This window comes from Arachis hypogaea, chromosome 19, assembly GCF_003086295.3.
Source record: "Arachis hypogaea cultivar Tifrunner chromosome 19, arahy.Tifrunner.gnm2.J5K5, whole genome shotgun sequence".
Classification (NCBI taxonomy): Eukaryota; Viridiplantae; Streptophyta; class Magnoliopsida; order Fabales; family Fabaceae; genus Arachis; species Arachis hypogaea.
Window position 1 is genome coordinate 10,803,045 of NC_092054.1, and position 72,089 is coordinate 10,875,133.

Below are 72,089 nucleotides of genomic sequence, written 5' to 3' on the forward strand. Positions count from 1 at the left end.
TATAAATATAACATATTAAAGTGACAATTAAGCCTTTGAAAATGTTGACTTCGGACAAATTAATCTTTAAAAAATAAAAACTATTAAATAAGTCCTCAAAAATTACAAACGATGGACACATTACATCCTTTCCATTGTAAAATGGAATAAATATGCTTAGTTGTCCCGTTATATAGAGTGACGTGTCCTATTTTTGCAAGCTTAAAATTGGAAGTGTTGTTCAGAATTGTTAGAGCCTTTTTTATATTGTGTGTTTCTTCATAACTTATCGTGGATCTCTTTTATTTACAATAAACCCTAGTTATAGCATGTGATGAATTTGATGACCTTTCAATTTCTGATGATGGTGAGTATGAAAGTGTCAAAGATGAGTTATACAAGCCTCATTATTTGAATTTGAAGTCGGTGATACTGATGAGGAGGATGTCCTTGCAATAAAAATAAGGAAGAATGATCCAAAAAGAAAGAGTGTTGTTTCAAAAAAAAATGTGCAAATTGCAAGGAGTGATGTTATTAGCAGCAGAGCAAAGGTGGAAGGATTAATGGAGTCAAGAATATTAGGACTAGGCCTAAGATATACACAACACAACAACATGGCAACTCACCTCATAATGAGAAAGCTGATCATGCACAAATGGAAGTTGAAGATGACCCTTTTGTTGAAGCATTTTAAAGAGAAATTCCTGCCCACAAGTTTAATGAGGAAAATTTATTTGATTATGAATCTGAGTACCTTCGCATTTCTATTGTACTGCGATAAAGTTTAAAAGGTACTGGCCTTAAAGATATTCAAATGGAAAATTTGGACAATTAGAGATTGTGTACTCTTATAACTCAATTAAAATGGAGAATTAAATTGTCTCCAATATTTGAAATAATTCCAATGTGACATAGACAGACACGTCTATCAGAATTAACAGTATACATAAACAATTCTGTTAACTTTTATATTAGAAATTGACGGAGAGAGAAACCGTGTCCAACATTTACAATATTTGAAGACTTATTTGATAGTTTTTATTCTTTAAGAATTAATTTGTCCAAAATCGATATGCTCGAAAACTTAATTGTCACTTTACTCAATATAACAACATATTGCAGAGGCAACTTGTACACAAGAACTCACTATTTTGTAACAGCATAAAGTAACGTTCTTAGTAGTCATTTCATCCAGTTAAGATGTTACAGTAATATTTAGAACAACATAGCTCTGCTTCATCATAATCTTTACAACTTATAACCATATTAGACCCTTTTTTTTCTCAATAATTATTGAAATGGCTTAAACACACGACAGAAAAATAAATACAAACCATTAAACACAAATAAAATAAAGACACAATCCACCGGTGAACATATCCGGCACCTCTTGGTAAGGCCTCGTTAAAACCTCTAAGGAGAAAACCCAGTGGGACAAAACTCCAGAGAGGAAAAAGAGTACCCAACCAATAAGATTTAAGGAAAACAAACTCGCCCCCTAAAACATGTGACACACTTCTGTAGTACAAAGCCCTTCATACACACCCATCCACTCTTCATGTCTAGTTCTCACTCCAACATTGGAGTTGAACTCATACCTAGAAAATTTTATTTGTGTTAGTACGAATAAAATAATAAGGAAAACTTAGTAAAAGTTTCAGTAAAACTATGAAACTTAATTAATATAACATAATGTAGTCCTCAACCTCAGGTTTCACTGCAAAAAGCAAATTAATAGATTTAGTGGGTTTTATTAAAAAGAAAAATACTCTATAGGTAGTAACATTGTTAAGGATAATTGGATTTTAGATTGATACTTAGGGTGTTTGGATATACATAAGAAATCAAGGAAGAAAGTTTTTATGAGACTTTTTAACAGAGTAAAATCTGAGGGTGAACCAGACGGATTAATGCAGATTGGTATGATCTTGGAGTTGAGATTGAGGTGGGGTTGTCAAAACAGCAATGGTGAATCAATTTGGTTCAATTTCATTCACAAGTGTTTGTCTTCTCTTTCATGGCCACTTCTTCAGCTCTACTATCCTACTGCTATCATCCACCTAATTCACCATAGAGGCATTTAGATTTCAATGGTCAAAATTAATGCTGCTTTTGCCGCCAACATTGTTTATCTTTACTGGCAGAAAATCAAACTAGAGATGGTTGTTGTTCATCAAGTATGACAACACCTCTTCTTGGAAATCTTCCATGGCAATAAATATCTCATTCCATTTCCAACTTCCCTCACTCTCAACAAAACAGAAAAGCACTTGTGACGGAGATTTTGACTCAATGGCCGTGGCCAAAATTTAGTTATTTGATTGTCATGAGAGTCAAAGACAACATAACTACCATTGATACCGGAAGAATCTGGTGGAGCCTCCTTGACGACGGGATGGGTGGCTAACATAAGAGCAATATAGAGAAAAATAACAGATTAGCTGAGTCATGCCAACACATATAAAAAAAGTTCCATATTTGTGTTTTTGTCAACCAAACATGATTCTTTTGATCTTCTAAATTTTCAACTTAGTTTAACTCCTAATTTTCTCCTAAGTAATTTGTGAATAGGCTGAGTTCAGTCATGATTCATGCCAGGATGCAATGATGTTTGTTCCATGTAATGGATCCACCTAATGGTGGTTGTTGTTGTCGGCTTTTGACTCCTAATCAAACACATCTAAGTTGTAGGATAATTATGATTGAAAAATGATTAAGCCCATGATAGAGGCAATCTTATGCTGGGTTCAAATACATAATATTGACTCCTAAGATTTAAAGATGGAACACATATTGGCAAACAAATTACTTTAGTTAGTAGGATTTTATTGTGTCAAAGAAATGAGAAATATAACTCCGCCTATGTTACACTTGCGGTAGATAACCGGTCCCAAACCCAGATAAAGGAGGAGGGTTGTGTTAAGTCTTCGAAAACCAACATAAAAACATAATCGAATCCCCATGACATGAATCACAGGCATTATTGTGCTAAAGCTAGGTCGTTGCCCAGAAGCAACGCGCTGTATGGCTCGAGTACAGTGTCAAATGAGCAAGAGCCACTGCATCTGTGCCCGGATGTAGTGTTAAATGAACAAGGGTTCCCGCATTTTCGTGAACGGACGAGGGTAAATAAGCTAGTTCACAAAATAAAAGGTAAAGGTCGGAGCGCCAAAAGGTTGAGATTTGGGACATGGAACATAGGCACTCTAACAGGAAAATCCATGGAGGTGGTGGACACCATGACAAGGAGGAAGATTAACATTATGTGCCTACAAGAAACAAAATGGGTTGGTGCAAAGGCTAAGGAGTTGGATATGTCCGATTTCAAACTTTGGTATACAGGAAAGGTGAAGAGTAGGAATGGAGTTGGTATTATTGTGGATAAGCAGTGGAAGAAGGACGTAGTAGATGTCAAGAGGATGGGAGATCGGATCATCTCGATCAAACTTGTGGTGGAGGGAGGTGTTTTTCATGTGATTAGCGCCTATGCACCGCAAGTGGGTTCGGACGAACAACAAGATAAGGTTTTGGGAGGATCTAGAGAGTTTGGTTCAAGACATACCTTCGGGAGATAAGATTTTCTTTGGAGGAGATTTAAATGGCCATGTTGGAAGAGAAGTGACTGGTTATGGAAGTATTCATGGAGGCCATGGTTTCGGGGTGATCAATGCCGATGGTAAAACTATTTTGGACTTTTCCTCAACATTTGACCTTCTCATCACAAATACATGTTTTGAAAAGAGAGACGAACATCTTATAACCTATAAGAGTGGTATGACAAGCTCTCAAATCAACTTCTTCTTGTTGAGAATAGTCGACCGAAAATTTTGCATTAATTGTAAAATTATCCCGAGAGAGTGTTTGACAACACAACATAAAATGCTCGTCATGAATTTTCGCGTTGAGCAAAAATTAAGGAAAAGACATCATACGAAGAACCCAAGGATGAGGTGGTAGCGGATGAAAGATGAGGAACAAAGAAGTTTCCTAAGACGGGTAGGAGAAGAGGCAAAGTGGGATGGGGATGGAAGCGCGGAAGAAATGTGGATGGAGATAGCAGAAGTTATTAGAATAATAGCAAAAGAAAGTTTTGGTAAATCTAAAAGAATAGGACCAAAAGACAAGGAGTCCTGGTGGTGGAATGCGAGTGTACAAGAAAAGATAAAGATAAAAAGGGAGTGCTTTAAAGAGTGGTCTTTATGTCACAATGCAGATAATTGAGAAAAATATAAGGCTGCTAAGAAAGAGACAAAAGTGACTGTAAGTGAAGTAAGAATAAGAGCATATGAAGATCTCTACCAGTCTTTGGGCACGAAAGAAGGAGAAAAAGGTATATATAGAATCGCAAAGAGCTGTGAAAAAAAAAACGAGAGATTTGGATCAGGTTAAGTGAATAAAGGATAAGGATGGAGAGGTGCTGGCTCAAGAGGAGAAGATTAATGAAAGGTGGAAGAGCTACTTCTACGAGTTATTTAATGAAGGCATAAGACTCTTCCGAGCCTTGGTCGGTTATGTACAAAGGAGAAGATAAAAACTTTGACTACTATCGAATGATTCGAGACTTCGAGGTAAAAGAGGCTCTAAAGCAGATGAAAAATGGCAGGGCAGTAGGACCTGATAATATCCCGATTGAGGTTTGGAAGTGCCTTAGAGGAAAGAGCACCTTCGTACCTATCTACAAGAATAAGAAGGATATACAAAGTTGCGAAAACTATAGAGGGATCAAGCTCATGAACCATACCATGAAGTTATGAGAAAGGGTGATAGAATAGAGGTTGAGAGAAGAGACACAAGTAACAGAGAACCAATTTGGATTTATGCCAGGCAGATCCACCACCGAAGCGATATACCTGTTAAGAAGGATGATGAAGAAGTATCGTAGTAATAAAAGGGATCTACATATGGTGTTTATTGATTTGGAAAAAACGTACGATAGGGTGCCAAGGGAGGTCTTATGGAAGGTCTTAGAAAATAGGAGAGTAAGGATCGCATATATTCGGGCAATTAAAGACATGTATGATGGGGCCACAACTAGTGTGAAGACTCAAGCTGGTGTGACAGAGAAATTTCCTATTGGTATAGGATTATACCAGGAATCATCCTTAAGTCCATACCTTTTCACATTAGTCTTGGAAGTCCTTAGAAAGCACATCTAAGAGCCTGTGCCATGGTGCATGTTTTTTGCCGATGATATCGTCCTTACGGGAGAGTAAGAGAAGACCTAAATAAGAAGTTGAACTTATGGAGGGAAACTCTAGAAGTGTATGGTCTGTGCATAAGCTGTAGTAAGATAAAATATATGGAATGTAAGTTCGGTCTGAGAAGGAAAAACCCTAATATAGAGGTGAAGATTAGAGAAAACATCCTACGAAAAGTTAAAAGTTTTAATTATCTTGAGTGCATCATACAGGATAATGGAGAGATTGAACAGAATGTAAATCATAAGATCCAAGCAGGTTAGTCGAAATGGCAGAGTGCGTCTGGTTTTATATGCGACAAAAAAGTGCCTTTAAAACTTAAAGGTAAAAGTGCCTTTAAAACTTAAAGGTAAATTCTATCGCACTACTATAAGACCGGCTATACTTTATGGTACGGAGTGTTGGGTGGCTAAAGGGGAACACGAACATAAGCTGAGAGTTAAACTCACAACCTCCCTTATGTAATGACTTACAATAAGTGAACAACCACTAAACTAGTTAGTTAATTTTGTAATTTAGAGCATTAGTTTTTTATTTTTTATGTTATTAATATGTATAAAATTCGAAATGATTGAATTTTATATTTACTTTGAAAAAATTTGATATTTCTGCGGGTAAGGTAGGGTAGGATAGGGTTTAGAATTTTAGGGTGCGGGTAAGGTTATAGTTGAGAAATTCTTAACCCGCGGATAGAGTAGGGTAGAGTTTTAACAAAATTTTCAACCCGCGGGTAGGGTACTACCCTACCCTACCCATTGCCAGCCCTATAAACGATCTCTCTGTAGACATGATACATGACAGAGTTCAATGACGTCGTTTGATTCATGTAGCCGACCCCACCTAGTGGGACAAGGCTTTGTTGTTGTTGTAAAGAAATGAAAATATCAACTTTCCTTTTTCTTTCTTCCCACTAAAAAGGGTTGGGATAACTTTCATCACTCATTTTAGGGATGGCAATACCCTCCCTCACCTCCATTCTCAAGAAAGAAAAATGTCCCTCATTCCCTTCCCATCTTTGTTTTGAATTCTTATTTATCAGTCTTTGCAGGTAAGTCGGATTTTCAAGGATACCCGTGAGTATTAATAGAAATTTAAAAAAAAAAATCCAACAAAGTAACACAAAATAATAAATAGAACATAATACAATCCAACATAATCTAATTTAAAAGATAAAGATCCATAAACACAACACAACATGAAGTTAAAAAGCAACATAAAACTCAATCATATCATTCCAAGGCCAAACTATTTCAAACATATAAGAATAAGATTCTTTATGGATTGTCGATTGCACTTGTATGATAGTATTGGCTAGATGCCATATTATTATTAGAAATACTTGATGTCTTTAGACAAGAAAACTTTTCATAGCTAAGTTACAAAAAATGACGTTTAACATGAGGAAAACTTAGATTTGCTAAGGAATAAAAAAGAGGAAGATGCGAATTGTAATTACTAAAAAGGGTACAAGATATGTTTTTAAATTTTATTAAAATTGCTTTAATATCTGATTTTTAGAAGATCAATAATTCAATATTATTAACTTTGAAAGGTAGAAATAAATTAACTTTTTTTTAATACAATCATTTTTTTCCCTTCCAAAGTTGTATCAAAGCATATGTAAAGATCATAAATATACTTGTGTTAAAAAAGAGTAAAAGTAATTTTTATTACCAAAAAAAACAAAATAGCACTCAGATTGTATCAATTTAAGTTGACCAAAATTAAATTTAGCACTAATTATAAAGATAAAAAAACAACAACAACAAAGAGAACAAAGCTCAGAACATATGTGCCATTGAGCTATGCTCAACAAACGAACTTAAGCTTATTCCAAAAAAAATCCCTAAATCCAATTTTTGGGGATTCACATAAGTAGCTTCAGTACTGGCTGTATTGTTAGACTTGTCCAACTAGTATACATTTCTTGTAAAGGGATTGAAACATAGAGTCTAGCTTAAGATGTGTTAATAACACGGATAGACCATGTTCTCATCATGCAAAAATAAAGTACTTTTTGTGGCAGCAATGTAAAAGTAGAATGGGGAGTTCAGGTATTTGAATTTTAATCAGAGTTAGTGCCAGTATGTGACATAGAGAAAGATGAATACATGTTGGTTTGGATTAGATTTGTGGAGTGAAAAAAAGTTCTTTTATTCAATTTTAAATCTATTTGGATACATCTTTTAAAAAAAGTACTTTTATTAAAAAAACAAATTATTTGCTTTTTTTTTTTTAAGTTAACAATACCTTACTTTTAAAAAAAGTAGAAGTAAAAGACGTTTTTAATACTTGAAAACTCTTTTTAAAAAGTCTATCCAAATGTAAAATAGCTTTTGTCTATAAATTTTTTTTTCTTTTAAAGATGAAAAAATAAGTATTTTTTTCAAAAGCTAATCCAAATTGAGCCGGTACTCAACTAAAAAAATGTAAAACGGTCCTTTTTAAAGGGGAAAAAATCGTTTTCCACAAATAAATCAATAAACTTTAAGAGATGAAAGTTTAATTTACTCAATCCTTCAATGAAAGAGTATTAACAGAACATACCGCCAAGTCAAAGGCCTTCAATATGGTAAAGTTGAGGTCAAATTCCAGTTGAACAGCACCTTCCTCCAATTTAATTGTTGACCACTTGTTCACGCTTACAGTACCTGCACAGAAACTCTCCATCCTTCGACATTTGATTACTGATATTTGCTCCAAGGATGGGAAATTTAAAGCAATGTTCCCATTGTAAAACCTTCCAAGCCTAGGTAGAGACTGAAGAGACAAAGTGTTGAGCTTCTCAAATATTATCTCCTCCTCTGCATGCTTTGATGACTCCTCTACCACTCCAAACACTATTTCTTCTAATGATTCACAATTTTCTATGGACATATTCTTTAGTTGGCACATAGTTCTGCTAGTTGAGGGTGTAAACAAATAGACAAGCCCATTACATTGTGACACATTCAAATCCGTTAGGCTGGAGAATGATATGTCGCATGGTACTAAGTTCCTTAAACAATGGCATTGGTCTATTTGTAATTTTTCAAGATTTTCAGAAATGGGGTCCACCCAATTGTGCTCTAACCCAATGGAATTTAGCTCAGACAAGGAATTCAATTGCAAACATTTTAGACGTGAAAGGATTTTTTCAACACAATCCATGTCAGGGCTTGTAGAGCAGAATATATCTTTGAAGGAGCAACAACTCACAGAAAGTTTTTCTATGTTGGGCGCCATCTGAAGTAGTCCATATGGAAAAGTATCTGAATCATCATGAAAGCATTGCAGTTGAAGAGCTGGTAATTTGTGCAGGAGGTTTACATGAAACTGACCATCCAAGAATATCATGGCCTCTTCCTTGCTGAGTGCTAGAAACTCCAAGGAGGGAATGACCTATGAAGAAGAATTAAGACATAACATATATCATGATAACAATAGTTTTTTGGAACTGTCTGCCAATATATAAACTATGAAACATTATCATGGTTCTTTCTAATGGTAGTTTATGAATGCCAATCTACAGCTACACTTAACAAAAATAGAAGTTAAATGCTATCATCTAATAAGGATATTACAAATTAAGAAAAGAATAAGGGTTATGCTTAAAAGATGTACATATTTTTAATATGATCTTTTAAACTACCATTATTAGCATGCTAACATATCAATAAAAATAGTTGCACTATTTTAATCGATAATATGTCTTGTATTTTAAGCAACATCAGGCATCTATGTAAATACTGCAAATTATTATAAATTAAACAGTAATAGGACAAGTAGGTCTTTGAAGAATTTTGCGATGGGCTTATAGGTTTCTCTTTTAAAAAAATACCACGTAAGTCCTGAGAAAATTGTGATAAACTTGTAGGTTCCTGGAGAAAAAATACCAAGTCCTTAAAAAATTGAAAGACTAGATTTATAAGCTCTTGAAAAACTGCAATGTTTGACACAATTCATCCTTCTTAATCTTTCATTTCATTCTGTCAATGATCTATAAATCTATCACAAAATTTTCTCAAAGACTTGGTACTTTTTTCCTTACAGACCTATAAGTCCATTACAAAATTCTTGAAGGATCTATTTGTCCTGCTACTCTAAATTAAAAGCAATGAATTTACATGGTGGATGGTGTTCATTGTTATTTTTTTTCTATATTGATACTTATTGAAACATATGTATATATGCATTTCAACTTATAGTATACACTAAAAATATTACTATAAAGGAATGCCCCGAAAATTGCATTTATAGTTATAGATGGTACCTTTTTAACCAAGAAAAGAGCTTTTGAGCTATCTTGAAAATCTGGTTGTTCTTTTAGGAAGCTTTGAGAGTCATATGTGAATATCTTCAACTTTTCACAATGGAACAAGTTTATTTGTTTTAGCTTGGGGCATTCCAACTTATGCGGACCTCGGTAAAAACACTTGAGTTCTGGCAATGACCACAGTTTTATGGAGGTCACACAAGGCAAGACAAACTCTTCATCAGGTGCTTCAGCTGCTACATCATCCTTTGCAACAATTTCCATCAGCCTACTGCATTCTTTTACTTCGAGTTTCTCAAGTTTCACCAGACTTTTGGCCACTGATGCTGGAAATAGCCTTTCAAGGTTGCCACATCCATGAACACATACTTCTTGCAGGGTTTCTAGGCCAATAACTTCTTCAGAATCTGAATCCCAGACATGTTCAAGATTTGGCAGCTGATCAAAAGTCAATTTCTTTAAGCAAAAGAATGGGGATATGCCTGGTCCTGTATTTAACTTTGCATCCTTTGCTATATCCTTCACCTCAAAAATTGCTTTGACGGAATGGCATTCACGTACTACCAGTTCTTCCAATTTACATAGCAAACCAAGTATATGTGATGGAATTACATTGCATAAGAATTCACATCTTTCCACGATCAAAGACTTCAAATTGACAAAGCACCTGAATGGGACAGGAAATGAACCATGCCAAATTCCATGTACCTGTGGCTCATCGACAAGATTCAAATGCTCTTCACTCCTAACAAATTCTGCAACCTGGATATGATAAAATGCAAACGTGAAATCAGTACTTAGTTAAGGTGGTTACTCCACAACGATCATTGCTATTGTTGGGACATATTCAACCAACTCCTAGATTATGGAGTTTCTAGTTTTCTTTCTCACTTCTCTGTGAACTCTGATATTTTATTGGTTTGTCCATTTTCCTTGAACCATCTTCCATATTTTAAGTGCTAAATTAATTAATGTGAATTACATGATAATTGAGACTATGGTAGGACACCACCTTGTTATGATTGAGAAAGAAGTGGAAAAGTAGCTAATTATTATTCTTTTGTATCATTATTTTCTTTGAGAGTTATGAAGGGAAAAAATGGTATGATAATTTTTTTTTTCTTTTTAATCTTTGATATAACAATAAAGTAAAATAGAAAATAGATACATACACGTGCTTCGAAAGACTTGCGTATGACATGATTGAGATCAACTTTCAATGGGGTAGCATCTCCATACCTCTGGAATTTCACTTCTAACAATTTGTTAGTGCATAAAGTACCAGCACAGAAAGTATCCATCCTCTGACACTGAATTACTGATAATTTCTCCAATGAAGGGAAGTTTAAGGTGACACTCCCTTGATAAAAGCTTTTGAGTCTTGGCAAATATTCAAGATTTAACTTATGAAGCTTCGCAAATATTATCTCATCATGATGAAACTCATCTTCCTCTCTAGACAGAATCTCTTCGATGGAATCACAACAGGATATGTTTATCTGCTCGAGTTGAGCCAAACTTTTGGCAGCTGAGCATGTGAACAAATGGATCATATTACTACAATAAGATGCAGTCAAATGCTTCAGACTGGAGAAACATACTGCAGATGGTACTAAGTTTCTCAAACGAGAACAACTTTTTGCTTCCAAGGTTTCCAAATTTTTTAGAAGAGATTCTCCTACCCAAGAGTGCTCTAACCCAATGGTAACTAGTTCTGAAAGAGAAGCTAACTTCAATCTTTTTAGTTGTGATAAGATTCCAGCATGATTGAAATCAGGTCTTTCAGAGCAGAAAATCTCCTTAAAGGAACTATTACTCACTACTAGCTCCTCAATATTGGGCACCTTTTGTAGAAATCCACATGGCAGTTCTTCTAAATCATTAAAACTCTGCAAATCAAGAACTTTTACTTTGCGGATGTGAGTTCCCTGGCATTGTCCGTGCCAAATCATCTTCAATTCTTTTTCACCGAGTGACAGATTGTCCAGGAGAGATGTAGCCTTAGGAGAGAAATAAATGATGAAGCAAAAGCGGGTTAGAGGATTTCAACAAGCTAAAGCAATTATAAGAAACATGGAAAATACACCCATTAAAAATCCAAAAAGGATGAACTAGGTAATATTAGAATGAGATCACTGAAGATATCTGAAGTGGCCCATAAAGGAGAATGATTCATGCTAAAACTAATGGTAAATAGACATTTGAAACACTAATTCAAATTAAATAATTAAATTAGAAAAGATGAAAAGAGGAATGAGTTTATAACAAACACATCCCTTAAACAATTACTATGAATGGGGTGTATGAGGATTTAGATTGTGAGAATCACTTGACTATAAGAACTTTCACTATGCTAAGGACTCGCTTAAAAGTTTAATTAAAGTAGTTGACATTGTTATTAAAACGTTATAATAAGGTTATGTGGCTATTGTTGTATCTTGTACGCAACATTAGTAGTCAATGCTGTTGAGATATCTTGTATATTTTGTAGAGATCTATATTCATTATCTACAACTATTAGCGTATATATGATAAGATTAGATTAGATGTAATTATTTGATTCCATCAATAGAGAATTTTTTAATATATATATTGGCTGGCTGAAAATCTGAAATCAATCATGAAACATATTGGAGAGTTTATTATATAGGAAAAATCATTATATATCACCATAATATGGATAAGTTATTGGATAACAATAAAATAAAAGAACCTATTTACAATAATAACAAGATAAAGACAAACTTGGAAGTTACAACTATAGATAAGATAAAATAAACTGAAATTAATCTCAACTAGCATAAGAGATTGTTATCTGTGATAAAAATTTTATCATCATAATCATACAACACAAAAGCATAGCAAATTCTCATCACAATTCTCAATCCATGCGTATAGCATTAGTAAAAAATACTAGTGAAATTATTTGCAATACCATTATAAGAAAAGGAAGAAAAATACTATGTACTTTAGTATTTGTGAACCCCACTTTTATAGACATTATTTAAACACTTGGAGATCATATGTAAAACATTGGTGAATCTGCCCATGAGAAATTTGATTATTTATTCAATGATCTCAAGTTGCCCAAAGATGTCAATAACTATGAATTCAAAATATCATTTTTCATTGAAAAATTAGTCAACCCGCAACAAGGAAAAGGTGGTTAAGCAATTATGTACCTCTTCGGCACAAACTTGATCCTCAATTTGTGGATCTTGACCTATGAATGTCTTCAACTGAACACAATGCAATGAACAGTAAACACAGTTGAGCTTTGGCAAATCCAACAATGTCAATGAGGTCAAACAGGGGAATATAAAATCTAGATTTGTTCCTTTTGGGGCTGCTTCAATGCCTGCAACAATTTCCACCAATTTCTCACAGTGCTTCACCACTAGATTTTCAAGTTTCACAAGATCTTTGGCTGTGGATGCTGGAAACAAACTTGTAAGGCGTTTACATCTTTCAACATGTACTTTCTGTAGTTGAACTGTCAGAACCCCATCAGGATCTTCATTCCAAATACACTCCAGATTTGGCAACTTCTTTACTATTAATTTCTTCAGGGAAAAGGGGACTGGTGTCTGTGGTGACCCTACAATCATTCGTTTGTCTTTCGATACACATTTCACATCAAATATGGTTTTCACTGAATGACAGTTCCGAACTTCCAAACTCTGTATCTTATTTAACAAGGGAAGTAAATCGAAAGGTATTACTTCTGACAAAAATTCACACCCTTCCATAACCAAGGACTCCAAATTACTGAAGCATGCATCTGGGACTGGCATCGAGCCGTACCATATCTCTTGATAACAGGGGCTAAGCCTCAAATATTGTGAATTACATGCAGATTCTGCAATCTATGCATGAGAAATAACAAATTACACTTGCTTGTTTATGCTTAGATTAACAACTAAGATGTTGAACCACAATTTAAATTATGGTTTTCTTAAAATTAAAATTTAAAAGGATAATTTTGATTTTTTGCTTCAGTGATGGACATCATTCTTCTTCTTTTGATTTTCCTTTTTGCTAGGTAGATGGACACTACAATGATATCCAATTATTTTTCTTTGATACATACCTTAACAGCTTAACTGACTTATCAGTCATTTATTATGCTACTTGTTATGATCAAAAGACTTGTAAATTAGTTTGACTAGATTTAGACCCACATGTTGCACGAGAAGAAAATGATAGATATATATTTTATAAAATCCATTTTTGTTAAATTATTCGTAAATTGTGTTTATTTATAATTATTTTTCTTGAGATTTCATAGTGATATTCTATTTGTGAAATAGCTTAACATATAATATCATAAGATTATTACATCTTTAATCATTAAAATACATTTAGAGTTTTCTATCTCCTGAGCATTAGATAGTCCAATTATTCATAGTAATTAATTATTTGCATTTGTAATCCAAAGCCCAAAGGTAACTACTTATACAGTTATACTATTGAACGATTCTATGGTAATATCCATAGAATCTCCAGGTTGGTTAGATCAACCTCATCGCCCGTTAATATGACTTTCTTCCATTTTTTTTTCCCTTTTTTTTCAAATTGGAAACTTCAAACTATGGCTTTTCAATAAAAGCTGCTTTGGTTTGGTAAAATACTAGGTTATTTTAGTTTCCGCTTAGTATTAAAATACAAAATGCTATTTGTACACTGAAATCAGCTATTAGAATCAACCACCATGTATTTATGTATAACTACTACCATATTGACTAATCGAATATTTATTATCATCAAACACATTTAATAAATGAAATGGTGATGTCGATAGATGCAGTTATGTAATAAGAAAAGGGTTTTAAATATGATAAAAAAAAAAGTGGTTTTTGGGATATTGTAAGGAAAAAAAACAATAAAATCATATTTTCTATTTCTATATTATGTTTTCACTTTTTTGTTTGTGAAATGTTAGAGTTTTTTGCAGTTAATTTTACATTGCCGCTTGATTAAAGTAGACTTTTTTTTTTTTTTTGGTGACTTTAAAGTAGACTTATATAATAATAAAGGTTACTTAGTTTAATATTTTAATTTAAAAAATTATAAGTTTAATTAATTTGTTAATCTTTATAGTTTTAGTAAATTTTTAATTAGACCCTTATAGTATAAAAATTGGTAACTCAATTCTTATACTAGATAAAAATTTTCAATTCGGTATTCACTAATATTTTTTGTTAAAAAATAAAAAATATTTTTGAAATATTTGTTTCTCTATTTGATGTAGGATTAATCGTGGAATAATCTAGAAGTGAATATTCTAAAAGTATTGGTTTTTTTCGAAAAATTTATTAAGGACCTAATTAAAAAAAATTATCAATTATGAAGACCCAATTACAAACTTTTTTAAACTGCAAAAACATAATTAAAATATTCGTGAAATATGAAGACTAATAGATTAGTTAAACCTAAATTATATGAAGACCTAGAAATTGGAAAGTAGCTACCTATTGGATGCTAGTAAGTTATAACGATAATAGTTATTACCTTTTTCTCAAACATCTTGCGGATGGTAGTGCCAAAATCACCTTCCCAATATCCATCTTTGATGAGTCCAACTCCTGGCGACCGGTTTGAATGTTGGTTTATTTCCACACATGGGCAGAACATTTTCATCAAAGGGCAGTTAAATATGGATACTTCTTCCAAGGATTGGAAAGATAAAGTAAGATTCCCCGGGTAAAAGCATGCGAGTTTTGGTAAGTTTTCAAGAATCAAAGACCGTAGTTGCTTAAATATTACATTTCCACCTATGGATGATTTGCCAACCTCTATGGACACTATTTCTTGCAATGATCCGCAATTTTGTATTTCCATCCTCTCAAGATGACCCAAACTTTTGGCGGTTGAAGTTGTGAACAAATATAGCATATTGTGGCAATATTTTACAACCAAATTTGTTAGATTTGAGAAGGATACCGTGCATTGCACCAAGTTCTTCAAAGCACCACACGATTCGACTTGTAATGTTTGCATATTTTCGGGAATAGAGTGCACCCAAGAGTGCTCTAAGCCAATGGATTTGAGAGAATATAAAGAATCAAGCCTTAATTCTTTAAGATGTGAGAGGATTCCAGCACAATCAGCATTAAGCCTGTCTTTGGAGAACATCTCTTTCAAGCAACCGTATTTCACTTCAAGCTTTTCTACATTGGGAACCATTTGAAGGAATCGGTATAGAACACTGTCTCTCTCTTCTTTTAAGTGTTGGAAAGAAAGAAAATTAAATTCCAACCCTAGAGACTTCAAATCCAAAGTCACTGTACCATTTCCTATATTAAATGACAATCTTTCTAAAGTTGGAAGCAGGAGATGAACCTAGGAAGCAAAAAAACATGAGCAGGCAAAATCAGCATCATCTAATTTTCTTAAATAAATTAATAAGAAATTTCAGTTTGCACACATGACAAGACAGATAATTTTTTATAATTGAAACTAGCGTGTATTTCTTAATAGTTTATTCCATTTGAATTCCTTATTCTGAAGGACTCATCATCGATCATATGTGAAATCAGGATATAGTAAAATGATCTCTGGACAAAAGTAGCTTGCTTATGACGTTAACTCGAACCAAACACTTCATCACAAACTACTACAAACTGAAGATCAAATTTATTTGCCACTTTCAGACACTCTTTTAACAAATGCATTTTCTATATTCTGTAGCATAATGAGACGTCTGAGGTCTGACTTACATCATTTGACATTCAAGTATCCTTCCAAACCCACACGGATGCGAGGTAAAAGAAGTAAATCATGACTACTAAAATATAAATACAATAAAATTAAGCCATCTCCATTTATGTGTGGGTTAGGCTATATGGAACAAATGATGCCATGGTGTCCCTATCACAACCGCTAAACTAATACATAAATTGTTTAGAATTAGAAGTTCTTAAAGAGTCACCTGATAATTTATCAAGTTAGGCTACTTATATTACACCCTTTGGGTGTAGTCCTTCCCAAGACCCAGTATTAATGAAAAATGCTTCTGCACTAGGCTACTCTTACATGAATTCGTGATTTAACGTTGAGTATTGCATAAAATTTTACAATCAAGCACTCGTCGTACTTGATGGGTATATGTGTTTATTTTAGTAATCACCCCCCTTAAAAAGACATAAATGTGCTTTTCATATATTCATCAAATTGAGTTCCAATAATAATAATAATAATAATAATAATAATAATAATAATAATAAACATTCATTCGAGTTTGAGGAACTGAATAAGCATTTCTTTTCAATCGGTTAAACCAAATAAAAGAGAAAGACGGGAAAGAAGGGGGTTTTAGGGGGGGAGCACGGTGCAAAGCATCCTATGCCTTGCAAGGTTCAAAGAAAGTCCAAGCCTAAAGGGTGTAAATGGGCAGCCTAACTTGATTCAGGCATCACCCTGCGACCTTGAAGTTATACAAAGACAATTCAACCTTTACTCCAAAGCTCCCTTTAATTGGAACCATAACTGTCTTCTATTTTTTCCTCTCTCTCTAAGTCAAGCTTGAGCTAACCTCTTACTAATCTCTAGATTTTCGGTATGTTTTCTTATTATTTGACATCCTTTAAACTGCAAGAACTTCTAAGGCTACGCATCTACAGTGTGGTTGATATTTGATGAAGTTTGTGTATTTTGATTTTTGATTAATAATTTTTATATGTTTAAATGTCTTATTTTTTCATACTTGCATGAACGATTCTCTTATTAGTGAAGGCAACACACAAGCATACTTCCATTAAACAAAAGGAAAAAGAAAACCAACAAAATCAATCTGTTCAAGATTTGCATAAGTTGTGAAAAAGTTGCAAAAGTAGCAGTTTACATTTATCTTATGAATGGAACATGTAAATTTCATTAATTAAATGAAAAAAGGAAGACTTAGCCACATTTTGAAAATTCATTGAAACTAAACATAATTTTCTATCAATATACAGGGCATTTGGAATTGTTTTAATAACCACACACCAAAAGTTAGAAGTACCTTTTCTACAGTGATAGAGACTTGCTCCTCTGGATAAGCCTCTTGACAATTCAGTATAACCCACTTACCTGGATGTAATTGTAGTTCCTTTAGCACAGGAAAATCTAGCTTGTGCAATCCAGGATAGAAGCATTTGAGCAATGGCAATGTGTTTAGCATCAATGATTTAAGACTAGGAAACACAAATGATTTAGTATCCCTTTCTAGAGCTGTTTCGTTGTCCCCAAAAATTTCAACCAATTGCTCACAGCTTTCAACTGATAGCTTTTTGAGCATGGTAAGATCTTTAGCCATGGATGCTGGAAAAACGTATTTGAGGCTGTGGCATTGATAAATTCTCACATCTTGCAGAACTCTAAGGCCAATAATACTGTGAGGATCATTGTCCCACACATGCTCCAGCTTTGGTAGATTCCCTATGGACAACTTTTTCAAACGGAACATTCCCAACATTTCTGTCACCCCTTTAACATTTATCTCAAAGATGACTTGCACTTGATCACAACTGGCAACTACCAATTCCTCTAAATTCTTGAAGTAAGGAAGCAAATGAGAAGGAATTACATGCACAAGAAAACCACAATTCTCCACCGACAAAGTTTTCAGACAGTGAAAGCTATTCCGTTGCGCCAAGTATTTAACACACCATACTTGTTCTAACTCGGGATAATGGGAAAGCTTAAGATGAGATGTGTATTCAAAAGAAACCTATAAAGATAAAATCAAGAAACGAAAATTATTATTCACTTTAATAATGAGTTTAAGTCACTATTCATTTTGTGTTTCCTACCAGTTGTATATATTATTTCAGAAATGTTTGTGACAAAATAAAAATCAGCCTGAAATTACTTTATTTTGTATTCATTAGTTACTGCTGAAAAAAATAAGTATTATTAGATGTAATAAGTATACAAGTACGAATGTTATATGCATGGAATTATAAATGTTAAGTTTAATAAGATAACTTTGGATTATTGTCTCACTAGCATTATCATATTATTTTTACTTTATTTTTATGCATCCTAAATGCTGTCTTGAAAGTGTTTGTTAATCATAATTAAAAACGGCTAACTTGCTGAATATGTAAATCAAGCAGGTTTCTTAAGAATTCCAAAATAAAAACTGTTCATACCCTAGCCCAAAACGTAAAGCCAGACCCAAAAAGGTTAAAAGCCCATCCAACAAAGGTGGCCTCTTCTACCTAACCTCATAGAGGTCGGGTACGACGACGAGATATCGGCTCTACTTATTTGAATAAGCAACTAACTCCTAAAATATTTCCTATCATTTCTCTATCTAGAAAGGAGATATCAACAACTTCCTAAGATAAGATAAAAGGAACGGTCATCCACCGTCAAAGGTGGAACTACTCTAAAAGTCGTTATCTTTTCTACTATAAATACACTAACAAACCTCAGGTATATTCAAGTCCCAATCTATTAAAAACCTGCTTAAACCCTTGCTAACTTAAACATCAAAGTCTCTTGCAGGTACCACCCTCCACCTCCCCACGAGAAACTCGGACGGCAGCACCTCAACATCAATATAAGTTGGACGCTGCCTCAAAGGGAATCAGAACCTCACGTCTAGGCCCAAAAGCAACCCAGTTTCAGGTAATCCTCGGAACAAAAACTATTTTACTTGTACATACAGTAAAATAGGTTTAGGAATTTAGAGTGTTGTATATATTTTTCAAAACACAGCTCATTCATGCATACTAGAGGAACATAAAAAAGAGAACCAAATAATTCAAAATATATATTAAGTATTATTCTTGTACTCATATAGGTTTGAAAACTGGTGTATGTTATAATGGTTATGTAACTTTGACAACACTAAAAAAAAATGTAAAAATTAAGGTAACATTTTTTTACTATTTGGAACCATTTTTTTAAATAAAATAAAATGTGTTGTTTAAATTTAGCTGTTTTTTCCACTATTTGAAAATACTTTTCAATCTGAAAAAAAAAATTAAAAGTATTGTTGAATAGTAAAAAAATGTGACTTTAATTTTAACAACACCTTTTAAATATTGTCAAAGCTGCATAGACAACATGGAATAGCCATCATAGACTCCACCTTCAAAAATGTTGTATATACTAGCATCCCAGCATCATTGTAAGGTTGCTTTTAATTTTTTATACAATACAGAATACAATAAACACAAAAAGAAATTATAGCTTAGTTAAAGAATTTGTATCGAATATAACTCGAAGGGACCATGTTTAACTCTCCACAATAATCATTTAAGAATTATTTTGAAATTCTTAAATATAATAAAACACAGACAACCCCAATCAAATATAAAAACCAAGATCCAGGCAAGGAATGAGTGTAAGCTAACTTACATTTGAATAATTAAATTTTAATATAAATAAGTACTTGTTTATTGCATTGTTAATTAACAATAATATTAATAATATAAGATTTGACAAATAAAAATAAAAAGTAATGGGTAAATATACTTTTTGTCCTTGAATTTTTTGACAAGTTTCAAAAATACTCTTAACATTTAATTGTTTCAATTATCTGTAACTAACGTGATAATTCTGGCATAAGATTGTCACATCATTGTCCAACTTAGGGATAATTGAAATATATTGAAATGTCAGGGGTAAAATTAGAACCAAACATTAAGGATAAAATTGAAATAATATAGAAACATTGAGGATAAAAATAGGATATAGTATTGAATTATTGTTTTTCTAAATAAAAATTATATTGACAATACCCTTAAAACATATCACTTTTATTAATATTCACTTCAATACAATAATATTTTTTATTAAAAATAAAAAGTATGCTTAGAAAATTAAAAGAAAATATTTTGAAAATGTATCTTTTTATTATATAAAAATAACTTGGATACCTTTAAAAATTTCTCTCGAAATACCTTTAACAATTTACTAACAAACATGTGATTCTGGCAAGTAATTAAGTATTATATATTTTTATTAGTAAATTATATAAAAATATTTTAAAATCAATGATTTTTATATAATAAAAGTGATATGTTTTTTCCACATAATTCTTTAAGAAGAACATGCAGTACTTCCAAAAATTTTATTTTTAATAAAAGATTTTTTTATTATCAATGTGATTTTAAATTAAAAAAAAAATGTTGAATAGTATATTCTTTTTTTCTTCCATGTTGGTATATCTCTTCACTTGTGATTAGGGGGTTAACTACTTTGTATGTAAAATCATTCATGTAAAAGAGAAGTTCTTTAATGTATACTTAAAATCTTCTACAATCATAATTTGCATGTATCTAATCTCAATGGGAAAAAAGATTATTGTTATCATTGTCTTCGGATCATATACCATTCTTAGAAGGCGGGGGGATTTGAGAAGATAGCTTCATAAAACATGGAAATGAGTATCTAAGGAATGATGCATACCTTTTCAGCAAAGGCCTTTTTAATTGTGGCATTCAAATCACCTTCCCAATACCATATCTCCTCCTCTCTTTCATCAACGGAAAGTACATTTTGTAGCTTTGGTGCTTTTATGTCACTCTCTGTGAACGTTGTCATCTTTGGGCAATTTCTCAAAATCAGTTTCTCCAACGATGGGAATGAAAACTCACAGTTCTTACAGCTACAAAAACTTGTGAGTTTTTTCAGTGACCTAAATTCTATTGTTATCAACTTGCCAAATACAATATTCACCTGTGTCTCTATGCCATTTCCCTCATTGGTGACTATTTCCTTCAATTTACAATCGCTTATCTTCATTGTTGTGAGTTGAACCAAGCTCTTTGCAGTTGAAGATGACATTAAGCTTTTCAATTCAGAACAACAATGTATTTCCAAGTATGTCAAGTGAGTTAAGGACAGTGAGGGTTTCACCAAGTTGATTAATTTTCTGCAGTAAAATAGGACCAAGCGCTCTACTCTCTGAAGAACTGGGTCCCTTTCAAATCCAATATCTTTGATGTTTGATGAGGTGACAACCAGTTCCTTAAGCTGTAGTACCGTTCCCAACCTTTCCTGAAGTGCTGTATTTCCACTTGGCACTAACTCTTGAATGTCATCATGAGGGTAACTCAATTCCAATCTTTCTAGATTAGGAATTCGATGCAGAAACCAGTAGAGAATCTCAACATTTGGCAGTGACCGCAAGCAAAGCTGTTTCAAGCAATGCATATGGTACTTCCGTATGTTGCACTTCAACCACTTTGCTTCTTTTGAGTCAATATCCATATACTCCAAGTTAGAGATTACCTAGTGATGAATGAACATTCATATATATTATATATACAACCTATTCAAAATTATAATTCTATACTATCAAGAGATAAATGCTTAGAAGGCTTCCCTTGTGATTTGTTCACATGTTCAAATCAATTGTATATTTGTATATGTCAAAACGTTTCCATGTTCCAAGAACTGAGAATTTCTCAAATTGAAGTTTGTGATCATTATTACAGCAGACCAAATATTAATATTTTGGGAATAAATTATTAGCTAACTATGTAAAATGTTGGTCCACTAATAGTATCTTAAATTTAACATTAAAATATATACACTGCAGAACTACAAGTCATTTGCAATGTTTCTTTGATCCATATATTGGATTTTAGGAAATCAGTGCGTAATAAAATTGGGGATCTCAGTTGCAGTTCCAGTAAATGGAATGCATGTAACATGATAACTAATAATATATGAATAATCTTTTCATCATATTCAAGAGTAAAATAACTGAAATTCCCGATTATTATTTATTAACACATAATTTTCCATATTTCCCTTAGGGCAGATTCACCAATAGTATAATTAAAATTTTCAATCACTAAAACTTGATTCCCCTTGTATTATAATGCCATCTAGAAAATTGGTGTACCAATTACGATACTGATTACATTAACTGATTCTTGACAAGATTCTTATAAGACAAGAAAGACGTAGTTTACGAGCATCTGTACCTTTTCTGCTGAGAAAACCGGTATTCCTTCTTCATCAGTTGTGAATGCTCTCAGCTTCACACAATTATTTACAACCAACCGCTTCAGTTTTGGGCATTCTATGCTTTGTCTCCCGTTATAGAAATGCCTAATGTTACGTAGATAACATAATTCCATGGAGGTTACTTCTGGAAACTCCAATTGTTCATTGTTTGTTTCTGATCCTGCATCAACAATTTCCTCCACTTCACCACATGACTTTATCGATAATTCTTCAAGTTTTTTAAGACCTTTGGCTATAGAAGCAGGCAAGACATTGCTCAATTTTTTACAATTAGAAACCTTTATACTTCGCAAACTTTTGAAGTCAACAACACCTTCTGGATCTCTGCTCCAAACTTTGTTCAGATTTGGGAGACTTTGTAAGAGAATAAGTTGCAATTTCATGTCAGCTAGAGATGCATCCTTTTTTAAAGGACATTCAAAAATAACTTCCACTGCCTCACAATTGATAACTTTCAAGCTGTCTAAACTCTGATAGCAACCTTCCATGTGACTAGGAAAAATCTTTCCAAGCTTTTTGCACCCATCAATATGCACAGAAATGAGTTTAGGAAAGGAACCGGCATGGACTTTAACTGGCCATATGTCCTTTAACATCCCCATATTAGTGAGATGGATTTCTTCCAACTTAGGAAAGATGTGATCCTGTTTCATTACAAGGCCAACAGATAATGAAATCAGATACCAAAGCGATGAACTTGTGCACATGGGGTGTTGTGTAAATGCATAAAATGATAAGAAAAATGATCAGAGGATTATAAAACATATGTACATGATATTAGAAGTCAATTACAGAGTTGTACAGTAACTCACCTCTGAATAGTCATCAGTGTTTCCTTCAGTGATGAATAACTTTTCCATCTTCCGGCACCCACTTACAAAAAGACCTTTCAGTTTGTTCAAACTTTTAGCAACAGACAGTGAACATAAATAGGTCAAGTTACAACAAACTTCCACAGTTAATTTTATTAAGTTCTCAAAGCGGAAACATGAAATTTGGTCACTCCATATATAATCGATGTCAATTGATGAAACCTTCAAGCTCTCCAAGTTTGGGATTTCAACCTGCAAGAATACGTGCAAAGTTACTATATTTGCACCAGCTTATAAAAACTTCAATCATAAATTAATGTAAGCTAAGGAAGGTCCTATTTTAAGTAATATCATACCTTTTCACCAAAGAGAGAAAATGAAGTCCTGACACACTGCTCATCCTGTAAGTTGACACTTTCTACGTGATCAGTTCTTCTTTCTTCCCTGTCCATCAACTGAGGCATGGAGATCATCTTGCTATTGGTGTAGAAACCAATAAATGACGGCAACTCTTGCAGTGTCAAAGAGCATAACTTATGAAACTCAACCTTATCAGACACTTCTCTTTCCTCAAGAACAATCTCCTCCAAGTAATCACATTTAGAGATATCAATTGTTTTCAGACTAGTAAGAAATTTAACAATGTAAAAGGAGAATATATTCTTCAGTTGAGTGCACATCTTGACCTTGATGGTCTTTAATTGGGAGAACGAGGCACCTCTAACAGGACTGCAACATATCTCCTTTATGTTCATCAAGTTGAAGAGGTTGAGAGATTCTAGATTGGGAAAAACTATATGAGGGTGTGACATTTCCATTGAGTTCACAATATATTCAATGCCAGAGTTATTTATGATGGACAAGTGTTTAAGGTTTGGGAATCCATCCAAACTCAGCTCATAGAAAACATTTTGAACTCCATTCAGCTCTCCCAATAGCAGATTCTCCACTCTCTTAAACAGCATTTTTATTCCTTTGAGGGTGTGAATGTTTTTGCCAGATCTTAACTGGAGCGCCAAAGTTCTTGAAGCTTCATACTTGTTTGGCATCTTGAAATCACTGATTGAAAGCATCTTGAAATCTCCTATCACAATCTTGTAATCATCTAGCTTGTCAAAGAACACATCCGGTGGCAAAACTTCAGCACTTGGGAGGCACATATCTACAAGTTTCAATTGATGCAACTGCTTCAGCTCAGAAAGAATTGAAACTTGACTTTGATTTGTCTCTCCTTCCACTTCCATATTAATCAAGCTCTTTCTCATATACAACTCTTCCAAACAAGTCAAGCTTGATATAAATTTAGGTGGAATTGAATTGGCTATGGTACAGTCGCTAATGTTCAACAAATGTAGCTTACTCAAGCCCTCTAAATCACCCGGCCAAGCTTTAATTTTGGATCCTGAAAGGCTGAGAATTCTTAACTTTTTCAGATATCTTATGATGGACAAGTCACCTAGAACACATCTCTCCAAACAAAGCATTCTGAGGTTTGATAAGCATTCAATTGAAGATGGTAGGCTTGATAGATGAATTCCAGTCAATATTAACACCCTGAGTTTCTTCATTCCTTCAAAAAACTTGTCATGTATATCCAAAGGAAGATCATCACCGTCAATATGGAAGACCCTAAGCTGAGGACAATCTATAACTTCAGGGAGCTCATCAACGATATCACTTTTGTATATAGAAATAACAGTGCACCTCTCAAGTTCGCTGGGCCAATCATCTAGCTTGTCATTTCTCAAGGTAAATACATTATGTTCCTTTTGTGCTATAGACAGAGCAGCATCCCGAACCATATCATGCATATTGAAATGATCACTAGAATTTTCTTCCAGCATCAGACTTGAATCTTTCAGCTTCTGGATTGATGTACGTATTCTTTCACGAGCATCTTTTAGTGTATGGACACCTTTAAGTATACCCAAACCAAAGGAATACTTCACCAGGTCCACAATTAATGGTTGGTGACCCATTTGCGCACAAAGTAAGAAAATGGACTTGAGCTCTTCACTTTCTAGATGGTCGTAACTCATCTTCACAGAAATCTCCATAGATTTTTGCACTCCCATTAGTTCCTGCTTGTTGAGTTTTTCTAGGACCTCGTCCCACACTAACTTGCTTTTATTCTTCAGTGCCTTTCCAACAGTAAGTATTGCCATAGGTAACCCTCCACAATGCTTCTTAACAATTTCTGGTTCAAACTTGGAATCTTCATCTATTTCAGCTGCTGCCTTAAATAATTTCACAGCTTCCTCGTCTTTCAACTCCATCACAGGGAAAATTGAATTTTCCTTAACATTCATTTTACCAGAAAGTACCTCTTTAATTCTTGAAGTAAGCAAAATTTTGCACCCTCTATAGACACCAGAAAAATTTTCATCTTTCACCATTTTGTAGCTGAAACCCTTTTCACTTTTGCCACTCTCCTGTCTCAAACACACCTCATTGGGTAAGGTCCCTGATGTACTTCCTGAATCCAACAACTTGTTACCATCATAATGACTAGATGGTTTTTCCACCTGGGTCATTTGGCAGCCAAAGTCCAACCTATCTTTCATAGTCACGTGGCCTAAATCATCATCATCAAATGGTATCCCTAACATATTCAAGTCTAATCCATCCCAAAGATCATCAAGTATCACAAGGGTGTTCTCCTTCTCTTGCATCAATCTTCTCCTTAAACGATCTGCTCTCCCAATCTCACCTTCCCCTTCAAAAGTCAATCCCAAATTGTATGCAATTTCTTCTTGAACTTTTTGTCGATTTGGATTTTTTGTTATGCTTACTATAACCACCACACTAAACAACTTTCTATCTCTAGCCTCCTTAGCAATTTCTTTAACTAAAGTGGTCTTGCCAACACCACCTGGCCCATGCACTCCAATCATCCTCACAGTAGAATCTTCAAGTTTTACCATTATCTTTTTCATTATATCTTTTCTAGATTCAAATTCCTCATAGCCAGCATTAGACAAAGCAATATCTGCAGAGCTTGGATGCTGCCGATAAGAAACTTTGGTAAACTTTTCATCCTTCAGCAACTTGATATCCATCGTCATTTTCCTAGCTTTCCTTCCCAGTTTATGTCTATACCACAAGAAAGGAAGAATACCCCTAGAACACCCTGTCTTTTTGTGAGCATCATCAGCCTGAAACTCCGTGCAATCTTCTATCTTTTTCTCCACCTTGTCAAACCAGGCTCTCACATTAGATTCAATTCCTTTTACATTATTTTCAGCATCATCAACATCATGTTTCACATTATCTCTTTCTCCCTCAAGAGCAACAATGCTGCTATTTAGTTCATCAAGGTTGCCCTTGTAACAGATAATGTAACTAAGATGTCGAATACTCACATCCAGTATAAAATCTGTGACTCTCTCTACAATTTTAGATGCATAAGCCTCCATGTTTACGGTAGATTTTCTAGATGACAATCACATCTCCTTCCCTGCAATTTATATACATTGGAAATAAATACCTTAAGAAACAACAACTAGGCCTTGCATGCGAGTTTGGAGGGAAAGGGAAAAAAAGGGAAGAGAAGCAATGAGTTTCCCTTTCCCTCCTCATGTTTGGAACTACAAAATAGAGAATAGAAGGAAAAATGGATTGTTTGTGCATTATGTTTACATTTTTCTTTTAATTTCTTATAGTATCTCCTAGTCCGGCAGGCCAAACTAATCCAATGTGGATCTAAATTCTATTTAAGGGTTTGGCCAATGTGATGCTAAATGCACAAAATTCGAACTCCACAATTTTTGGACCAGATGAGTGAGTGAAGCACTCGACCAATCAAGTTTATATTTCTATCCTTATTACAAACTTAAAACAATTATTTCTAAACTTCTTAATTATGTTAGTTTTTATATAAACTTCTGAATTACGTCTAAATACATTGATTTCCAATATAAAAGCTCGAAAACAAAGCATGTAGCCAGTTCCCTTACCACCTAACCAGGAACCAGGAGCCCAACACGGTGTCAATCAACCACCAGGATAATCAAGTGCACAAACAACATCATAGGGAATGCGTTGCGCACGAAGCGAGATGAACTGAGGAAGAAGATGAAGGAAAGCAAAGTGCAGACAATGTGTTCGAAAAAATGCTTGAGAGAAAGAAGCAGAATACAGCGAATGAGCATGCTGTGAATGAAGATGCGAACAAGGGTCCATGTCAAGCACTTTACGAACCGAAAGCAAAGCGAGGAATGGAGGGGATCCGGTGCGGAAAGGACCAAGCGCAGGAAGTGTGTTAAATGAGATGGCGAAACTGATGGCAGAGGCCGACATGGTGAAAAAGATGTGGAAATGTTTGGAAACGGAGTGGAGTGGAGTGGACTGAATTTTATACAGAAAGTAGGGGTTTTCATGGTCATGTCCCCTTCAAACTCAAGTCTCAAGCTCAAAATGTCACTCGAACTTGAAACTTATTTAAAACAAGAATAAATGACTATTTGTATCTATGATAATTCAAAAAGCTGACATTTGTATTCATCGTAGATGGAAACTGACTGACTTTATAATTATGAGAAATGAGTTTCGTGTGACAAAAGTAACCTGGCTTGGGTTGGCACTTGCTTCGATTTGTAGGACCCTACGTGGATCTCCGAACTTCCCAAAGCCCAATCTACGTGGAATTAAACAATTTTTTTATTAAGGACTGGGAGATTGAAGAAAATTTCGCGAGAAGCTCTGCTCATGCCCTAGCAGAGATTGTCGTTTTGTTTCCAAGTCGGAGAAGACGTCTGGAACACTCCCAACCCATCACCCTGAAGCTACGGCTTTCAACGCTGTCATTCCCAAGTTGGAAAAGGCATTCAGAGCAGTAGCAAGCCATCAGTACGAGAACGTGAAAGAGGATCGTGCAAGGAATAGGTAGCAGAGCTCGAACCTAGTGATTTCGTCCTCGAAGGTGTAGAGGTCACTCCCTTTGGTCGGCAGAGAGCTGAGGTATGTCGTTGCCAATGTTAATTAATTTCAAATGTCATTGAGACTAGTTAGACAGATTACATTACCATATCAAATCATGTTTGAGAATTGCTAAATTAGTTGATTTAGGGTTTGTGTTAGGTGTAGTAACATGAACTGTTTTCTTATAATGTGTTGGTTTATTTCACTTTCAGGAATGGCCACCATCCATATAACACTGTGTATTAATCACAGAGGACGGTTTGAGAAAGGGCCGTGTGGGAAGGTTAGTTATATTGGTGGTGAAGTCACAGAGATAGAGAGGGGTTAATGTTGATACCTTGAATGGTTTTTTTGTATCTGATTTGCTGAAGGACATAGGATATGCATCTGTTACTAATTTTTTCTGGCTGGAACCTGGGAAGGAGCTTGATGATGGGTTGAGGGACCTAAGAGTTGACATGGATATAGTTAGAATGTATGAGGCAGTTGTGAAGAACAGTAACAGAATAAATGTATATACAGAGCATACAGTGGATGAGCCCGTGTTAGTTGAGGAGAACAATATGACTCCATCAAAGATGAGAGTAAAGCAATGTGCTAAAAGGGTTCCAACTCCGAAAAAGAGTCCAAAAAGAATATTGATAGTAGTGGAAGATGAGGATGATGCTGAAATTGTACGTAACGTGCAAGTTAGGATGGAGGACCGAAAAAGGAGTGAGGCCCAGAGCAGGGAAGAGGCCTATGAAGCACATAAACAAGCTGGTTTTGAGGCTCAAAACGAGGACAATATCAGTATGGCCCAGGAGACAGCAGAGCCACTACTTTCAGGATCTGATGAGGAAGGACAGGTTTCTCAGCCTCCCCCAACACCTGTCATACCAGATAAACCACCATCAACTCAGTCCCAACCTACCCAGCCACCTATTCAAGAAGATCAGCTACCAACACACACTGCTTGTTCAGACTCAGTCCCTTCTTCTGATCCCAATGTCTCTGCACCTCTTGAACCAAAACAACTAACCCAATACACCCCACATCCGTATGGGAATCCACTTTCACAATTAATCCCTCAGACAGTCCCACCCTCTGAGACCAATAGGACTCCCCAGAATGATCAGAGCAATCCTTTAGATGAGGTTGAGGGAAGGCCAAAGGTGAATAAGAGGAGATCAACAAAGAGGCCCCCCTACAGGCCAGTCTTTCATCCCAAACCCCGATCCGGACAAGCCTCCAACCTTCTACGTCCCCGTTGATGAGGATGATTTCTCTTATGAAAATCCTGGACATCATTGCTATGAATTAGAGGAATTGCATAGCATAGCAAGTGACGAGGATACTGACCAAACGCCTATTTTTCCTCAGAGCAATGCTGATGCCCCAGTGGGCCAGGTGCGGTTGGAGGTTGGGATGGAGTTTGAAACTCTAAGCCACTTCAGGAAGGCTGTCCGAAAGTTTAATATCAATATTGGAAGGAGCATATTCTTTGCTCGTTGTGATTCTACAAGATTGAAGGCTATATGCTATGATGAGGACTGTCCTTGGCAAATATACTGTGCCAAGAGAACATTTCCAGTAAGTTATCAGGTAAAGACATTCGTAAATGAACATACCTACAGCAGGGATAATTACTGTAAGTCAGCAGATGGAAAATGGGTCATAGATGAGTTAGAGGAGAGGATACGAGTGCAGCCAAACTTGACAGTGAGGGAGGCTGACCAATACTTCAGATCCAAGTATGATGTACTAATCAATGAAAGGAAAATTTATAGATCTATGAAGAAAGCAAAGGAGAGGATTGAGGGTTCTGAGATTGCACAGTATGCACGACTTCGTGATTATGCTAACGAGATACTGAAGACTAATCCAGGGTCAACAGTAACGATCCACACGAATCACATGCCTGATTCGAATCCTATTTTTCTGAGGATCTATGTTTGCTTTGATGCGTGCAAGAAGGGGTTTGTGGGTGGATGTAGACCTTTTATAGGGTTGGATGGGACATTCATATGAGGATATTATGGGGGGCAGTTACTGACAGCAATAGGACAGGACGCAAATAATCATATCTATCCTATTGCCTACGCAGTTGTTGAATCAGAGAACAAAGAAAGTTGGAAGTGGTTTTTGGAGATACTCCAGGCAGATGTGGGACATTTTCAAGCTAATGGGTTTAACTTCATGTCAGATATGCAGAAGGTACTTGTGCATATTTACTTGTTAAGTCTGTTAGGGCAAGTTTATACATTTACTGTCTCATTTAAACATGTTATAATGATGTATGTCTGATTCATGTGTTTAGGAACTTTGATGTTAGGTCTTAATTTGGTTAAAATTTTGGGTTGTCTTGAGATTTCATATATGGACTTGTTCAGGTCTGTTTTAGAATTTCATTAAAAGCTCATTACTTACTCATTACTAGCTTATTATTGAATTCTGTTTTGGAATGAGACTGATATTGAAATGCTGGAATCTGGTTTAGCTATATTTAATTATGTTTTGGAATGAGACTGATACTTTATTATTGGAATCTGGTTTAGCTAAATAGTCAATTCTGTTTTGTAATGGGACTGATATTGGCATGGTGGAATCTGGGTTAGCTAAATATTGAATTATGTTTCTGGATTGATGGATTTCTGATAGTTATTTACTTACATGCATACCTATAGGGGCTAATACCGGTCGTACAAGAAATTTACCCAAATGCCAACCACAGATTCTGTGCAATGCATATATAGTAAAACTTTTGCAAGAAATAGAGTGACTTGCAGCTGAAAATGTGCATGTGGTCTTGTGCCAAGGCAACCACAACACAAGACTTCAATGCTGCCATGGAGAGACTAAAAAGGATCAATGTTGGGCCTTGGGAGTACCTGGATAAGATAAGCCCTAAACAATGGAGCAGAGCTCATTTCAGTGAATACCCTAAGTTGGACAACTACACCAACAACAATTGCGAGGTGTTTAATGCCAAGGTGAAGAAGATGAGGGGTAAATCGATAATTACGATGTTGGAGGAAGTGAGGTGCTACGTAATGAGGATTATGGCTAGGAACAAAAAAGCTTTGGTTAGGTACACCGGAAGGTTAGCTCCAACCCAACAGAGCATATTAGAAAGGGAGAAGCGAGAGAGCAACAAATGGAAGCCTCTGCCTACTGGAGATGACGCAGGGAACGTGTATGAGGTGCAATGTCTGCCAATGAAGGTAAGTGTGGATCTTGGCAAAGGTACATGCAGCTGTCGACTTTGGCAAATCACAGGGCTACCATGTAGACATGCCTGTGCTGCTTTGGCTTACCAGAATAGAAGGCCCGAAGAATATGCACACAACTAGCTCACCATGGGTGCATACAACGCAGCCTATCGGACTTCCATGCGTCCAGTTCCAAGCCAGGAGTACTGGGAGCACCTTGAAACCCTCCCCATTCTGCCACCACGGTATAGAAAACCAATCGGACAACCTACACTCAAGAGAGACAAAAGAAATGATGGCCCTAAAGAGAAGAGTGACCATCATAGAACAACGAGGAGGATTGGGACTATTATCTGCAAGTACTGCCTCCAGGTATGGTAAACCAATTTGTAATCTAATTCTATAAATTCTATAATTATTGATTCATGTGATTTTTAGTTGACTTTACCACTAATACTTGTTTCATTAGGCTGGTCACAATAAGAGAAGTTGTAAAAAGTGGAAGGAAGCTATGGGTGAAGGGAGTTCTGCACCGCAACCACCAGCAAATGATGAGGATGAGGATATGCTGGCTAAAATGTACTATGAGGAGACATTAGAAGCTGCAGAGGCTGAACAAGAGGCCACTGAAGAGGGAAACAGAACCGCAACAGCCCACACTTCGCAAGTAAGCGCATTGTTTTAATCATTTCACTAAGCTGCCTTGTAAACCTTGTGTGATAATGACTGCATTGTTCTTTGGATTACAGCAGCCTCATCCAATGCCTCTCCCACCAACTGCACGACCACAAGCACCAACAAACAATGTAATAACCAGAAAATAAGATAGAAGGAGAAGTGTTAAACGACCGCCTCCGACCGGACAAAGACAGCATCCAATGACACCACCTGCCAACCAGCCAGCCACAACTCCATCCACACACAACTCTCAAACTACACCTCATCCACTGCAAGGTGCTAGTGCAGGAACCAGGACCCGATTCATGCAGTTCATGCCCACACCTGGAGTTGTGACTCTAACTGCTAGAGGTCGAGGCACATCTGATACAAGGAGAGGTCAAGGTAGAGGTCGAGGCAGGATACGTGGATCAAGCGGAGGAAAAAATGGTATATCAAGCGGAAGCAGTAACTCGACCCCAATGTCGTAGACTAGTTATGGTTGCTTTTTGTTATTTGTAGTTTACACCAGTGAGATACATAAGTCTTGTGTTTTGTTATGCATTTTCATGCTTTTGCTTAGATATGACTTAGTAATGCTTTTTTTGAGGGTGTAATTTCAGCTACCAGTACTTGGCTTCTTTGTCTTATTTCATAATGTTTGGAACCTGCAGCATCTATATATATATATGTATATATATATATATATATATATATATATATAAGGAACAAAGTCTTGTTACAGCATTTATATACTTGCCTTCTTTTGCCTTTTTTTTATTTCACTATTGTTACAGCATTTTGTTCATCCAATTTGGTTCGAATTCATATATTGAAAAGCAAAACCATCAGCTTACTAATTTCTAGCTTATTTTTTTATCCTTAAGGAGAAAAGATAGAGATTCATGTCCATTTTCAACAGCAATGTCTACTTTTAAACGTTATCAGAATCATTTCAAATTGCAGCAACAAGTTCAAACCCTGTGTATCTACATCAATGTATCACATGTAAAGCAAACCAGTATAGATTAGAAACAATCCATATCATGCCAATATCATTCGAAAATTTAACTACCACAAACAAAGATCTCCAATTTTACAAGTCTTATGATTTCATCACCAAATACAACTCACAAAACAAACAAAACGCTACCCCTAGTGCAACGGTTGTAATCAACACTCTAATTCCCCTAATTTCACCCCTAATTTCAACCCTAAATTTGTCCATCTTCCTAGCCATCATTGAGGATGCTTGCTGATTTTTCTCCTGCAGTGAGAGTCAATCCATCATCAGGCGTTGCATAACAATGTTCGAACTTTTTCTTGGCTAAACATCTTGCCATGCCCTCCCACCCTTGTTCTAGTTCATCCACCCAAACAAAGTATCTACAATCTCTTGTCTGAGAAAACAAAAAAAAAGCTCCACATTGTCAACTAAAACTCACAACTAATTGTCTCACCTCAACAACAACAGCATCTGGCCCTTACCGCCCATAGAGGACATCTGATGAACCATCTGTTAGGGTTCGTAATCGTTCCAGACTCCATCAACACAACATCCCTCCCACAGAAACATTTGCCGTCGAGCTTCTTCTCCTTCATCTTCTTCGAACTTGAAGAACTGCTACGACTTCCAAAATTTGCATCAGAGTTAAATCTGTGTGGTGACATTGCTGGGGTTATGAGTTATCTCTGGGTGCGCTTGAATTTCACCAATATTTCATTTTGGGGGTATGATTCGAATTAGGGAAGAAGATGAGCTAGGATTTTCATTTCAAGCATTACCTTCATATAGAAACGTTCAGATCCACGTAGAATGGGCTTTGGGAGGTTCGGAGAGCCACGTAGGGTCCTACAAACCCGAAGTAAATGCCAACCCAAGCCAGACTACTTTTGTCACACGGCGCTCATCTCTCATGGTTACAAAGTCAGTTTCCATCTACAATGGGTACAAATGGCAACGTTCTGAACTCTCATGGGTACAAATGGTCATTTATTCTTTAAAACAATAAAACAAAAAAATTTATATAAACTCACGAAACAGAACTATTAGGAAAAAATGAATTGCTGAAAGAAAATACAGTTGAAACTGCTATAAAAAAAATTGCAGACAAAACTGTCATAAAAAAGTGTCGCAAGAATAATAAACTATCAAAAAAATAGCAAATTATCCGAAAATTATCAAAAGAGTGGCAAACTCCAAAGAGATGGTAAAATGCCGAAGGATGGGAAATGTCGAAAGGTGATGAAAAATATTTGATTTTTTCATGAGAATAGATAAATACTGGATGACAATAGTGTTTGATTTATTAGACTCGAAAAATCACAAGACAGAGAGGATAAACTAATTGGTGAGGTAAAAAAAAATTTAAAAATGACAAAAAAAAACAAAGAAAAATGACATAAAAAAGTTGAAAAAAATATGGTAATTCATAAGAAAAACAATATTTCATCTTCAAGGAGAATACAATAGCTCTGATACTATTTTAAAAAGGATAAAAGAGAACAATAGAGAAATGATTTGTGTCTATTCAAATTGTATGCAATAATACAATATAGAAGATAATTTATAGATGTTAAAAGAATCGAAATAATAAAGATATAATATCCTATAATAAAGATTTATATATGCTAAATTGATCATAATATATTCTAGCAAGCCTAATAACCGATTGATAAATCGAGGACTGATAGAGAAGATGGTTCGAATCATTGAGAAAATTGGCCAACAACAGAACTAATAACAGACTAAAAAACTAACCGAAAATTGGTCAGTTGGACCGAACTGAAGATCGATTTACTTTTGGAAATTACTCAAATTGCATTGCTTTAGAATTCACGCGGAGATGAATGAAATAAAAAAATCCTAATGAATTTTTTTAACGCAAATAAAAGTACCCATTAAACAAAAAAAGTTAACGTTATACCCATAAAAAATGAATTCTGTGTGATAAAAGTATCCAAACCATCCTAATTTTTTATTGACTTTTTAATAAAATTTCAAAATTACCTACATCATTTATCTTCAACCTCAACTCTACCACCTACTCTTCTTCCAAATTCTAAATCTTCACAAATTTCTTGCGAACACTGCCCATTGTAATTCCTTCCCTGTACTTGCACCATCACTACCGCACCCTTTCATTTTCTCCGCCACACTGGCATCCACCGGATCCCAGCACCTCATTCTTTAAGGACGACCCAAACGCATTCCTCTCCAACTCTTGGGTCGATAGCTTCCGCCACCCCAACGCCACCATCACCAACCTCTCTCCTCCGCCGCCTCGACCTCTGGCTCCTGCACCAACTCCCTCACGCCCTTTCATTTTTTCTACCTTCCCCCCTCTTTCGTCTCCTCCTCCACCCTAAACGACCTCCTCTTCCTCCGTAACGCCTTCCTTGACCGCCAATTTCAATAGGTCAACGTCTCAAGTTCTTCAAGGCTACACCCATTTACATCTAGGAGCAGTTAGGCTTGTTATAACTCTTCATGGAAAAAGATCTCTTCCTGTAATAACCAAGGTTGCTCTCTTGGATACTACTTTCAAGGATTACCAATATGCCTTGATTGGAGCATTGGTCACTACACTTTCAAACGGAAGTATTATCCTTACTATAACTCCTAATTTTGCCATGAGGTTATCAGACCCAACGATACCTCATAGACTGAAGATTCAAATATAGCTAGTTGGAGTAATCCAAGACTCCAATGCTGAATAGGCTACTTTACACCACCAAGTCTTCTACAAAGTTCAAGACCATGCTCTTGATCTCAATCTCCCAAACACCATAGGAGAAGCATTATTCATGTTCACTGATAATGCCAGAGGACCAGCAATTGTAAACATTCTAAGGATTATCACCACTGAAGAACTTTCTTCTATTATTCCATTGGAATGGATTACTGATTATAAGAAAGCCTTTCCCAAGGAATAGGTTGATGTTCATACTATAGCTCCACCAACTATTATCCACAACAGTGATAGAACGGTGACCACTGATTTCCAGAAATCAAGAGTAGTCAAACAAACTCCCCTACGAGGATCATCTATTAGAAGGATTAATATGATCTCTCCAGTTCGAGTACAAACTACTCACGATCAAGATGATCCGCCAGTGCATTTCTACGAAAACGGAAGACCTATCTATGTTTCTCATATTAATGTCCATTTTATCTAGGATGTTGATCCCTCTATGTGTGACTCTGATTATGAATGTGCTGAACAATGGAGTGACACAGATGATGATGATTATGACAGACATCGGAGGAACAAGAAAAAAAAAAGAAAAATTCAGAACAAGCTCCTTGCTCTTACAAAAGAGATGAACACCCTGATGATGCAAATATAGTCCCAAAGTTCAAGAGGAATAAACTATCCCAAAAAGGTCTCACTGATTATTATTATCAGTCAGTTGAAACTATCCCGTGTATTGCAACCCTCAGGCCTTATGAGGAAGAATTTTCACCTCTAATGACACAGACTAATGAAAAGAAGGTCACTAGAAGACCTTATGTAATTCCTCAGAGAATTACTCCACACGGACATCAAGCAACCACCCCTCAAGATGAAGTCTTCAATTGGCACACGGACAATATAGTCAGCCAAAATAAAGTATTATTCCGTATAGACCACATTTTTTATGCTCTTGTAGAAAAAACAGAGGGACTTTCTACGTAAATAGATTTTGTAGCAGAACAAATTGCTGAACTCAGAGACCAGCTTTCCAGACAAGCTTTTCAGCTTGATCAAGAACTCAAAGCCTATATTGAGAATAAGTATTTTGGCCTGGAGTTCCACAAGAAATACAAAGAACTGGCCCAAGTTAAATCCCAGCATAGTCATATTGAAATGAATAGAGACAGAACGACTGTGCCTCAGGCATTGGATGTATCCTAAACCATATCCATCATATTCACCTGTCTTATTTTTTTCAACATATTCACCACCTGAAACTCCAAATTATGAACCCATCTTCAAATCCACTTATCATTTAGCTAGACAAGTCAACACCAAAAAATCTGCCCCAAATACGACATTATTCATCCCAAATCCAGCCACAACCACCTTTCCAACCCAAGCATCACCCTCCCTGGAGACCAAGAAATCTTTTCAGAGAAAGTACATCTACTGATCCTCCTTCAAAAGACAAGGGCATTAAAGAAGAATCACCTATCCTAGGCCGGACAATTAATGCTCTCACTCTGAATGATCAATCAGATGTTGGAGAAATCACTGATGAATCTACAGAAGAAACCACTGAAGATTTAGCTGAGTATGCTGAATGGTCTGAAGAAGACTATGTGCCAGACCTTTCAACAATAGCCATGGTCAATCCAATAGAAAAAAAAGAGGAATAAATAATCTCTAAAAAAGATGAACCAACAACTTCAGTTAATCCTCCACAAACAGGATCTTCTGAAGTAAAAACTTCTAACAAATAGTTCACCTTTGATGATATTCCACCTTCAAGATACAGAGAAAAGGCTAAATGAATTTGGTATTTGAATTGAAACCAACATGGCTAATCCAAATCTTTCAAGCAGACAAGTCCTTGCAGGCTTCATAAATCGAATGACTGGCAATCTCCGTGAATAGGTTAACAACCTTTCTGAGTATGAAAGACTTCAAATCATCAATAGTACTTCCCCTCAGTTTTTGGGAGTACTACACTAAGAGTTCCTAGGAGATATCACAATCATCCAGAAAAGAAACTCCTAAGTGTATTTTGAAATGAAGTGCTGCTCTTGCTGATTTCCTTTCTAGACCTACCAAAGAACTAATCCCAAAATTAGTCCTTTACATCTACACAATGAATACACACAATCCTTCATACACTATTTCATTTTCTGATTGCCCGCTCCACAGAAGCCCATACAGAAGAAAGAGTGGCCCTTTTTTCCCTCAAAGCAAGACCACAGACAGAATTTCAAATAGCTAGCCTAGCCAGACAAATCCTATTTTACTAGTTACACCAGCTTCTTGTCATAACCCAAATCCATCCAAACCCAATGTACTTCAGCATGGACACACCTTTCTGCACTATACCAATAATCCAAGGACCTATACCAGAAGAAATGATGTGGTACATCTGGAATTTGTCTTCTATATATATATGTGCCATCATAGTTTCAATCTTACTTATATACCATATCTTGTGTAATAGCACTCATGCACAATCCCATCTGGTCCGATTATTCTCCATGTATGCTCCACTTGATGCATAGAGAGGAATGTTATACAACATGCTTGACCAACATCAACTGTGGGACAAATCTTCTCAGACAAAACAGAAATTCTATTATTTTGTCACCCTACAGAGAAGTTACTTTACTAACAAAAATAGTAGCCTGCACACCATGAACAGAATCGATATTGTTGGATATTCTACCATATGGCCAACAGATAAAAAGTCAATCTTAAATGCCTTGGCCAAATATCTTTGTCAACTCTGGCAATCTGAAATATATGGAGAAAGAGATGTAATTGAAGGGCTCTCATTCAGATCAGATGTTCCAACCACACTCCAAGAGTTTTAGTCCAGATTCATAACCTCAGGAATAATTAATCAATTTGGACAGTACTTTTTTTACACTTCGAGATCAAGGCAGAACTTCTCTAATCAGCCGAGCACATCCAGACATCTCCCAACTTCAAGCAGAAATCTTGAGGAAGATCTGAATTCTGAAGATCTAAGTGCTAGAGTATATGCCTTACCACCTAGCCCAACCAGGATTGATGTAGGGATACCCAATAGCACTGAAGGCCTATATTTAGACCTATATGACCCATATCTACAAGATGCCCAAGATCCTAATGAGGAGAACACTGAAGACCCACTTATCTACTTACAGGACTCAAATATAAATTTTAGAGCTGTTAATTTAGCTTGTGATGACACATCATCCTACTCAAACGGTGATGGGACCCTTCCAAAAGACTACTTTAAGTCGTCTGTCTATTAAAGCAAGGGTCCCCACTATGTATAATTATTAAGCGCACTAACATAAAGTGACCACTGTCACTTATCTAGCTAAGTCAGGAAGAGATAAGACTTATCCTTATCTTCCAGTTGGCATTGTATAATAGGCTTATTTAAATTCTGTAAAATATGACTGTCGATCAGAGACCTCTATAAAAAGAGGGGTTCATCTCAGTTGTAACAACTAGTATCGAACATTGTAATATATTCATCCTTTCCTATCTCACAAAATGTTCTAAATCTCTTTTCTCTCTCTGAAAGCTTAGCTAGTATTATTTCTTTTCTCTTTATCTAGTGTCATTAAGTATGTTCTGGACTTGCTTCTTGATACAGACGATCCTGCTCATCAGAATATAGCATAGATAGGATCCACGAAAATTTCTCATAGTGAAAAAAGAATTCGATCTTATAACATCAAGTTCTGCTTGAACCTTTAAATCTCACTTGATATGGTGATCGATAGGAATAAGCATGATGGTGTTGTAGTATCGATTATACCATAACTTGTACACTGTGTTTGGATGAGAAGAATTCGGAAGGAAAGAAAATGTAAGAGAAGAAATTGGATGGAAAACTCAATTTTCTATTGTTTAGATCACAAAAGAAATTGAGTGGAAAACCAAAAAAGATATGTAGGGCCCATGTAAAAATTTTCTCCTCAATGTTGCCAAAAAAATTGGTGGAGAAGGACAAACATAATTAAAATTCCATATTTATCCTTTTGGCTTTAATAGTTTTAATATATTATTATAATAGAAATTTATATTTAACATTATATATGTAGTAGATAAATAATTTAAATTAAATATATTAAATTATAATAGTTTATAATATTTATATTTTATTTTATTATAAAGGTATTAATGTAATTTTATATCATTATGATTTTTTTTTCACTTTTCCTTTCATCCAAACCAAAAAAAATTTTCTCTCTATTTTCTTTTCATCCATTTTCTATTCATCCAAACAACACACAAATAACTCAACTTTTTCTTTTATTTTCTCTCTTCTCATTTTTTTTCTCTTATTTTCTTTCTTTCTATTTTCTTCCCTATATCCAAATAAAGCCCCAGTGATGATAGTTTTCATTTTTTTTTCCAACTGAATAAATATGATAGAAATAGAAAATATCTAAAAAAAAATTAATATATAAAGTAAAATAGAAAAATAATTTATAATTAAGCTTTTAAGGTATCTATCAACACAAATGGATCAATTTCGTTAACCAAATAAAGTGATATGAAATATTAAATATGATTATTGAAACATGTTAAACAAACAACGTAACTGGACCATATACCTTTTTAATCCATTAGAGAAGCAGCTTATTAGAAAGAGGAACAAGCTCTCCTATTCTCCAGCGCAGCAACAACTCTATTAATTTCTACATTTTTTCTAGCCAGATGCTTCTGCCACTCACATTTTCCCCCCTTTCTGGAACCTTCTGCCGCTGCAAAAGTGATTCATCCTTAACAAGGTGAAATGTATGTGTTTACAAAAATATATATAATTTTGCTAAAAAATTATAAAACTTTATATTTAGCATAATAAGCTATACATAATTAACAGTATTTTTACTCCGAAACATTATTGTTTTTAACTTAACGGTTGAAAGATCAACACAAAATTTATTTTTTTGTTTACATATTACAAGTCTTACATTTTTTAAATATATAATTTTTAAAATAATTATATTAAATATATACTAAAATCAACTACTAAAATTAACTATTAGTATAAAATATACGTTAAAATATAAAATACACTTTAAAAATGAGTTAAATAATATAAATACATACTAGCTGAATTTAATATACAAATAATTTTTTTGTTTTCTAAAATAGACTATAAATCAACACACATCAATAGTAAGTTAGACATATGCTACAAAGAAACAAACCTTTGTATTTGGAAAACGAGGAAGGACCTAATTATTATTTGCGTTTATTTTATGAATTGATCTGGCGAAGAAACTGAAAATAGGACCAGAGAACTTCAGAAGTTGTAATGTGAAGAAGTATATCAAATGATAATTGATAAGCATTATGGTATGAAAAAGCTTAAGTAGGTCGTAGGGTAATGTATAGGAATGCATGGGAAAATAATAATAACAACACGAGGACAAAATAATTAAAGTGGAAATGTCATATCTGACAACCTCAATTATTATTACCTTATCCTTGTTGCTCCATTATTGATGGAAATATCAGCATGTGCATGTAACACGTTGCTCGACGATATGTGTATTTATGAGTAATGATAATTGAAAAGAATATCTAGCCTTTGCATGTTAATTAGGTTGTATTTAAAGGGGAGATTAGAGACCGTAAGATTAAAAAATAGAGATTAAATTAAGTTTATATATTATGTTTGATATAAAATATATTTAATTAAATTATGTGTAGTTTAAAATAAATATAGAGATTGAAGAATAATTTTAGAATTTGAAAAAGTTAAATAAGAATATTTTTAAAAAAAAATTATTAAAGTTTTAGTTTTTTTTTTAAATAGTAAATTACCATTTCTATTCATGAAAGTTGAAAATGCTGACATATCATTATTTGTACCCATAAAAAATTGAATTTCGCAAGCAAAATTATCCAAACCCGAATTCTTAAACTACCCTTGGTGAGTCTCTCTCTCTCTCTCCCTCCCTCCCTCCCTCGTGTTCCTTCTCCTCCATCTTTTTCAATCGTCCTCTTTGTATTTCTCTGCCCTCTATCTTCGCACTTTTCTCCTTCCTCTTTTCTCCCTATTGATGTTTCTCTTTTCTTTGTCGTTTTTCTTTGTCTTCTGTGCATCAATGGTGGCTCTTCCTTTTGCCACTGCGAGTTCCATCTCCTCCTCCTCCTTTGGGAGGTTTCTGACTTCAGTAGCAATTTTAAGTTCTCTATTTCTACAACCACAACTTTTTCAATGTTGAGTCCCTTGCTAAATTTATTTCTATTTAAGAAATTAGGGTTTTATTTTGAATATATGCATGTTCTATTCTTCGATTTGATCTGTATTTATTTTTTTTTTGTGATTTTGAAGAGGATAATAGCTAGACTATGTTGATGTTTAAGAGGTAAAAGAGGAAAAAGTGAATAAGAGAGAGAATATGAAGGGAGATGGTGCTACGACAATGGTAGTTCACAGCTGACAGAAGTGCTGTAGATAATGAATGAGTGAGTTAGAGGGTAAGTGAGTGAGAGAGAAGAGAAGGGAAAGGGAGAGCTATAGAGGAAGAATTGAAGAGGATGAGACTCACAAAAAATAATTTAAAAATTTTATGTAATTATTTATAATTTAGATAATTTTACTTGCAAAACTCAATCTTACATAAATATAAATGATAATTTTCATTTTCTATGAACAGATATGTTAGAGTTTTTAATTTTTATAAATAAAAATAATAATTTATTATTTCTAAAAAATTTCAATCCTTCGTATCCTCAGTCTCAGCTTATAGAAATATTAAAATTTTATATTTCAAAACTAAAATTTTAATTTTATCATTAACTACCAAACAAAATAGAATTCCAGCCCTTCAATCTCAGTCACAGCCACATTCACTAGACATACTAAAAGGGATTTCATATTCCACTCTCAAATTTGAATCCAAATGCAACTTGACGAGATGTCTATAAATCCTCTATATGTACCAAGTCTCGCTCCGTTCCTCGTAGTTTTTTTTTTGTTTTTTTGTACAGTATATTTTTTTGTTGTTCGGCGTTCCTCGAAGTCTATGTTCCCTCGCCTAAGCCCAGCTAAAGTTATTTGAAAAACTTCCTGGGCCTCTTAAGGCAGTTCTATTTTCCTTTTTCTTTTTTGGCTCATGTTTATATTTTCTTTTGGGCTGAAAAGAGGATCATATATATTGGGTTAATTGGATTTGGATTAAAAAGAATTGATTTCCAACACAAAACAAAATACATGAGGAACACATTGCGGAGTATTATGTCGTGGCATTCATTTTGTTGCAACTTTAATGTGGGAGAGGGCTTTTCATGGCTTATTTGTTTTCTAGGGTTTATGGATTTTTTTTAATAAAGTAATCAATTTGTTGACTTCTATTAAAAGAAAAATTCAGAGTTTTGTATTGTTAATGAACAAATGCCGCTTTTTATTTTTAATATAGAAGAAAGTGTGGGGTGATACAATGTTATGGAGAACAGGAGTACTTTTCTTGCATGTGGTGTTAGGGAGCTAAAATTGGACCGAAAAATTTGGAGCAAAGAATTCGAATGGTCCGATTAGAGAGTATCTACAAAAAAAAAAATATTTTTAATAAATCTCGGAGGATCCGTTTTGATTTTAGAAAAAACAAAAAAAAACAAAAAGGTCTAAACGAAGAGTCCGTTTTGATTTTAAGAAAAAAAAAACTAATCGAACGGTCCGATTAGTTACTTCTGAAGTTCAAATTTTTCATCCCTCACAACTTGAACTATCCGATTTGGTTACCCAATTTTTTTTGCACAGAACTCGAATGATCCGATTTCTTCCACCAAGTTTCAGCCAAAAACTGTCCCACATCCATGTATAGCACCTATAATCCATATCAATGGATAACACACATATAGCTGGCATATCTAAATTAATGAGTCAACAAATGCTTTTAGGATAAAAAAAAAACCCTATTTTTTTTTTAAGATTTAACACTGGTTCATGCTACAATAGTTACAAAACTTCCTTGCTAGAAAATGTTGGAGCAAATTTTTTACCAATTTTTATTATGTCAGGAGTAGACCAACCTACTAGAAACTTTCCTTTTAAAAAAATAATAACAAAAAAGAAAAAAAAAAACCTAATTACCCCAACTCTTCTTTTTGTCTCTTTGACCAAGAATAACCCTAAAATAAAAACAAAAAGGCAAGATAAAGAAGAAAAAAAAAAGTTAACCTATGTTCCAAGTTTAGTGCAAGATTATTATTCATTCACTTAATTTAATTATTAATTAAGTAGTTAAATCACTTGACATCACAAGCGGCTAAGAAAAGTTTTCCTTGTGGACCATGATTCACACACAAGAAAGGAATCATGAGAGAACCCACCTTTGAATGTCTTCTCCCACTTTCCCTAATTCCAATACCCACAATCCTCTCTCACCTTTCAACCCTCTAATTTGACAACTTTTCAAAAAGCAAGCTGAACAACAAAGTGCTAACCCCACAAAAAAAAGAATATCAAATACATGGCCTTTCTTTTTTGGAAAATGTGGGTTTGGAGTTCCTAGTGTCATTGATTAAATATTTAAGCTAATCATTTTCATCACTATGTTAGTACCCTTCATGGGATTGGAGCCACATCGATTTGAACACAACTTTGTCATTACCATATTCCAATTCATATTTTGGATATATTATAAAATAAAAAAATTTTTAAGTGTATTGATACATTAGTGTTTCAGTCATTTTTAACCGTTGATCTTAATTATAAAAAATATATATAATATATATAATTAAGATCAACAGTTAAAATTACTAAAACACCGATGTACCGATATATTAAATTTTTTTTTTTATAAAATATGCTCCACAAAAGCTTCCTAATGATGCTTACCATCATTCCCCTATATTTTCTCCACTTAACCCAATCTTTAGTTTACTTTTAGAAAAAAAAAAAATCTTAAAATTCGGTAACACTTGTTGTAATTCTCTCTTATTTATTTAGGTTTCATAAACCATCTTTTAAGCTAGGGAAGGAGTGTTCAATTTAAAAAATAATAATAATAATAAATAAAAGATCAATAATATTATTTATATACTAAACACATTTTTTTTTTATCAAAGATAGGAGACTCAAACCCGCAACCTCTTAATTGAGTATGAGGAGACTATGCCATTTGAGCTATAATTCATTGGCATATACTAAACACATTTAATATCTATATAAAAATATAATTATAATTAATTAACTGTATATTTAGATTGCTTTTAATTAACAAAATAAAAATATACATATTAATTATTAAAAAAAATACTGATATCAAAATGATGTCTATTATAAAAGTATACGCATAACAAAGTTGAAAAATATAATACTATATTTTATAAAAAACAAGAATAATAAATGTATTATTACTTAAATCTAAAAAAAATCAATATCTATATGTTTAGAGTTTACACTTTAGATAAAGAGAAATCAGATTAAACTCCAACAATTTTCAAGAGAAATTAGCGCAAAGTGTCTCAGTATTTCAAGTATTCACATTCCAGTTTTGACTAAGCATGGCCATCTAATAAGAAAGTCATTGAATTCATCTTAACCAGGCCAAATATTCGGATTTTTTTATTTGAATAAAAAAGTTTTTGTTTATCAATTTAAATTAAGATACAGAAATTTATTAATTTGTACATTTAATTTTATTTTTGCAGTAAAAAATTATAAAAGTTATATTTGTATGTCTTTTTGTGACTATGCCAATGAAAATAAAAAATATTTATTTTTTTATTTTTACACATACTGCTAGAGAAAATAAAAAATTAAATTTTTGTTTTTTTCCCTGACACAATCATTAAAAATCATACAAATATAATATTTGCCGTCTTTAACTGTAAAAATTAAATTAAATATATTTTGATAAATTTTTGTATCCCAATTTAAATTGATAAATAAAAAAATTATTTAAATAAAAAATAGCCCCCAAATCTTCCTTTATAGATGGAAGGCAAGGGAGACAAGATAATTGGATTTGAATTTCCCAAACTTAGCAATATTACAGCACAGATACTGATGGTATGGTTGGAGATCCCAATAGAAGCAAAGTGCAAAAAATATTGAAAAGTTATTAATAGCCCATTTTTAGTAGTAGGATCTATTCTAACCTGAGTGAGATAGGAAAACTAATAGAGATAACAATTAATTGGTTTCTATAAAGAAAAAGTATAGGTAGTAAAAATTTTAAACAATGTAAATAATAGATATATCGAATGTTTATTTTATTAGGTTAAGATTTAGTTAGGTAATTTAAAAATTTAATATATTTTTATTTAATTGATAATTATTCATATTATTCAAAAAAGTCATTGATTACCTAACATAACCCATCTATAATATACCTATCAAATTCAATTTGGTTTTTGAATGATATGAATCTTTTCATCAATAACATTAACAAAAAGGTAATGTGAACCGTTAAATGTTATTGTGTATTCTATTAGGCTAGTTAATTTGAGATAGATTTATAAGTGATTTTTTATTTTTAATTTATAAAAAATTACAGCATTAATATTTAAGTATAATTTTAAAAAATTTATTTAAAGTATTTACAAAAAATTAAAATAAGTGATTTTTTTATAATAAAAAAATTGATTTTTTTTAAATAAACGCTTTTGGTATTAAAAAATCAAATAAAAAATTATTTATAAGATATTTTTAATATAAATTTTATATTTTAAAATTTTTTAAAAGAGTTTAATTAAAGTTTTTTTTAGATCGTTGTTACAGAATTCGGTCTAAATTGGGGAGAGAAGATTTAATTTGTAAATTATCCCCTTCGACAATGTCATTAAGGATAAACCCAAATTAAACAAAATACATATCACATTAAAAACATCTAGAAACTAACAACCAAAACATCCTTCAAACAAACAAATAATGAGTAACATTATATGACAAAACACGAATAAATATCTTTCTGTCAGTTGTTGAGCACTCCAAATGTTATGTTTGTCTTGTTTTGATTTTCTCCCAAATGATTTCACCATGCTAACCACTCGTATCATTCTAATTTCGCCGACTCAGTTCATTTATCCCACCTTCATTGTCATGCACTTATATTTATGTGATCCACTTCACTCAATAGTTATTGTTTGTCACAGTCACAGTCTCTCATTCTTTTCTTGCCTTAAAATTTTCTGTGTTCCTATACTTTACTCTAATATTTTGTATCAAATACTTTATTTTATGAGCTTTATTTCTTAAGTTCTATTACTCCCAATACGTACTTTTCTTCCTATTTAGTCACTTTACTATATATTCTTGTTGTCAATAAATATCACAATGTCTTCTTCTTTGGCGGCTGGTACAAATTGAAGCACTAATTCCATACTTGTAATAATAGTTTCATCGTAAGATTTTTCAATAATATTTTCTCTTATAAAACACTTTATTATATCATAGGAATCTTCAAGATAACTACCAACAACAAAATTATTATAGATAAGAATATATATATATATATATATATTTTACATACCCACTAAAATTACATCCTATTAACTTCCTTCATCGTTGCTAACCTGAATCCATAATATTTCTTCTCTTTTATAACACCATTGATTTACAAGTGCATTAAGTCCTTGTATAATCTTTTGCAGCTCATCTTTCTCTGTTTTCTCTACTCGAAATTATAAGTTTAGTAAAATTAATTATAGAAAAGAAAAAAAAAACTAAATAATGAAAGGAGAAAAATACTCCTAGATAATAGCCATGAAACTTTGATGGTGGAAAGAGAAAGAATAGTAACCTCATGTGGTTTACGTAATAGAAATTCGCTTATAAATTGAAAATCTTTTTATTTTGTTTTCAATCAAGTCATACAGATAGAATAACATAATATTTCTTTGAGTAGTTTTCTCCTATATATGTAGAGAGAAGTGTGTTCTCTTTTTGTCAAGAGAGAGTGTTATTATAATCTCCTTGTGACAGAGAGAAAAGTTGTAATTCTCAAAGAAAGTTATTCAATTGTTTCCATATTTTATACAAATTTCTAATTTTTCATCTCTATATTTTGCTATGTCATTTGTCTGGTGCCTAACAGTGGTATCAGAGCCAAAGGTTGCTGATTAATATTTTTTCGCTGCAAGTTACCGTCTAAAAAAAATGGCAGCAAAGTATGAAATTTCAAAATTCAATGGGAGTAATTTTTTCTTATGAAAATTGAAGATAAAAGCCATTATGAGAAAAGACAATGGCATGACAGCAATTGAAGGTAAATCCACTGGAATTACAGATGAAAAATGGAAGGAGATGGACAATAATGCTATTACAAACTTACACTTGGCACTAGCTGACTTAGTTTTATCAAGTGTAGCAGAGAAAAAGACAACAAAGAAAATTTGGAATGCTCTCACTAAATTATATGAAGTTAAGTCACTTCACAACAAGATATTCTTGAAGAGAAGACTTTATACTCTTCGAATGAGTGAGTCCACATCGGCAACGGATTACAACAACAATCTAAATACGTTATTTTTCCAACTCTCATAATTGGAATATACCATAGCAGAAAACGAACGTGCAGAGCTCTTACTTCAAAGCCTACCAGATTCATATGATCAGCTTATCATTAACTTAACTAATAATGTTTTGACTGATTATCTTTCTTTTAATGATATGACTGATGCGGTTCTTGAAGAAGAATCTAGGCGCAATAATAAGGAAGATAGATTATAGAACTCAAAATAAGCAGAAGCTTTGTTGATGACAAGAGGAAAATTAATAGAGCGTGGTTCCAGTGGGAGTCAAAGTAGACTAAAGTCACAAAGTAAGAAGCAGGTCAAATGCTACAATTGTGGTAAGAGATGACACTTCAAAAAAGATTGTTAGAATAAGAAGAGTATAGAGAAGGTTCCAGAAGGATCAAGTTCTCAAGGATGTATTGCGAGCACCTCTAATGATGGATAAATCCTGTATGACGAAGCAACAATTAGTTCTAAAGGCAGCAAATAGCTCACTGATGTTTGGATTGTTGATTCAAGAGCAACCTGGTACATGACACCTCATCGTGATTGGTTTTATACATATGAACCTGTCTTGAAAGGATCAGTGTTTATGGGAAACGATCATGCCTTAGAAATTGTTGGAATGAGTACTGTCAAAATAAAAATGTTTGATAGTTCTATTCGTTCACTTCAAGGGGTAAGACACGTGAAAGGCTTGAAAAAGAATTTGTTGTTGATTGGGAAATTGGATGAACTTGGTTGCAAGACCCATATTGAAGGTGGGATATTGAAAGTTGTTAAAGGAGCTCTTGTGGTAATAAAATTAGAAAAGATTGCAGCAAATTTATACATGCTTGTGGGAGATACTTTGCAAGAGGCAGAGGCATAAGTTGCTTCGGCAAGCCAAGAAAAAATGACGATGATATGGCATTGCAAACTAGGTCACATGTCAGAACGAGACTTGAAGATTCTTGTAGAAGGTAATCTCATTCCCAGGCTCAAATCGGTAAAGTTACCGTTTTGTAAGCACTGCGTTCCAAGCAAGCAACATAGATTGAAGTTTGGTAGATCAACTGCTCGGAGCAAACACATATTGGAGTTGATTCATTCTGATGTGTGGGAATCACCGGATATGTCCCTAGGAGGAGCAAAATATCTTTTATCATTTATTGATGGTTACTCTAGGAGACTATGGGTGTACCCGATCAAGAAGAAGTCAAACGTGTTTGCGATGTTTAAAGAGTTCAAAGTAAAGTTAGAACTTGAATCCAAAAAGAAGATCAAGTGTTTAAGGACAGATGATGGAGGAGAATATGTCGATGGTGATTTTTTAACATTTTGCAAGCAAGCAGGTATTCAACGGCAATTCACAGTTACATATACGCCTCAGCAAAATGGTGTAGCAGAGCGAATGAATAGGACTCTCCTAGAAAAAGTACGAGCTATGTTACAAACTGCAGGTTTAGCCAAGTCTTTTTGGGAGAAGCTGTTAAAACCGCTTGTTATGTGATAAATCGGTCACCATCAACTGCAATTGGGTTGAAGACACCAATGAAGATGTGGCAAGATAAGCCACTTAATTATTCTTCTTTACATATATTTGGGTGTCTTGTGTACATGATGTACAATTTTCAAGAAAGAACAAAGCTAGACCCAAAGTCTAGAAAATGTATATTCTTGGGTTATGCTGACGGAGTTAAGGAGTATCGCCTGTGGGATCCCACTGCTCGCAAGGTAGTTGTCAGTATAGATGTGATATTTGCAGAAGATGAATTGCAAAAAGAACAAGAAAATGACAGTAGTGTTAAGGAGATAACCACTGTTCAAATAGATGAAAAATACAGAGAAGGTGATCTTTTTGAAGCAGAACCACAGCACAAAGAACAAGAAGCAGAGACCAATGACATAGAAGTTCGTTGATCTACTCAACAAAGAAGAAAATTATCATGGCACTCAAATTATATTTTGACAAAACATGATGAATATTATCTTTTGATAGAAGATGGAGAGCCAACAACTTTTATGGAGGCTATGTACAATCCAGACGCTTTTATGTAGATGACAGCAATGCAAGAAGAAATTGAGACATTACATAGGAATCATACCTGAAAACTTGTTGAACTTCCAGCAGGTCAGAAAGCCATTAGTAACAAATGGGTTTACAAGATCAAACGAGATAGTAATGATCAGGTGGAATGATATCGTGCAAGATTGGTTGTCAAGGGATATGCTCAGAAAGAAGGTGTTGACTTCAATGAAATATTTTTTTCAGTGGTGAAACTAACTACTATTAGAGTAGTTTTAGCTATGTGTGCTATATTTGATTTACATCTAGAGCAATTTGATGTAAAGACTGCTTTTCTTCATGGAGAACTTGAAGAAGAGATATATATGCTCCAACCAAAAGGTTTTAAAGAACAAGGAAAAAACTTGGTTTGCAGGCTAACTAAATCTCTGTATGGTCTAAAGCAGGCGTCAAGATATTGGTACAAGAGATTTGATTCTTTCATTATTAGCCTTGGATACAACAGACTTAGTTTAGATCATTGTACCTATTACAAGAGGTCTGGTGATAATGATTTCATCATTTTGCTGTTGTATGTGGATGACATGTTGGTGGTAGGTCCCAACAAAGATCAAATCTAAGAATTGAAGGCATAGTTGGCTAGAGAGTTTGATATGAAAGACTTTGGACCAGCAAACAAGATTTTAGGGATGCAAATCTATCGAGACAAAAAGGATAGGAAGATTTGGCTATCGCAAAAGAATTTTTTGAATAAGATCTTGCAACACTTCAATATGCAAGAATGTAAGCCAATTTCAACCCCACTTCAAATTATCCTCAAGTATGTGCCCTAGTAGTGAAGCAGAGAGGATGGAAATGTCTCGAGTACCGTATGTATCAGCGGTGGAAAGCCTTATGTATGCCATGATCTGTATAAGGCCAGATATTGCTCAAGCAGTTGCGGTGGTAAGTCGATTTATGGTAGATCCGGCTAAAGAGCATTGGAATGCTGTTAAGAGGATCCTGAGATACATCAAAGGGACCTCGAATGTTGCATTATGTTTTGGAAGATCGAAATTTATTGTCAATGGATATGTCAATTCAGACTTTGCAGGTGATCTTGATAAACGAAAATCTACTACAGGATATGTGTTCATGCTTGCAGGAGGAGCTGTGAGCTGGCTATCTAAATTACAGACTGTTGTAGCTTTATCTACTATAGAAGTTGAATATATGGCAGCTACACAAGCATGCAAGGAATCTATTTGGATCCAAAGGTTGATGGAGGAACTCGGGCACAAACAACAAAAGATTCTTGTGTATTGTGATAATCAGAGTGCCTTGCACATTGCAAGGAATCCTGCATTTCATTCAAGAACAAAACACATTAGAGTACAATATCACTTTGTTCGGGAAGTAGTAGAGGAAGGAAGTGTCGATATGCAGAAGATTCACACTAAAAATAACCTAGCAGATGCCATGATAAAATTAATCAACACTGAAAAATTTGAATGGTGTAGATCTTCATATGGTCTATCGAATACATGAGCACATGAATTTTGAAAATTTACCAAAATTAGCTTTAAGTGGGAGATTGTAAGCTTTGTAAAGCTAATTATAAAAAAGAAAAAAAAACTAAATAATGAAAGGAGAAAAATACTCCTAGGTAATAGCCATCAAACTTTGATGGTGGAGAGAGAAAAAGAATAGTACCTCATGTTACGGATGGTTTATATAACAGAGGTTCGCTTCTAAATTGAAAATCTTTTCATTTTGTTTTCAATCAAGTCATCCAGATAGAATAATATAATATTTCTTTGAATAGTTTTCTTCTATATATGTAGAGAGAAGTGTGTTCTACTTATGTCAAGAGAAAGTGTTATTGTAGTCTCCTTGTAATGGAGAGAAGTTGTAATTCTCAAAAAAAGTTATTCAATTATTTCCATATTTTATACAAATTTCTAATTTTTTATCTCTATATTTTGCTGTATCATTCGTCTGATACCAAACAGAAATCTAAAACTACTTGTATAGACTCACAAAATTACAATTTTTGAAGATTGAGATGGGTACACTTAAATTGAGATTTTAAAAGCTATTTGTAAACTTTAGCTATTATATGAAAGAGTAAATTATTATTTTCACATATATTCATTTTTTTTTTTACTATGTGAATATTGAGGAAAAATAATATTGTTTGCTAAAAAAATATTACTGTTTGACATGGTTTTTGAAAATTTGCTCAAAATAAAAATATATCTTTCTACCATTCATATTTGGTGATTTTAGGGACAATAATTGAACTTTTTTCTTTTTTTTTTCATGAATGAGCAAAAATCTAAAAATCAAAATTCACCTTAATTTTTTAATATAATTTTTAAATAATTATCTAAATATTTTTACATCAAAATTAAACTAAATACATGAGTCATTTACTATTTTTATCTAAATATGCATTTTGTTGTAAGGCAAAGATATATATATTTTTTCTTTTTGAGAGCCATTAAAAAACTAAACATGTTAAGGACAAAGTAATAGTTTACCCAACTTGAATTAGAAAATTTGAATTAGTCACAATTTTAAAAGTTAGTGGTTAGTTCGTTAATTCATTTCAATAAGTGTCAAAAAATTTAAATATTGTCTTGTGAAAGTAGTAGTTTATTGGTTAATAATAAATTTTTAAATGAAGCTCAAATTTGAGATAAATTAGTCTTAATTTTATCAAATTTAAGAATGCTGTAGAAAATAAAAAAAAATTATTATATTATTAAATTAACTTATAAATAATAGTATTGTAAAGAAGTTTTTTGCACGTAAATTTTATAATATGAAGTTCTTAATAATGACCTCCCCAATTTAATCATGGTCCCTCTCAACTTAAGATCTTAGTTCCGTTCTAAGTTTGACAATGAAACTAATAACATCTCTTGTTACGAATGTGAATGAGATAGACACTGTATGAGAACATTTATGTGTCAATTATTACTAAAGGGATAAAGTTTATTTGTAAGGACTTTAATATTTAAATCAGTAATGAAATAATGGTGAGTGAGATATGAAATGATTTATGCGTACGTAAGTATATTATAAGGACCCTATAAAAAAAGGTATATTATAAGGTGATGGAAGATTTAGTCCGCATGAAAATTAAGTCCTTCCAATACAAGATTTTATCATTGATAATTTTGTTTAAGGATGAAAATTGAGTAAAGTCCTAAAGTGTGTTTTTGAAATTGGTTGCTTAAAATTGTGTGAGATTTTAAATACATTAAAAATGTTTTTAGAATTGGGCAACGTGATTTTGTTAGTCTCTATGTTTTTGGTTAACGATTTGTTGATGTAGTTTGATAATATAGATTATTAATAATATGTAGTATACTGACAATAATAGACTCATCTGGTATTATTATTATATGTAGTTAAACTATGATATAACATGTATTAATACTAATACACATCATCAAGTTACATTTGCATAAATAATAAAACTTTATATTTAATTAATTTAACCAACTAAATTTAACTAAGTCTTTTAGATTTATGCGCTCTTCTTTTTTTTTTCTAAATTTACGTACACACATTCTTCTTCATTCCTAATTCTATCTCTTCTTCTTCTTTTCCTTTTTTTTCGTTGTTTTTTTGTTATTGTCTTCACCAATAACACCTCCTCCTCCTCCTCCTCCTCTTCCTCCTCCACTTTTTATTGAAATTTCTTCTCCTATTTATTTTTCATCATTCTCCTCCATCATTATCATCATCATGACCATCATTGTCTTCTTTTAATACGCATCGTCGTTATCGTTATCATCAAATTTTTGTCATATTGATGATATTGTCTGATCCAAAATTGATTTAGATGTGTTTTGTTCAAAATTGACTTCATCTGTGCTTGTTTTGAAACGAGTGTGTTTGTGTATCGTCATCATTAAATAATTTCGGTTCATTTAGAATTTAATTTTCGGTTCATTTATGAATCAACTGGGGTTCACTAGATGCTGTTATTAAGTATTGACCAAATTTTTTATTTCTTAAGAAATTTCTGTTCATTTCTTAGTTTACTTTAGGTTCATTTGGTTTCACTTCACTTGAATTTGCTGAACTTGTTCATGTGTGGTTGTTTAGTTAGTTTTTGTTCAAATCTGAACTAATTTCGGCTCATTTGTGAATTAACTGAGGTTCACTTGATGCTGCTGTTAAGTATTGACCAAATTTTTTATTCTTTAAGAAAATTCAGTTCATTTTTTAGTTTGATTTAGGTTCATTTGGTTTCGTTTCACTTGAATTTGCTGAACTTATTCATGTGTGGTTGTTTAGTTAGTTTTTCTTCAAATCTGAACTAATTTCAGTTTATTTGTGAATTAACTGAACTTAATGTTGCTATTAAGTATTGACCAAATTTTTTATTTCTTAAAAAATTTCGGTTCATTTCTCAGTTTAATTTTGGTTCATTTATGAGTGAATTAAGTGCATTTGTTCTCGTTGTTCTATACAATTCAACACTCTTTCTCCTTCTTTATTTTTCTTCTTCATCTTCTTATTTCATTTTGTTATAATTCCTTCTTATTTCACTCTCTTAAAAGGAATAAAACTAAGATAAAGAGAAGAAAAATCAAACAAAAAAGAAGAAGAAAAACATAATGATGCAAAATCATCAAGGAGAGGAGGAGAAAAAGACAAAAAATGCACAACAAAAAAGAATGGCGATGAGAAAAAAACACGCGAAGAAAAAAGAAAGAAGAGGAGAAAGAGGCGGAACGTGAAGAAGAAAAAGACGACGACAATAATGTAAAACCCGGCGCGTGAATGTAAATGACTTGATTGGAAGAATGACATGCGCGCGTATAATTACGCTCTTTTAATGAGAGTGTTTTGTTGGTGTTGAGTCTACTTGGTTGAACTTGGATGACAATAATGCTTAAATGTGTCGCAGATCTCATTAAATTAATTAAGACGTGATCTCCATATTAGTGAGTCACAAGGAAATGGTGGGTAAAATATTTTCTTATAAATTTAATATTACTATCAATGTAAAATAATTTATATGTACATTAAATCACGTAATGTTACACTAATAAAAATAAAAGTACATATATTCAAATAGGCTCCTAAAAAATTTTACATCGATTGTCTCTAAAAAAATTATTACGTTGAGATCCTTAAATTTTCAAAAAATAAGATATATAGACCATTACGTCACATTTTTGAGAATCTATTTGTCCAAATAAAAATAATAGATCAAACCAAAGTAGAGACTTATATGTTTTACTTTTGTAAAGTCCAGAAACCTCAATATAATAAAAAATTTTCAAAAAAAAAATGTCCAATGTAAAATTTTTTAAAAACCTATTTAAATATATGCTCTAAAAATAAATATTTTTATATTAATTATATAAATAATTATAAAAGAATAAAAATGATTGGACAAAAATGTAAAATATGTTTACACTATCATTTCATTAAAATGAAGTAAAATTTGACTATTCCAATTATATTTTTCAAATTTAAAAAAAAATATTTACAATTCACCTCTGATATATTGCATATTTGCATATCACCCCCACATCTATATAATTATCTAGTATTCCTTTTTTTTTTTTTTTTTTTTTTGATATTGATCTAGTATTCCTTTATTTTCACTTTAGTCCCCTAATAGCCCAATATATAAAAAGTTTAGCCGTATTTTGCAACTGAATCCAAAAATAAAATTGCAACAAAGGAAGAAAATAGTAGCAGAAGGAGCAGACGCGCGAGAGAGAGGCGTGAGGAGGACGGCGAAATCCAAAACCAAAAGCAGATGAAAGAAAACGGCTTGACAGACAGGCATGCATGAGCATATGCAAATGAAAAGAAATGTCTCAAAGAACCTACACTCTGGGTCCCACAAACCCCCTCTTCCTTATCATTGACCCCACCTCTTGCTCTTTTTTCCCTTTTCATTTTCCTCCTTTTTTTTTTTTAATTTTGTTTGGATTTATATAAAAAATTGTAAATTTTATATTGGTTACTCCACTAAAATGTGTTTATAGAACTTAAAGAATCCACAGTTTTATTGTTTTATAGGATATATTTTGAGGCTTTACTATTTGGCCAATGTGTTTAATTTTTTTATTATTTTTCTTTTGTAATAAAGTTTAAATATTTAGAAATTATAATATTTTTAAATTAAATATTAATTCTTAATTTTTTTTATATATTAGACATCATTTTTAGACATTATAGCTACTATTTTACTATTTATATGAATTTCTCTTAAACTTTTTCTTTCTGTAAATTAGTATGAATTATACATAAATATATTTTTAAAATATGTAAAACTGAAAAAAATAAATTTTATTAAAATAAACAACTAAAATTATAACAATAATACTGTTGTAATTTCTGCAGTTTGATACGATATCGATGACTATATGTAAAGAAAATAGTATTTTTTAACGACCTTAATTAAAAATTGATAAATGTAAATATTTGATCATGATTTGTGAATAAATAATTTTTTAAAAATTTTCATTAAAAGCAATTTTACACCTCTTAGACATTACTTGTAAATTTGCTAATAAAAAAAAATATATAAATAATGCTCCAACGATAAATTTAGGTATGAGGTATCACACCTAAAATTCTAGGCACAAAAAGCAAAAAGTTAAACCAACCTGTTACACCATTTCATATTCTTTATTTATATAATATGCAAATACAAATTACAAAAATTTATAGCCTCTCCAATAAGTAATTTTACTATATGGTAAAACTTTTACTTTAGCTACCAGTCAAAAAAAAAAAAAAAAAACTTTTAAATTAGCTAACTTTTGTAACATAAACAAGTAGTGAACAGAGGTGAAACCTTTATGCAGTATGCATAAAATTTTAAGTTCAAATTTCATTGTTGTTGTATAAAAAAAAAAAAAATCAAAATTTTAACTTGAGAGTGATAAAAATAAAATTCAGCTTAATATATTAAGGATTTTTTTTTTCAATCATATCCAATCAAATTGAGTTGATCTAATGATTAATTTTTTAATCTGTTAAAATAAATGTGAAATTCGTAATAATTTATTGACTAATAACAAATTTTTGAATAAAAATTCGATCTACTATAAATTAATTTTTAATATGACTGATTAAGAAATATGGTAAAAAAACCAAATAAAGTTGAAGAATCCAAAAATTTTAGAGTATTTATGTAAATTGATTTTTGTCTGAGGATATTCCAAAGCAAACAAACAAGCAACAAGAAAAATATAAAATAAATAAATAAATAAATAAATAAATAAAAGAAATAAAAATAAAAAAGCAAAAGCTGGAACCATAACTATGACTTTAGTTGCAGAGCAGAGAAGAGAAGAGCCTTCACTCTCTTCACTCAAACAAAAATAAAGAAGAAAGGGAATGCTTCTCCATCCATTTTGTTCATTCGTTCATTTTCTGATTCTGATTCTGATTTGATTTGATTCATTCTCGAGTGTGAGAGTCTTGTTATTAACACTACCATAACACAAACAAAACAAACCCGTTGCGCGTGGTTTTGCTTCTCTTCTTCTTCACTTTAATGCTGGGTTTGTATCCCTTCCTACCTAGATCTCTCATTTTCTTCATGTTTTAATTTTACGCAATTTCAGATTCTCTCTGTGTTTTTGTTTTTTCTATTAAAGCAGTAGAAATTGAAGGGAAAATGTAGAACACTGTTCTTCGTTTTGGCACATTTCCACATTTTCTTTTGTTGTTACCGTTTCTTTTTTTTTTTTAAGTTTGTGTTGATGTTTCTATGAACGCATAACGTTTGGCGGTTAAACTTTTTTTTTTTAAATTTTATTCAAGTTGGTTTTTTATGGCAAATGTAGCAAGTGTTTGAAGGATTTAGTTCTTTTTTTTTTTTTTTGAGAATAAAAATAAAATTGAAAATTAGTTTCCTAATTTGCTAAGCTTTTATTGATACCGTCCATGTTGGGATTTCATTTCTTAGGTGTTTTGTTTTAGCATTTTAGGGAATCTGAGTAAGATACAGATTGTATTCAACTGTTTCTTTTTGCTGTGTCTATCTGTTTCCCTCGTGAATTAATTCAAATGAGTTTTCTGATAATCAGATATGAATGAACTTTGTAATTTTGTTCCAATATATTCAGGTGCTGTTTCAGAGTATCAGTAATGTGAATTTTGAAATGGATTTTCACACAAGTCTCTGTTAATGATCTTTAAGTTCAAGCTATTGGATTTTCTATTTGTGTATGCTGACTTAGTTTGTGATGGTGGTTTTGCTTTTAGCAGCTCTCTTCTAAGAAAGCAAAGTAGGATTCCCTGTTCCTTTTGTTGGCTTGTTGAGGATTTTTATGTTGTGTTCATCATCTTGTTTGCTGATAATTTTTTATTTATTATTCCAAGTTAAGTATGTGAACCTAACATTGATTGAACCTTTTTTTTTTTAATCTATTTGCAGCATCTTTATAATTACAGTTCTTTATGTGATATTGGGATATGGAGAGGGTTGCAGAGCTGAAGGCACCTCCACGGACCTTGCCTACACTGGTGGAGGTATCAAATGCACACATGGCTGCAGCAAAGGAGGCTGGTCAGAGACGAAATGGGCCGGAGGTTGTAAGTGTTCGTGTGAACTATGGAAGAGAAGTGAATCAGTTGTCAAAAGCCAGGGATATGCCTGCTATGCGTCTGGCTTCCATCAGAGAAGTGGCTCAGTTGTCAAATGCACGATTCTTTTTGGAAAGAGATGATATGGTATTCGAATCTCGGAGCTCTGAAGAATCTCTCTGTTTTGCCCCGGCACCCCCTGGAATGTGGAAAGGAAAGGCCTCTTTACTAGAACCAGAAGAACTGGTGCTTGATTTTGACTCATTGAAGAGAAGCAGTGATTCATTGGAGGACAGTGGTTCTAGTTCATTTGCCGGTGCCAGTCATCCCCCGGAACCTGTTGATACAGATCTTATGAGAACGGTCTATGTACCAATAGGTCAAGGCAAAGCTGAGGCTAGATGCTTAATGAAGAGCATGTCCATGAAGGGTCCTTTCATAGAAGATCTCTCAATTCATGTTCCTGCAAAGAAACCAAGCCCAGCTGTTGTATCCCCTGAAGAAAGTCTTGTTGAAGAATTTAATGACATGAGACATGTATCCTCACCAATTTGGGGTCCTCGAGAATCACAGAATACCGAGAACTCTATACTCCCTGCAGATTCTGAGGAAAAGGAATGTGTTTGGGATGCTTCTTTGCCTCCTAGTGGCAATGTGAGTCCACTTAGCAGCATTGATAGCACCGGCATTGTCAGAGCAATGAGCATCGTTAATAGTTGTGCAAGTACATATCGGAGTGACGCAATGACTAGTGATGGCATGCTTAGTTTAGACAGAAACTGTGATAGTACTAAAGGGAGTATAAGGGGGGATTCACTGGAGAGTGCGAAAACTAGTGCTAGTCGGCCAAGTGATAGCAGCGGCCTTAGTGATGACAGCAACTGGAGCAACATCACTGGTAGTGCCAATAAGCCTCACAAAGGAAATGATCCTAGGTGGAATGCTATCCTTGCCATCCGATTAAGGGATGGAATTCTAGGCATGAGTCACTTCAGGTTACTCAAACGACTTGGCTGCGGAGATATTGGAAGTGTGTATCTCTCGGAGCTGAGTGGAACACGCTGTTATTTTGCGATGAAAGTTATGGATAAAGCGTCCCTAGCAGTCAGAAAGAAGCTCACTAGAGCACAGACAGAGAGGGAGATACTGCAGTTGCTGGATCATCCATTTCTACCAACTTTGTATACACATTTTGAGACTGACAGATTCTCCTGTTTGGTGATGGAATACTGTCCTGGCGGTGATTTACACACTTTAAGGCAGCGCCAACCTGGGAAACATTTCTCAGAATATGCTGCACGGTATGTGTTATATTACCCAGTCAAATTTTTTTCCTTTAAGCTCTTTGTTAATTGATTTTCGTCATGGAGATCCTCTTTGTAATAGAGTGATCAACATTTCTGTGTATTTGTGTTTATGCGCATATAGTTATCATTCAATGACATGAAGAGTTACATTTCTTTAATCTGAAATGATGTTGCAAAATGTTCCTTAAACTATTTGAATTCATTGGCCACATGTAGCAATCGACAATATTATGCTTCTATTTACTGGATAGATGGAAATATTGTATATTTATATCTACTTCTTTGATATATTATCCTGTGCTCTGGCTGTGGTTGAAGGTTGAATACTTTGTATAATGCTCATCATTATTTTTTTGATTCTCTATATATGAGATAAAAAATTGGTATGTTGCTCTCTATGAATGTATGAATGTGTAATGATTTACATTGTCCTATTCTCTTGATGTAGCTTTTATGCCGCGGAGGTGTTGCTTGCTCTTGAATATCTTCACATGCTTGGAGTTGTATATAGGGACCTTAAACCTGAAAATGTCTTGGTCCGGGATGATGGTCACATAATGCTATCCGATTTTGATCTCTCCCTTAGATGCACCTTTTCTCCAACTCTTATTAGAACTTCTGATGGTGATCCTAAACGAGGTGGTGCATTTTGTGTCCAACCTGTTTGTATTGAACCATCATCAGCATGCATCCAACCTGCATGTTTCATTCCTAGACTCTTCCCTCAGAAAAACAAAAAGTCACGGAAACCCAGAGTCGAGCCTGGTTTGCCGTCCAGTACAATGCCAGAGCTTGTAGCCGAGCCAACTCAAGCTCGGTCTATGTCCTTTGTTGGGACCCACGAATACCTTGCCCCCGAGATCATTAAAGGAGAAGGTCATGGCAGTGCAGTTGATTGGTGGACATTTGGAATATTCTTGCATGAGCTATTATATGGCAAAACTCCTTTCAAAGGATCAGGAAACAGAGCTACACTCTTCAATGTAGTAGGCCAGCAGCTCAGGTTTCCCGAATCGCCAGCAACTAGTTATGCCAGCAGGGATCTGATCCGAGGATTGCTGGTGAAGGAGCCGCAGAATCGTCTTGGAGTTAAAAGAGGCGCAACCGAGATCAAGCAGCACCCCTTCTTTGAAGGTGTGAACTGGGCATTGATTAGGTGCAGCACGCCGCCAGAAGTGCCAAGACCAGTGGAAACTGAGCCGCCACCGAAGTTTGCACCCATTGATAATACTGCTGCTGCTGCTGCTGCTGCAGTTAGCAGCACTAGTAAGAGGATGGTAGGAACTGAGATGAGACCTGAGGGTAAATTTCTGGACTTTGAGTTCTTTTAGTGTGGATTCTTCAATCTGCTTTTTATTGTCAGCATTATAAGTTATGTTCACCAGAGCTTCCTAGTGTTACCTTGTAATTTGAGCTTACTTGCCTTATGGTAAGATTCCATTTCAGTTGGAAATATGATACCTCAAGTTTAGGGTAGGATTGATCTCCTTATTTGATACCTGAGTTCTTATGGATAATCCATAATTTAGTGTTGCAATACAGGATTAAGTGCTCCTGAGGAAAATCATGAATCCTATTTTACTTATTACATTTTTGGTCACTCTTTCTGATATTAGGTGTAGATGATGGCATTTGTTGTATGCTATTATGGCAATTAAATAGGATGCTTATAGACCAAAGATAAGGAAAAAAAATGAAACTCTTCAAGCATTATATACTTCAATCTAAAACTTTACTCCAAGGAAAGCAAGTACTCTATTTTTCACATTAATAAAAGACAACAAATACATGATGTGGAATCGGTTAATGAATGTTCATTGTTCAGGTGAAAGAGCATTTAATCAAAGCAAGAAAGGACAATAGGACCACTGTTCCCAAATGCTTTCCATTTTAAGAATATTATGATTATGACTACCTTTTAGTTGGTTTTCATATTTTGGTCATCCAAAAAACTAAGCTTGCACCTTGGTGGGGTTTTTACATTGGAGAAAAAAAAAAAATAACTGAAGCATAATGCTGTCCTTATAGCTATATCATCACTTACTCATCTCTCCACTATTTCTATATCATCACTTGCTCATCTCTCCACTATTTCTGTCTATTTTTCTTTCATGATCATATAATGGGTTTCTCTTATAATTTTTGGTCCTAGCATAATGATGGTTTCTGAAAGCTGCAAAAATGATATTGATTGGCCTTAAAGTTGGCTCAGTTTGGGAGAAAAAGGTTGGTGATTTTCATTTTGAAATTGAAGACTTACAAAGCTTTTTTAAAAAATAAATAAATAAATAAGAGATTATTGGTGTCCATACCCTGGCCCAATGATAAGGCCCAGGTCCAAACGAAAGGCCCAATCCAAAGGATTGAGCCTCGCCTTACACCGACCTTCGCCCCACGAAGTTGGTCCCTACCACGACTTGCTCTAAAGAAGTCGGGATGAAGATTAGCTGGCAGATAAACACCCATCCAAATGAGTAATTGTCCCTAAAATCTCTCTACCCACTTCCTGGAGCCATATTTCAACCTCCCTAAGATAAAGGGACGGTTATCCCCCATAAATAACGGAACTACACCAACGGTGGTTATGGGTTCACCACTATAAATACACTGACACTTCTCAGGTATCTCAGAAGCCCAATACTCTCTAGACCTGTTTTGCTCCCTTTGCTGACTTTGGCATCGGAGTGTCTTTGCAGGTACCACCCCCCATTTTCTCATACCAAAGTCGGACGGGGGCCTTGGATCATCAATCCGCTTGGATACTTTCTCATTCCGACGATTGGGTCAGCCAAACTAATCCAACCCAATAATCTCCGGTTACCCATCGTAACATTGGCGCCGTTGCCGGGGACCCGAGAGATCAGCCAGTAATGGCGGATGTATCCCCTGAAGATGGTCATGTAGCGTCGGATTCCGAACAAGAGAATCTGGATACCGGAAACAACGACGCAGACCTGACCCTCCACCAGGAAACCAACGACCAACACAGGGAAGGAACCTCTGGATTTAAAAATCCGAAGACAAATTTCTCGGAGGGGCGTGAATCAGAAAAGGATGGACCACCCCACGCGACTGAACTAATGGGGCTAGTCCATGTCCACCAAAGTCACTTGGAACAGCTGGAGCAGGAACGAGAGCGACAAAGGGAGATAGAAAAGCACCTAAGAGAGGAGATGGATCGACGAAAAGAGTTAGAGAAAAAACTCTTAAAGTTAGAATCCTCCCTCAGAGGTCGAAACTCCCGTGACGAGCGAGAAGAGTCGCCCCCAGGAGGGGAGGACCCTTTTAGTGAGGACATAATGAGGGCAAAAGTTCCAAGGAACTTCAAAAGCCCCGATATGGACCTCTATGACGGAACCACCGATCCGAAGCATCATTTAAGCAACTTTAAAAGTCGGATGTATCTGGCTGATGCTTCTGACGCAACGCGCTGTAAAGCTTTTCCGACCACCTTATCGAAAGCAGCGATGAAGTGGTTCGATAGTCTCCCTCCAAGGTCGGTCACCAGCTTCGAGGACCTCTCGAGGAAGTTTCTAATGAGGTTCTCCATTCAGAAAGATAAAGTAAAGCATGCACCAAGCCTCCTGGGAATAAAGCAGGAGGTCGGAGAACCTCTACGAGAATATATGGAAAGGTTCAACAAAGCATTCTTAGAGATTCAAGACCTGCCCACCGAGACAGTCATTATGGAGCTGGTAAATGGACTCAGAGAAGGTTCCTTTTCACAGTCCATATCAAAAAGGCACCCCACCTCCCTGAGTGATGTACAAGAAAGAGCCGAAAAGTACATCAACATGGAGAAAAATGCCAGACTAAGAGAGTCGAGTTGGCGACCTGGGCACCTTCCCTCGATAAAAGAGAGGGAGAGGGAGCCCAAGAAGAAAGAAGACCTCGGTCCCGACAGACCCAGGAAATATCACTCTTATACTCCTCTAAAGATTTCTATAGTGGACGTATACAGAGAAATTTGCAATACTGAAAGGCTGCCACCTCCCAGGCCCATTAAAAATAAAAAAGGGGGAGTCGCAGCGACTACTGTGAGTACCATAAAATATATGGTCACTTAACAAACGATTGTTACGACCTTAAAAATGTGATAGAAAAGTTGGCCAGAGAAGGCCGACTTGACAGATATCTCATAGAAAGGTCGGACAATCATGGGAAGAGAAAGCGAGACGATGCGGATAGAAGAGACCCACCACCGCAGACTCCGGAGAGACATATACATATGATCTCAGGCGGATTCGCGGGAGGGGGACTCACCAAGTCCGCTCGCAAAAGACACCTCAAGCGAGTCTACCAAGTCGGAAATGAATCACCCGACCTCCCTACCATCTCATTTACAAAGGAAGATGGGCAAGGAGTAATCCCTGGACACGACGATCCAGTAGTAATAACCATGATCCTAGCCAATGCCCATCTCCACAGAACCCTAGTAGATCAAGTAAGTTCGGCAGACATCCTTTTCAAACCTGCATTTGACAAACTAGGGTTGGATGAAAAGGAGTTAAGAGTCTACCCCGACACCTTGTACGGGCTAGGCGACACGCCAATAAAACCACTAGGATTTCTACCCCTCCACACTACCTTTGGAAAGGGGAAAAAATCCAAAACTTTGAGCATAGACTTCATAGTCATCGACGTGGGGTCAGCGTACAATGCCCTAATCGGCAGAGCTACCCTGAATCAACTCGGAGCGGTGGTGTCTACCCCCCATCTTTGCATGAAATTTCCGACACCTGCGGGAATAGCAACAGTGCGGGGAGACCAGAAGTTGGCAAGAAAGTGCTACAATGAAAGCCTGAACCTGAAGGAAAAAGGCAAAGAGGTTCACACCATAGAGCTCGGTGGTGCAAGGGCCAAAGAAGAGCTACGACCACAACCAGGAGGAAAAACTGAAGAAATACAGGTCGGCGAAGAGGAAGGGAAGAATACCAGCATAGGAGCCAACCTAGGGGAAACCTTGAAGCAAGGGTTGACTAAGCTCCTAAGAGACAATTCCGACTTCTTCGCCTGGAAGGCTTCCGACATGCCCGGGATAGACCCCGAGCTCATGTCCCACAAGCTCTCGGTACATCCGGGATCCCGGCCTGTACAACAGAGAAGGCGCAAGCTCGGCCCGGAACGAGCCCTAGTGGTGGAAGAGCAAGTTCAGGCACTCCTAGAAGCCGGCTTCATTAGAGAAGTTAAATATCCAACATGGCTAGCAAATGTAGTGCTAGTCAAGAAGCAAAACGGCAATTGGAGGATGTGTGTTGACTACACCGACTTAAATAAGGCATGTCCCAAAGACCCTTATCCACTCCCGAGTATTGATACCCTAGTAGACTCTAGCTCGGGATATCAATACTTGTCGTTCATGGATGCCTACTCGGGATATAACCAAATCCCAATGTATGAGTCAGACCAGGAGAAAACATCATTCATCACGCCCAGAGCAAATTTTTGCTACGTGGTCATGCCATTTGGATTAAAAAATGTAGGGGCCACATACCAAAAGCTGATGAACAAGGTGTTTGCTTCCCACCTTGGGAGCTTAATGGAAGTCTATGTAGACGACATGCTAGTAAAAACCAAGGAAGAAGCCGACCTCTTGGCAGACCTCTCGCAAGTATTCGACACCATAAGGTTACACGGGATGAGGCTAAATCCCGCAAAGTGTACCTTCGCGGTGAAGACCGGAAAATTCCTAGGATTCATGCTAACACAGAGAGGGATTGAAGCAAATCCCGATAAGTGTAAAGCTATCCTGGAAATGAATAGTCCGACTTGCTTAAGAGAAGTTCAGCAACTGAATGGCCGACTTGCAGCCCTCTCTAGATTTTTGGCAGGATCGGCACTAAAATCCCTTCCACTGTTTTCTTTATTAAGAAAGGGATGCCAGTTCGAATGGACTCCAGAATGCGAAGGAGAATTCCAGGAGTTCAAAAGGTTCTTGAGCCAACCACCAATACTAACCCGACCTCTAGTCGGGGAGGATCTCGTCCTTTATTTGTCCGTAGCAAACAAAGCTGTCGCATCAGCCCTGATAAGGGAGGACGAGGTCAGACAGTATCCAGTTTATTTCATCAGCAAAGTTCTACAGGACCCCGAGCTAAGGTACCACAAACTAGAAAAGTTTGCCTACTCCTTAGTAATAGCCTCACGAAGGCTACGGCCTTACTTTCAAGCACATACAATAAAAGTCCGGACGAACCAACCCATGAAGCAAATCCTCCAAAAGACGGATGTTGCCGGGAAAATGGTTCAATGGGAAATAGAGCTCTCCGAGTTCGACTTGAAGTATGAAACTCGGACAGCAATCAAAGCCCAATGCCTCACCGACTTCATAGCAGAATACGCGGGAGATCGAGAGGAAAAGCCAACTACATGGAAACTTTATGTAGATGGATCCTCAAACAAGACAGGAAGTGGTGCATGCATAATACTGGCCGACGAAAGGGGAACTCAAATAGAGGTATCCCTCAAATTTGAATTCCCAGCTTCAAATAATCAGACATAATATGAAGCCCTGATTGCAGGATTGAAGCTGGCCAAAGAAGTCGGTGCAACAAAGGTGATGATATACAGACTCTCAGGTGGTGACCTCCCAGATAAATGGAGAGTATCAGGCCAAAGACCCAAACATGAAGAGATACCTAGAAAAAACTCTGGAGTACCTCGGGCACTTTGCTGAAACCGAGGTTAAGCATATAACTCGGGATCTCAATAGCAGAGCAGACGCCCTCTCCAAATTAGCAAGTACTAAGCCAAGAGGGAATAATAGAAGCCTGATACAGGAAACTCTCCAAGAGCCCTCTATAGTGAAAGCAGAGGGCAAACAAGATGTCCTTGAGGTATCCGGGCTAAATCTCGGATGGATGAATCCTCTGATCGAATACCTAAAATTCGACATCCTCCCCAAAGAGGAAAAAGAGGCCAAGAAAATCCGGAGGGAAGCACAATATTACACTCTGGTGAAAAATATCCTTTATAAAAGAGGAATATCAACGCCATTGTTGAAGTGCGTACCGACCTCAAGGACCACTGAAGTGCTAAAGGAGGTCCACAATGGGATCTGCGCAAACCATCTCGGAGCCAGGTCGCTAGCCAGAAAAGTATTCCGAGCTGGATTCTACTGGCCAACCTTGCAGAAAGATGCCACTGAATTTGTGAAAAAATGCCAACCTTGCCAAATGCATGCAAATTTCCATGTGGCTCCCCCCGAGGAGCTCATTAGTATAACTTCTCCATGGCCCTTCGCAAAATGGAGAATGGATTTGTTAGGTCCTTTTCTCCAGGCGCCAGGACAAGTCAAATACTTGATCGTGGGAATAGATTACTTCACAAAGTGGATAGAAGCAGAACCATTGGCCACCATCACAGCCCAAAGAAGTAGGAGGTTCCTCTACAAAAATATCATCACAAGGTATGGGATACCTTATTCCATTACTACAGACAACGGAACTCAGTTCACCGACTCTACCTTTAGAAGCCTAGTGGCCAGTATGAAAATCAAACACCAGTTCACCTCGGTGGAACACCCACAAGCAAATGGACAAGCCGAGGCAGCCAACAAAGTCATACTGGCATGGCTAAAGAAAAGACTACAAGATGCAAAAGGAGCCTGGACAGAGGAGCTCCCCCAAGTGTTGTGGGCTTATCGGACGACACCCCAATCTGCCACTGGAGAAACACCCTTCCGACTTGTCTATGGGGTAGAAGCTATGATACCAGTGGAAATCAGTGAGCGAAGCCCAAGAGTGATTATCCATGATGAAATCAGGAACATACAGGGGCACAAAGAAGAGCTTGAATTGCTCCCCGAAGTCCGAGAACAAGCCCAGATAAGAGAAGCAGCGCTGAAGCAAAGGATGGCTACCAGGTACAACAAGAAAGTCATTCGAAGAAGTTTCGCACTAAACGATCTGGTCTTGATCAGAAACGACATAGGAGTCAACAAATCGGGGGAAGGAAAACTCGCTGCCAATTGGAAAGGACCCTACAAAGTTAGCGAAGTCTTAGGAAAAGGTTATTACAAGGTGACCGACTTAAACGGCACCGAGCTACCAAGGTCGTGGCATGCTTGTAACATGAAAAGGTACTATAGCTAAAAGCGAACTCTACTCCCTGATGTACTCTTTTCCCAACTTCATGATTTTTTCCCAAAAATTAAAGGGTTTTTTCTGAAGAAGGGTTTTTAACGAGGCATCATAGTAGAGGCTAGGGGGGAATAGATCATTAAACCCTTAGTAGCCGTAAAGTACCTTCCCAAAGAAATAAAGATCTTTTTTACAATATCTCTTATAAATTCCTTCTCGTTTACTTTTCTACGAAACGCACCGACTTAAGCTCGACAAAACGTGAAAATCCCATGAACCGACCTAGATGGTCGTCAGGATAAAACGACGAGGTACAAGTCGGTGTAAAGAGGTTATAAAAGTTGATCGTGAGATACTCGAAAACATTCCGACTCATAAGTCGAAATGAAAAACCAAGTAGAAAAGAGAACGCATCGCAAAAATAACCTAAGTCATAAAAACTCAATAAAACAAAGTTGAGTATAAGGAATAACAAAAAAGGATCGAAAAAACCTAGAAAAAGCTTAAAAGTTGTCCTAAAGTCCTTAAAAGCGAAAAGGCTCAGAAAGACAGACAAGCCAAAGAAAAGGTTTTCAGAAAAGATCAAGGGGACTTCGAAAAAGCAAAATCAGAAAAGCATGCACACAAAAAGGTAGCTGAAACCCTTATACCAAAAAGGGTATTTTTTGTTAAATAAAACCCTTATAAAAAAAAAAGGGGGCAATTATAAATATTTTTGTTTACGGCCATAAAAGGCCAAAACAAATGTCAACGTACTATCACCACAAATATAAAGAGTTTAAAAAGGGGGGACCCATAGGCCGGGCCCCCATATAGCCAACAAATAACAAATTTTTAAAGAGCATCACCACCAGGACCAAAGGGAGTAGTCGGATCACCACCAGAGTCGGGAAGAGAAGTCGGAGCACCATCAGGACCAGGGAGAGAAGTGTCCATAGGAGTCGGAGAAGAGGTGCCGTGAGGTCTTGAGGAACTCGGAACATCCTTTTGACGAGGAGGGGACTCAATTATTCTCTGCCCCCGAGTCTTCAAATCTGACTCGGTGACGACCTCGGGAGCTGGGGGATAAACTATGGCACCATCAATAACGAACTTGTCAGGATCCAAAGGAGAGAGATCCAGGTCGGGAGCAAGGACTCCGACCTGCTCCTTAAAAATCCTCCAGGCCTCCTCGGCCCCCTCAGCAATAGAGTCCTCCAACTCGGCGTAGGCAGTCCGAGAGTTCAACAAATCCCTCCTTACAGCCACAAGGTCCTCAAATAAACTCTGATAACTTTCCTGCGCCTTCTTTCTCAAGCCCTCCTCCATGTTACATAGGGCTTGTAACTTGCTCTCCTTCTCTCGGAGGTCATCCCTCTCCTCCTTCAATTTGGCGACCTCCTTCTTCAACTCCTTCTCATGTTCCTGATATATGAGAAGCCTTCCCTCCAACTCTTCAACCCTAGAGGTTGAACCCAGAGAGCTAAGATGAGTCTTCTCAAAAATATCGAGGAACTTGGTACATATCCCCGCCACCCTGATGCTCTCCTCAGCCAGAATAGTGAGATGGTTTCGAATAGAAACATCATCCATACCTATACGGGTATGGGGTAGATGAATTTTCGGATAAATGCAGGAGCATCCACCTTAGCCTCACCTTCAAAAGAAGAGCCAGACTCTAAAGCCTTGCGCTTCTTCTTCTCTGGCTCAGGGGAAGGTCGGGGAGGAGGGGACGGCTGAGAAGAAGCCGAAGAGGAGATAACAATGGATTGAGAAGGAGTCCCCAAATTTCGGGAAGAAGGGGGAGGAAGAGGAAGAGGAGAGCTAGTTACCCTGGCACCACCGGTTCTGGCGCGAGACCTCGCCTTGGCCTCCTGGACTCTCTGGTAAGACTCATTGGAATTCTTCCTCGCCATCTCTGTAAAAGAAAACAATTAGTAAAACAAGTCGGTGAACTTCAAGTCGGTAGAAACAAGTCGGAAACAAAGTAGATAAAAGCTACCTAGTTGTGTCTGGACAAAAGACGACGACCCCTGGAGAAATTTTTTGGTATCCAGATATGGGGCCCTCCCCCATACTTCTCGGAGGAACCCTACAATGGCTGCCTCCACCTCATCCAGATCCTCCAAACCATATTTCTCACAGGGGGAAGCCTCTAACCAGTACAAGGGAAAGTGAGGAGAAGAATTCTCATCCAAGAAAAAGGGGTGGTGACCCTCTACGGCTTGAACTTTGAAAAAATAATTTTTGAAGTCATGGAAAGATTCATCAAAAAGGGTAAAGACCCTCCGACCTTGTATAGCTCGGAAGGATACCCATTGTTGCTTATTATTCTGCCCACTGAAGGGCTTGGTCATGTGGAAAAGAAAGAAAAAAAATCCTCAAAGAAGTTGGAAATTCCAAGGCATGGCTGATAAACTGATAAATTTTCAGAAAACCCCAGGAATTGGGGTGAAGCTGGGTAGGTGCAACACGGCAGTGACGTAAAACAGCAATCTCAAAAGCAGAGAAAGGGAGAAAAACGCCCAGGCGTGTGATCATGCTCTCGTACATATAAAAGAAATGAGGGGCTGCCTCTGAAGCCCTCCCAAAGCAAACCCGGTCTTCCGGACCCGGGGGAAGCAGTTCATACTTTGGCTCATCCTCATCAGAGGTGCAGAGCAGGTGACGAGTGCGAAGGTCAGTGATAAAATCAGTATCAACCAGAGGTTCCTCTTCTAAGACCGTGACATCGACCCACCGAGCAAGAGTTTCTATGGAAGTCATTTTTCTTTTCCTAAAAAGGATTAGCGAAACCTACAAAGGAAAAAGGGAAAAAGATCACGAACAGGGTCTCTAAGGGGATACGGAATCAAACAAAAAGCCTACGAAGTCAACTCCTCTCTCTAAAGTAAAGGCATGCAAACAGAAGCATTTCATAAAAGAGACAAGGAGAAAAAGACTAACCTTTGCCTAGAAATAAGGTAGAGGAAAATGAAAGTTTTCAAACGAGGAATGCTCCACGAACGGATGAGAAGAAAATTTGAAAAATCGCAGAAACGAAGCAACGAAAGAGAAGGAAAGTATTTATAAACACGTTAGGGGCATAATGGTAAAAATGGACGCAGTCATTAATGGGTGCACCGTTACCAAGACAACCCCTACGCAAACCTCTAATGGACGCGACGTTTGATTAGATGTAACTGTGAAAATCAAAAGTCACGAAAAGTCACGTCGGTTCCTAACCATCACGTCGGTCCTCCAACAAGTCGGCTACGACCCCGAGTAGAATACTCGAACCCAAGTCCTACAAGAAATTGGGCTCGAGTAGGGGCACTGTTCATACCCTGGCCCAATGATAAGGCCCAGGTCTAAACGAAAGGCCCAATCCAAAGGATTGAGCCTCGCCCTACACCGACCTTCGCCCCACGAAGTCGGTCCCTACCACGACTTGCTCTAAAGAAGTCGGGATGAAGATTAGCTGGCAGATAAACACCCATCCAAATGAGTAACTGCCCCTAAAATCTCTCTACCCACTTCCTGGAGCCATATCTCAACCTCCCTAAGATAAAGGGACGGTTATCCCCCATAAATAACGGAACTACACCAACGGTGGTTATGGGTTCACCACTATAAATACACTGACACTTCTCAGGTATCTCAGAAGCCCAATACTCTCTAGACCTGTTTTGCTCCCTTTGCTGACTTTGGCATCGGAGTGTCTTTGCAGGTACCACCCCCCATTTTCTCATACCGAAGTTGGACGGGGGCCTTGGATCATCAATCCGCTTAGATACTTCCTCATTCCGACGATTGGACCAGCCAAACTAATCCAACCCAATAATCTCCGGTTACCCATCTAACAATTGGCAATACTTTATTTTGTTCAAAACGTTCTTAAATGGAGGAGTTCTATATTGAAAATGACAACTTATCCCATCATTTTTCGCCCTTCAAATTATTCTATCCAAACATAAATAAAGATTGTAAAACTTTTTAACTAATTTTCTTTTATGCTATATAATTACCAATAGCCAATTAAACAAG

General features: G+C 35.4%; 3 protein-coding genes across 5 annotated transcripts; 2 read left to right on the plus strand and 1 right to left on the minus strand.

The window, feature by feature from the left end:
- Positions 1-1,128: 1,128 nt before the first annotated feature.
- LOC112775443 (uncharacterized) lies at positions 1,129-41,017 on the minus strand. 3 transcript variants are annotated; one of them, XR_003189566.3, is made up of 14 exons: positions 40,866-41,017; positions 40,266-40,415; positions 23,573-26,673; positions 23,217-23,468; positions 22,362-23,048; positions 20,836-21,660; positions 17,435-18,142; positions 14,944-15,774; positions 12,615-13,298; positions 10,605-11,432; positions 9,430-10,194; positions 8,498-8,558; positions 7,725-7,937; positions 1,129-1,577 (listed from the first exon to the last, which is right to left on the minus strand). XR_003189566.3 is itself a non-coding variant. In XM_025819054.3 (13 exons), exons 3-13 carry the CDS (start codon positions 26,630-26,632, stop codon positions 1,572-1,574), a joined length of 9,480 nt encoding a protein of 3,159 aa, XP_025674839.1. In that variant the 5' UTR covers positions 26,633-26,673; positions 40,266-40,415; positions 40,866-41,017; the 3' UTR covers positions 1,129-1,571. The 3 variants fall into 3 exon arrangements, 2 of the variants coding, with proteins under 2 accessions (XP_025674839.1, XP_025674840.1); XM_025819054.3 differs by having other exon boundaries at positions 7,725-8,558; XM_025819055.3 differs by lacking the exons at positions 40,266-40,415; positions 40,866-41,017 and adding an exon at positions 27,173-27,629 and having other exon boundaries at positions 7,725-8,558.
- LOC140182127 (uncharacterized) lies at positions 30,911-31,468 on the plus strand. Its single transcript, XM_072228248.1, has one exon. It carries the CDS (start codon positions 30,911-30,913, stop codon positions 31,466-31,468), a length of 558 nt encoding a protein of 185 aa, XP_072084349.1.
- A 16,368-nt stretch (positions 41,018-57,385) lies between the features above and the next one.
- Positions 57,386-61,591, plus strand: LOC112775635 (serine/threonine-protein kinase D6PK). Its single transcript, XM_025819408.3, has 3 exons — positions 57,386-57,669; positions 58,548-59,997; positions 60,452-61,591. The coding sequence occupies exons 2-3, from the start codon at positions 58,586-58,588 to the stop codon at positions 61,332-61,334; spliced, it is 2,295 nt and encodes a 764-aa protein (XP_025675193.1). The 5' UTR covers positions 57,386-57,669; positions 58,548-58,585; the 3' UTR covers positions 61,335-61,591.
- Positions 61,592-72,089: the final 10,498 nt, after the last annotated feature.

What these genes read in the sequence shown, in the direction of transcription:
- LOC112775443 (XM_025819054.3), bottom strand. Translation starts at nt 26,632, where the DNA reads ATGGAGGCTTATGCATCTAAAATTGTAGAGAGAGTCACAGATTTTATA. An exon ending in TCTCTATCACTGTAGAAAAG is followed by an intron (nt 15,775 to 17,434) that starts GTACTTCTAACT and finishes TTTGCTTCCTAG; the next exon opens with GTTCATCTCCTGCTTCCAAC. An exon ending in GCAAGTCTTTCGAAGCACGT is followed by an intron (nt 10,195 to 10,604) that starts GTATGTATCTAT and finishes TATCATATCCAG; the next exon opens with GTTGCAGAATTTGTTAGGAG.
- LOC140182127 (XM_072228248.1), top strand. Translation starts at nt 30,911, where the DNA reads ATGTGCATGTGGTCTTGTGCCAAGGCAACCACAACACAAGACTTCAAT.
- LOC112775635 (XM_025819408.3), top strand. Translation starts at nt 58,586, where the DNA reads ATGGAGAGGGTTGCAGAGCTGAAGGCACCTCCACGGACCTTGCCTACA. An exon ending in TTCTCAGAATATGCTGCACG is followed by an intron (nt 59,998 to 60,451) that starts GTATGTGTTATA and finishes CTCTTGATGTAG; the next exon opens with CTTTTATGCCGCGGAGGTGT.